The sequence below is a fragment of the Bidens hawaiensis genome, unplaced genomic scaffold, assembly GCF_021521415.1.
Source record: "Bidens hawaiensis isolate Kalapana, Puna unplaced genomic scaffold, B.hawaiensis_p1.1 tig00011824_1, whole genome shotgun sequence".
NCBI lineage: Eukaryota > Viridiplantae > Streptophyta > Magnoliopsida > Asterales > Asteraceae > Bidens > Bidens hawaiensis.
Genome location: NW_027491941.1, coordinates 578,788 through 650,876, shown reverse-complemented (window position 1 = coordinate 650,876; position 72,089 = coordinate 578,788). Strand labels below are relative to the sequence as shown.

Genomic DNA, 72,089 nt, shown 5'->3' with positions numbered 1-72,089 from the left:
TTCGTTGAGGGTTATAATTAAACTATAAACGCGATATGGATAGTGATAGTTAACTGATACGTGCAATTGTTATACAGTTAGTCGCGCACAACTAAAGAAAGGAATAACCATTAACGGTGAATGTAACATGATTCAGGTGAGTTTCTAGCCCCACTTCCTTGTTATGTTTTCGGGGCTGTGTGCATACTCGATGTGATTAGTTAATAAACTTACCTTTAGTGTTAAGTGTATGCATGTATGGTATACGTGATAGCTATTATAATGTGAATATGAATGAAAGCTTTTCGGTACGTGAATGATCTTCTATCATTGCACGTATCGTCAAGGGAAGTAAGTGTTAGAATACGTAAGTGTGTATGAATGAATGATAAAGCAGAGTATGTACAAAGTTATATGAATGTTAATATGAAAGTATAGTAGAGTGAAGGTAGGGAACAAACCCTAATAATATCTGCGAATGTAGGGAACATACCCTAATAATATCTGCGAATGAGGGGAACATACCCTAATAATATCTGCGAATGAAAGGAACATACCTTAATAATATATGCGAATGTAGGGAACAGACCCTAATAATATCTGTGAAGGTTATAGGATAAAATGTATGTATATATACATACATACATGTATGTATGAATGAAAGAAAGAATGAAAGTACAAACGTATGAAAGTATGAAATATGAAGAAAGGTAAAAATTTGATTATATTATATGTATCTTCGGATGCGTATACATATAAGAATGTGGATGTATTGTATGTTACCTGTATTAACTAGAACTCACTCAACGTATCACTTAGCGTAGCTGACTTTTAGTATGCACGATGGTTAATAGACTGAGGCAGCTGGTTTGAGAGAGACACTTGACAGGATTGAAGAGGCTGGCATTTGAAGATTTGTCCTGATGTTTTGAATGCTATGTTTTATGTTATGTTTTAAAAGACAAGTTATGGTTGTTTGTAATGAATGTTTGACATTTAGTTTTATTCCACGAAAGTTTTAATTAACTCATATATTTAGAACTGTGTTTATGACTAAATCTAACGCCAATGTAGGGCACCAAGACCGGGGACTTACATGACTTGATTCATGCTCAAAATGATTCACTGATGAAAGCACTTGCTTCAGTGAAAGATAATTACAGAAATGATTAGAGTCACAAAAGAAATCTAAGGATAAAATTGATGGATTGTTAGTTAGTAATTATGATATGAAAGCAGAAATTTCTTTAAAAATGACCATGAATGAAAAACAGTTTCAAGAAATTCTCAAACAAAGAACAAAAATAACCGGGCTTGAAATCAGTTTCAGGTAGTGTGTTTAATTTAAAAGAACGTAGCAAAGTCTTCACTGAGAAAGACATTTCGCTTAATCTTATCAAATTTGAGTTGATTGAAAGCGTTTTTCACAATGAAACTTCATAATTACAAGATCCTGAGCAAGCATTTGCTAAATCTAAGGTATGAAACACAATATATCCATTGGTTAAAGCTAAAAAGTTGTTAAAATCTTTCAAGAAAGTTCAATTTGTTAACTCAACTGAAACTGACATGTTACAGAGTTTTTCTGTTTGTTCAAACCTTGATTTTAATAGAAAAAAGAAATCTGTTACGTTTGATGACTTAGACAAACTACGTGCTTCTAGTGTTTCTCGTTAACCTTCTGTTGCACAAGTTTCTGTCAAACCACAGCGTGCGTTCGTTGATATGGGAACATGCTTCTTATGTGGTGAACGAAGGCATGTTGTAAGAAACTATGGAATGAAGAGAGTGCAGAATATTCATCCATTTACCAAGGAACAATCCAAACCTGTTTATGTGGTTAAAGAAATTCTCAAGAGACCTATGTGTTATGATAATGAGACTCACATAATATTTCAGAATATGAATCCAAGCAAGGTGGTTCATGTTAATGAAACTGCAATTAATTTAAAACACAAATTTTTTGTTCCTACGCAACCAATTTGTAAAAATGTGAACATGAACGGGGTTCAAGCTGCATAATTGAGACAAAAGTCAAAAAGACCTGATGTATATAAAATTATACATCTTTTTAGCATAAAATAATCTCTAAAAACTGCAACTTCTATCAAATAATATAGTTCAAATAGCTTCTTATTATGTTAAAATGTATTTTCAGGTAAACCCAAGCCTAAACGAAGAAACGAACGAAAAACCAAAGAAAAATCAAAGAAAACCCAAAAAAACACTGAAACACGCCCCCATGCTTTCCCGTGCAATAAAAACCAAAAATCTGCAAGAAAAGGCAAAATACTGGACAACTGGACACAGGGCCGTGCCCCAGTAGGCATGGGGCCGTGATCACCTTTCAGAAAAGACTAAAGAAACATAAAAAATACCAAAAACACGGGGCCGTGCCCCATGAAGCACGCCCCCATGGTGAGTCATCATTTACGGACTGACAGAACATTAAATGTGACTGGACACCTATACACGGGGGCGTGCCTCCTCCTACACGGGGTCGTGCCTGGTCCTCTAGACTACTTATAAGTAGAGGAGCACGTTTCATTCATTTGGTGTACTCGAAGAAAACTTCTATACGGGTTTCTCTTATAAAAGCACCCACTTTACAGTCATATTGAAGGTCTTGTGGAGAGTTTGAAGGCTTAGAGGTTATCATCACCATCATCCATCATCATTATCATCCATCACCAATGAAGGAAGATTCATCCACATTTGGTTAGATTATTCTAGTTTGATCATGTGTTTGTTATATTCATCTCTTTTGATGTTCATAAACATGCTCATTATGAGCTAAACTCCATTTACCATCTAATTTTTGTGAAGAAGCTTTGTTTTGCTTGATGAATATATTAAACATGCAATTTAGTTTGGTAGAGTACATGGTTATTTTGTAATTATCCTTTGATGAAAAATGTTTTATCACTTTAACTCAATAAATCAAGGTTGATGATTAAAAATCATTCATGATTCACTCATGTTCTTTGAGACTAGAAGTGTTAAAAAGAATACCTTGATAACTTATTCAAGATAAAACATGGTGATGTGTGTATAATGATGCTCTTTCTAAATGACCCACAACTAAGCTTTAAATTTATTAAACGAAAATCCTAACGAATCCACACACAATCGGCAAGTGTACCGATCAGTAATAGTATAGACCTAAGGAAGTCCGAGTATCGAACACAAGGACACGAGAAAACGTACTTAATACTTAACCCTAACCAAGAATCACCTAAGAATAATATATTTTAAATGATTTTTAATTATTAACTATTTGACCTAACTTACTTTAACTAAATTAATTAACTAAACTTAACTTAACTAAACACTTGATAAAACTTAGAGAATGAGATTTAACAATGGAGAAAAAGTCTACCTAGGTAAGAATCATATTGAAGGTATAATAATCTAATGGATTGAAGAATCTCACGACACCTGTTTCTAAGGATGACACAACTAAGGTTCATTCAAGAAAGCTAGATCACCTCTCGGTCTCACTAACAAACTCTAACTTACACTTAATTGATTTTATAAACAAACCGGGAAAACGAGTTGTTAAAGTGCTCTAATGTCGAATCTCCTCTCGGTCTCACCGACACACTACCCTAATGGAGACAAATACTACGCAACCAAGGATATAGGAACAATTTAGTTTAACTTAAACTAGATCAACTAATTGCTCAAAACCCAAACCCGACAAGAACCGAACCCGCTCTCGCGCGATCCTAATCCTAACAAGTAAAAGCTATGAGACGACCCTACTTCCTATCACCTCTCGGTCTCTAAGAAGGTGTCTACCCGCTGAATCTAATCAATTAACATACCCAACTAAACCCTACGGTTGTACTTCCCGCAAACAATCTATAAACACAAAGTAAAGAGTTCAAACAAGCTAAAATCAATCAAAACTGATTCAATCAATCAAAGCAAGAGGTATATGATTATAATTAAATAAATCACAGCCACTAAACACAACCTAATTCAATATTAAACCAAACTTTCATCAACAATTCAAGTCATGATGGTCAAACAATCCATATTACTTACTAAAACCTAACAATTTTCATCAAACCTAGGTAGAACTAACAAGTTTAGCCTAACATTATTTTTGGACAGTAGCTATACATTAGTTTAAGCATCATATAACTCAACCAAAACATAATTAAACTCATTCAATGATCAAGATCAATCAAGCACAAGTCAATCTTCAATTCAATTGTAAAACAATTCAAGTTAAAGATCAAAATCAACAAGTTATGAGTCTTGAATAATAGAACAAAGTTTATGGATTTAATAATCAAGATTATGGATGAGTTTCTTGATGAATATGGTCCCTAGCTGCTGTACCAAGTTGTCCTATGCCTCCTCCTTCTTCACTTGGTCACACAAGATGCAAAAACGACTTTCTTTTGAACCCTAGAAGCTGTCGATCGGAAGTTTTTTGGATGGTGGCTGCTGATTTCGGGATTTAGAGGCTGTTCTAGGGTTTTTTTCTTGTTAATTAACTTAATATATTATCATGTAAGGCTTTAATCTTGTGGGCTTGGGTCGGGCTTTGAGTTTTAGTCTTCAAAATTGATCAAAAGGTCCCTAGAGTCTTCAAACTTTACTCTTTTTTCCATTAAAACTCAAAACCTACAAGTAATCAATCCAACTTTGTAAAATCAAGCAAAAACCATCTATAACTCTTAATAATTAAATAATTAAGTACTTAAAACATGATAAAACGATAAGGAAAGTAAGTGTGTTTTACAACACATCACATGGATCCTTATATTGTACTTAGAAATGATGAGATATAAGCTATGATCTATTTCTCTAGTTTTGATAATTCTAATATAACATCGTTAACACGATTGCTTAGGTTATCATGCTAATTAAAGAAATCATATGTTAATGGAATGTGTAATTATAACTTAATTAAATCTACCAAGGGGAGGTTTTGTGACTAAACTATAACCACCCGAAGTTGTTATAATTGTTATTTGAGAAATCGAAGTTAATCATAATATTTCTACTTTACTAAACTACTTGCCTACTTAAATTGACATTCTCGTGGTAGTATGAGATTAAGCAAGGATGAACTTGAAAATATGCATTCTACTTTCTTTTATGTCATATAATATGTTCACTTAGAAATGAGGGGCTATTCTATCATATATTATTAGGGAAAGTTTATCACATGTTTACTTATTAATCATGGAAGAATGAAGTGGATTCTTGATCTTAGATGGTAACCTTCATATAATTGATTTACTCATTTAGAATTTATCTTCTTGTCACCTACATATTATGTATAAGTATTTCTATTTTATAAAAAGTTTAAAAATCAACCCCTAAATGATTAAAACTCTCCGATTGATCTAAATAGAAGATTCATTATTAGAAACATTTGTGTCCATGGATCGATACTTGGTTCTTATCAATACTATTCTATATATACGATAGGTACATATGCCTATTTTATGTGTGATTAGTCTTAGTAGAAATCATTTTTATAAATTTAAATCACAATATTCTGCGAAAGCTAAATCCTTATCCCAACCATTTTAAACACACCGCATGCACACATCAAGTTTTTGGCGCCGTTGTCGGGGACGGTACGTTTCTAAGAACGATCCAAGTTTTAATTAAATCATTGTTTATAAATTGTACAAATTTCTAACTTTTATTTTTTTTATTAGAGTAGATTTTTTTAAAGCTAGCCTAACATTTAGTTTAACTTAAACTAACTTTTACTATAGTTTTAAATAGTTTAAAGTTGATTTAATCCCATGTATGCCCTCTACATTCGGACCTGAGCTTGTTTCTCCAATTTCTGAACCGGAATGACTTTTTCACTGAAAAATAGGCAAAAGGGAAATAGAAACCGCTGAAACAATCAAAGACAAATAAGTAGAAGCCACGACATCAGGAGAAAATCAAGCCGAAGAAATGATGGAAGCACAAAACAATGATACAAACGTGAGCCAGTATGCCAAGCCAACTCTCGAAGGCTATGGCAATGGAGTGGCTCTACCCGAAATCACCGAACATGTCAAAATCAAATCAAGCACCATTCGTATGGTGGAAAATTCCGTTTAATTTCATGGTCTCCTCGAGGAAGACCCTCTTTCTCAGATATCTCGATTCTTATGAATATGCGGAACCTTTAAAACATCAAAACTATTTAGAAGATCAGATTATACTCAAACTCTTTCCTTTCTCCCTACGGGGACATGCATTTGAAACAAACAGGCCATCGACCAAGTAGCCGGTGGAGACCTGAGATCCAAATCACCTAACAAAGCATTTGAAATCATGGAGAAGGTTGCAAATAAGAGTTTCGTTTATAACCAATCAAGATCTACATCAACACATAATGGAATGCACACGTCGATTCCAACACTCATGTCACCGCACAGCCTAAAGAGCTCTTTAAAAATTTTGGGCAACTTCAAGCCAAACTATCAAAAACCAAGATCACCTTTGACATCTGTGGAGGAACTCATAAGACAAATGATTGCAAACAAGTCATTATGGCCATGTAAGAAGTTGACTTCATCTCCCGTCAAAACAAAGCTTTCAGTAGCAACTGCAATCCAGGATGGAGAAACCACCCGAATTTCAGCTGGAAAGATGAAGATAACACTCAAACCCTACCCGGATTCGAAAAGAGGTCGATGAACAAAACCTTCCAACCTAAACCTCAATTTCAGGAACAAAGTTCTAGTAGCCACTAAAATCCGAGCTACTCAAAAACTGAAGAAATGTTGATCCAAATCATGACCAAGACAAACATAGCAGAAAAAAAAGGCTGACTCAAGAGCCGTTGATATCAACGGAGTATTGATAAAGCATGAAGCTAGCCTAAAAAGAAAACATGCATCATTGCAGAATGTAGAAACTCAGATCGGACATATTGCCCGACAAATGTTTAATAGGCCACCCGACGCTCTTCCAAGCAACACTATAACAAACCCTAATGCATCAGCCAACACTGTTACAATGAGAAGTGGCACAACCACTGTTGCGTCACCAACTTCAGAACCAGTTGTGGGAAAGGAAGTCCCTGATAAGACGCAGGAAAGACTAATCCCAAGAGGAACCTTACAACCTGTGACACCCGGTAAATTCCCAATCCCTTAAACCAAGTAATCAACCTAAATATTAGGTAATTATGTTATATACGCCCTGCGCGAGCGCGCCATGTTAGTCAGCGCGTGCATTTGTTATGTGCGCCCTGCGCGAGCGCGCCATGTTAGTCAGCGCGTGCATTTGTTATGTGCGCCCTGCGCGAGCGCGCCATGTTAGTCAGCGCGTGCATTTGTTATGTGCGCCCTGCGCGAGCGCGCCATGTTAAGAACCTGCGTGGGCATATGTTATATGCGCCATGCGCGAGTGTATTGGTTTTATGTACCTTAACGTTATGTTGTCTAATGGGCTGACCATCCCGCATGATGCTAAGGCGGGTGCATCCTAAATCGTTTATGCGCGTGCGGAAGGGAACTAACCTCCCCGCATGGCGGGAACATTGAGAGCTAGTCTGAAGCTCTAAGATGGAATTGACTTCAACATAACTGATCACTATGTTGAAACACCAAGACCACCTGGAGAATCTACAAATGAAACTCAATGTCCCTAACTGCGAGAAGGTTACGCACCTACCCGCAGCAAAGAAATGTCCTTCACGCAGAAAGCTATGCGCACAAAGTAATACGCACAGAACACTTAGTCTATTCTCCAGGCGTAAGGAGATTACTCCCGCCCAAAAGGAAACAGTAGCGTGTTTCAGAGATTTTCCACTTTTTACTGTACACTAACAAAAGTACCTGAAAAAGCACTGTAACACGAAAAGTCAACTATCAGCCACCCTATTCTCACCAACCCCAGACCTGCATGCCCTGACCAAATCAAATCAAAATCTTTTATCCACTACTCCACTCTTAAATAAATAACAATAATTTCCATACTTTATCATCATTACCCCTAGATATGAAAAGATTACAATCCCCTAAAGCAAGGGATTGTGTTCCCTTGAGTTTGCCTATAAATATGTAACCTAAATTATCACCCAAAACACACTTCAAAGAACTGCAAACTTGCACTAATCCTCTCCCAAGCATCCGTTGTTTTCATTTCCGATCCTGTTACTAGACCTTCAATTCCGAGGCCAACACCAAGAAAACCCGAATCTCGATTTAATCCCTTAACAAGAACCACAGGTGAGTCTCACAGCCCCTATTCTCGCTGTTTTCACTGTTTTTAAACTGCTTTCGGGGCGAGGGACACGTACTTAAATAATGTTTTATCATGGTATACTTACAAGCTATGCAAGCGATTATGTGTTTAAATTATATTTCATGATGAGCAATGCGAACGGTTATCTAAGGTTTTCGATGTATGTGCGCTAGAACTCGAGTAAGTGATCACTTTACCATTGGAACTCTAAGGGTAGGGACTGCTGGTTTGATCCACCCACTCGTAGGGGTCGCACCTCTTTGCATAGACGAGTGCCTAGTATGGTCATGGGGCAGTACTATGGGTTTGAGCCCGCTCGTAGGGGTCGCACCTCTTTGCATGGACGAGCGCCTTGTTTTCCGGCACAACGTCCGCGCGTAACCCGCGGGACGGAATTATTGATTAGCTCGTAGAGGCAGCGCCTCTTTGCATAGACGAGCACGGTTTTTCAGAAAATGTCCACGCGTAAACCGCGGGACGGCATTATATTATTTAGCTCGTAGTGGCAGCGCCACTTTGCATGGACGAGCACACTTCCAGTAATGATCGCGCGTAGCCCGCGGAACGACTTTTATCAGAAATATGTGTCAGATCTATGTTTTCATACGGATTATCAAGTATATGTTTAGACATGAAATCATAAATGTGTTTCAATATGATTTTATCAAGACTATGATGCAATGCGATTTAAGTTACTAAAACTTGTGAACTCACTCAGTTTATACTGATTCGAATGTTTTTACGTGTCTTTCAGGAGATAACTAGGTAGCGCATGGAGTCACACTTAGAGCACCTCACGCTGAACATCTAAAACTAGCTTTTTGGAAGATTTTAGTTCTATCCCTTCGATGCGCGTGGTTGTTCCCGCCGCGCAAGGGGATATGGCGTGGAAATCTTCAACAGTTTTTATACTTGGATGTTTTTATGAAATTTTCAATCAATGTAATGTATTCGTATTAAACTTTTCATGCGCAATGAAAATCTTTGAATGTTTGCAATGGCCCGTGCTTAATTATCAATCCCCACTCGCGCGCGCCCGGCTGTTTCCGCCGCTCAGGGCCGGGTGTGACAGATTGGTATCAGAGCACTGGTTATAGCGAACTAGGAAAAGAAGTTTTAACCTAGACTATAACCGTTGGGGGAAATCGCATGAAATATTTTTCAAAGAAAATATTTTCAAAAGAAACTATACACACTTAGGAACACGGGTCACACAGTGTCTAGTAAATAATGATAACATTATGTGCTCAGAGTACATGCGCTAAGTCTGATATATTTTCACTCTTTTAAAGCGAGAATGCCTCCAACTAAAGCCAAAGGAATTACCATGACACCCGAGGAACTCGCTGAAATAATCGCGCAAGCAATCGCAACACATGAGGCCAGCAAGGCCGAATCAAGTCAGGGTCGTCAGAATGAGACCCCAGAACCCGAATCAGGAGCCTTGGACAAAGGATGCTCCTACAAGACATTCATGGCCTGTAAGCCTTGGCCATTCAAGGGTACCGAAGGGGCCATTGGGCTCTACAACTGGATTGACAAGATGGAGACAGTTCTCTCCATTAGCGGATGTAGTGAGAACCAGAAGGTCCTTTACGCGACCTGCATGTTCCAAGAAGCAGCTTCGTCTTGGTGGAAGCTTCAAACGAAAACATTGGGGCGAGAAGTTGCTCTCCACAAGACCTGGGAGGAACTGAAGGAAATGATGATGAGAAAGTTCTGCTCTCGCGCAGAAATCCAGAGTCTACAACAGGAATTCTGGAACCACACCATGGTAGGAACGGATATCGACGCCTACAACAACCGGTTCAACGAGCTTTGCCAGTTGGTGCCAGACATGGCAAACACGGAGGAAAAGAAGATCGAGAGGTATATTTTTGGGTTACCTCCTGTTGTTAGGGTTCCGCTCAACGCCGCAGCGCCTCCAACTTTTGATGAGGCGGTAGCGCGGGCCATCACCCTTACAAGGGATACGGTCCGTGCGGGTATGTTAACTACACGCGGAATCGAGCAGCGAACCTCTGATCCCAAGAGGAAATGGAACTCTCACCACCGAGGGTCCGACTCCAAGCAGCCACCGTTCAAGAAGCAGGAGAGCGTAAGGGCTTACGCGATTCAGGCCGCGGAGCCACCACGAAAAGGATACAGCGGGCCTCGCCCATGGTGCAACAAATGCAAGTATCACCACGAGGGTGAATGCGCAAGAATCGAATGCGCCAAATGTGGCAGACCAGGGCACAAGACGATGAATTGCCGTGTCAGAGAAGCGGGAGCAAGCGACAACTGCTACGCATGCGGGAAGCCAGGGCATTTTAGTCGGGATTGCCCGCAAAAGGGGAACCAAGCTCGCGGGAGAGCTTTTGTGATCGGCGCAGGCGAAGCTAAAGAAGAGCCGAATGTGGTAACCGGTACGTTTTTGCTTAACGGACATTTTGCATCTGTCTTATTTGATACTGGCGCTGACCTAAGTTTTATATCCGCTGAGTTTAAAGACTCCCTAGGCCTAGCAACCAGTAGGCTAGACACGCCTTATACTATAGAACTAGCCAATGGCAGGCAGTCTTGCGCGAACGAAAGAACTGAACAATGTGTAATAGTCATGGGAGGTCACGGGTTCAATATTAATTTGTTGCCAATAGACTTGGGAAGTTTTGACATTGTGGTAGGTATGGATTGGTTAGTCGAGAACCACGCGGAAGTTATTTGCCATGAGAAGCAGGTTCGGATCCCACTGTTGAACGGAGAAACCTTGGTAATTCAAGGGGAAAGAAGGGGAGTTGCGACGAAACTGATTTCGTGCCTAAAGGCGCGTAAGTGCCTAAGGAAAGGGTGCTACGCCTTCCTGGCGCATGTCGTAGAGAAGAAAGGAGATGAGCGAAGAATTGAAGACTTACCAGTAGTGCGCGAATTTCCAGAAGTTTTTCCTGAAGATTTGCCCGGATTACCGCCGCCGCGACAAGTCGAGTTTCGTATTGATTTGGTCCCAGGAGCTGCGCCAGTAGCTCGAGCGCCTTATCGATTAGCTCCATCTGAGATGCAAGAGCTATCCAATCAGTTACAGGAACTATTGGATAAGGGTTTCATACGCCCAAGCTTTTCACCTTGGGGAGCTCCAGTACTGTTTGTTAAGAAGAAGGATGGTTCGTTCAGAATGTGTATTGACTACAGGGAACTGAACAAGCTGACAGTCAAAAATCGGTACCCCTTACCGAGGATTGACGACTTATTTGACCAGTTGCAGGGATCCAGTTATTATTCGAAGATAGATCTACGGTCAGGATACCACCAACTTAGGGTCCATGAGGAAGATGTGCCGAAAACAGCCTTCCGATCTAGATACGGCCATTATGAGTTCTTAGTGATGCCTTTCGGGCTAACTAATGCGCCGGCTGTATTCATGGATCTGATGAACCGCGTATGCAAACCATACTTGGACAAGTTTGTGATTGTGTTTATAGATGATATTCTGATTTACTCACGGACCAAGGCCGAGCATGAGCAACACCTGAGATTGATTTTGGAATTGTTGAGGAAAGAAAAGTTGTATGCGAAGTTTTCCAAGTGCGAGTTTTGGCTTAGAGAAGTTCACTTTCTCGGTCACATTGTAAACGAGAAAGGAATACACGTTGATCCTTCCAAAGTCAAGGCCATCGAAAACTGGGAAGCGCCAAAAACCCCAACTGAGGTGAGGCAATTCCCAGGACTAGCTGGCTACTATCGACGCTTCATTGAGAACTTCTCCAAGATAGCTCTACCTCTGACCGCGCTAACTCAGAAAGACAAGAAGTTTGTTTGGGGCGAAAATCAGGAAACAGCATTTCAAATGTTGAAACAGAAGTTATGTAGTGCGCCAATTTTGTCTTTGCCCGAGGGGATGGAGGACATCGTTGTTTACTGCGACGCTTCATATCAGGGACTTGGATGTGTCCTTATGCAGCGAGACAAAGTCATAGCGTATGCCTCACGCCAACTCAAGACCAATGAAAAGAACTACACAACGCATGATCTGGAACTTGGAGCGGTTGTCTTCGCGCTAAAGATTTGGCGCCATTACCTCTATGGTACAAAGTGTATAATCTTTACGGATCACAAGAGCCTTCAACATATATTTGATCAAAAGGATTTAAACATGAGGCAACGAAGATGGGTGGAGTTGTTGAATGATTATGATTGTGAAATTAAGTACCACCCTGGAAAGGCGAATGTGGTAGCAGACGCGCTAAGTAGGAAGGAGCGAATAAAAACGCTACGAGTCAAGGCTCTAAGGTTGACCATTCACGCAGATCTCTCTACCCGCATCCGAGACGCTCAGCAAGAAGCCTTGAAACCAGAGTTTGTTAAAAACGAATGCCTTGGGGGTATGGTTAAGAGTTTGGAACTTAAAGAGAACGGCAATCTATATTTCGCTAACCGCATATGGGTCCCTCTCAAGGGAGAATTGCGCGAGCAAGTACTAAACGAAGCTCACAAGACACGGTATTCCGTACATCCTGGCGCAGACAAGATGTACCAAGATGTTAAAACGCTGTATTGGTGGCCCAATCTTAAAGACGTCATCGCGACGTATGTCAGTAAATGCCTGACGTGTTCGAAGGTAAAGGCTGAATACCAGAAACCATCAGGGTTGCTTCAACAGCCAGAAATTCCCATGTGGAAGTGGGAACAAATCTCTATGGACTTCATCACCAAACTGCCAAGGACACCTGGGGGTTATGACACAATATGGGTTATTGTGGATCGGCTAACTAAGTCAGCGCACTTCCTGCCGATCAAGGAAACCGATAAGATGGAAAAGTTAGCCCGACTGTATATTCGAGAAGTAGTTTCAAAACATGGAGTCCCAGTGTCCATCATTTCTGATAGAGATAGTCGGTTCACATCAAGGTTTTGGAGATCGTTACAAGGGGCTTTAGGTACTCGTCTTGACATGAGTACGGCATATCATCCTCAAACGGATGGGCAAAGCGAGCGAACAATCCAGACATTGGAAGATATGCTACGCGCGTGCGCAATCGATTTCGGAGGTAGCTGGGATACTCATCTCCCATTGGTTGAATTTTCTTACAACAACAGCTATCACACAAGCATCAAGGCTGCGCCATTCGAAGCTTTGTATGGGCGCAAGTGTAGATCCCCACTGTGCTGGGCTGAAGTGGGTGACAAGCAAATGACTGGTCCAGAATTGATCCAAGAGACAACAGACAAGATTTTTCAGATAAGGGATCGCCTTAAGACAGCGCGCGATAGACAGAAGAGCTACGCAGATGTGCGAAGGAAACCATTGGAGTTTCAGGTAGGGGATAGAGTACTTTTGAAAGTCTCTCCATGGAAAGGAGTCCCCCGTTTCGGCAAGCGAGGAAAGTTGAATCCGCGCTACATTGGACCATTTGAGATCCTGGAAAGGATCGGTCCGGTTGCTTATAAACTCTGTTTACCCGCCGAACTCAGTGGAGTTCATGATACGTTTCATGTGTCCAACCTCAAAAAGTGTTTATCTGACGAGACGATGATTTTGCCGTTGGAAGAGATTCACATCGACAAACAGCTGCACTTCGTAGAAGAACCTATAGCAGTAACCGATTGGAAAGAACAAAAGTTACGCAGAAGCAGAATCAAGTTAGTAAAGGTTCAATGGAACTCGAGGCGTGGGCCTGAATTCACTTGGGAAAGAGAAGACCAGATGCGCCAGAAATACCCACACCTCTTTCAGAACATGGCTTCTGCCAGCAACGTCTCCAAAATTTCGGGACGAAATTCGCTTAACAGGGGGAGAATGTGACACCCGGTAAATTCCCAATCCCTTAAACCAAGTAATCAACCTAAATATTAGGTAATTATGTTATATACGCCCTGCGCGAGCGCGCCATGTTAGTCAGCGCGTGCATTTGTTATGTGCGCCCTGCGCGAGCGCGCCATGTTAGTCAGCGCGTGCATTTGTTATGTGCGCCCTGCGCGAGCGCGCCATGTTAAGAACCTGCGTGGGCATATGTTATATGCGCCATGCGCGAGTGTATTGGTTTTATGTACCTTAACGTTATGTTGTCTAATGGGCTGACCATCCCGCATGATGCTAAGGCGGGTGCATCCTAAATCGTTTATGCGCGTGCGGAAGGGAACTAACCTCCCCGCATGGCGGGAACATTGAGAGCTAGTCTGAAGCTCTAAGATGGAATTGACTTCAACATAACTGATCACTCTGTTGAAACACCAAGACCACCTGGAGAATCTACAAATGAAACTCAATGTCCCTAACTGCGAGAAGGTTACGCACCTACCCGCAGCAAAGAAATGTCCTTCACGCAGAAAGCTATGCGCACAAAGTAATACGCACAGAACACTTAGTCTATTCTCCAGGCGTAAGGAGATTACTCCCGCCCAAAAGGAAACAGTAGCGTGTTTCAGAGATTTTCCACTTTTTACTGTACACTAACAAAAGTACCTGAAAAAGCACTGTAACACGAAAAGTCAACTATCAGCCACCCTATTCTCACCAACCCCAGACCTGCATGCCCTGACCAAATCAAATCAAAATCTTTTATCCACTACTCCACTCTTAAATAAATAACAATAATTTCCATACTTTATCATCATTACCCCTAGATATGAAAAGATTACAATCCCCTAAAGCAAGGGATTGTGTTCCCTTGAGTTTGCCTATAAATATGTAACCTAAATTATCACCCAAAACACACTTCAAAGAACTGCAAACTTGCACTAATCCTCTCCCAAGCATCCGTTGTTTTCATTTCCGATCCTGTTACTAGACCTTCAATTCCGAGGCCAACACCAAGAAAACCCGAATCTCGATTTAATCCCTTAACAAGAACCACAGGTGAGTCTCACAGCCCCTATTCTCGCTGTTTTCACTGTTTTTAAACTGCTTTCGGGGCGAGGGACACGTACTTAAATAATGTTTTATCATGGTATACTTACAAGCTATGCAAGCGATTATGTGTTTAAATTATATTTCATGATGAGCAATGCGAACGGTTATCTAAGGTTTTCGATGTATGTGCGCTAGAACTCGAGTAACTGATCACTTTACCATTGGAACTCTAAGGGTAGGGACTGCTGGTTTGATCCACCCACTCGTAGGGGTCGCACCTCTTTGCATAGACGAGTGCCTAGTATGGTCATGGGGCAGTACTATGGGTTTGAGCCCGCTCGTAGGGGTCGCACCTCTTTGCATGGACGAGCGCCTTGTTTTCCGGCACAACGTCCGCGCGTAACCCGCGGGACGGAATTATTGATTAGCTCGTAGAGGCAGCGCCTCTTTGCATAGACGAGCACGGTTTTTCAGAAAATGTCCACGCGTAAACCGTGGGACGGCATTATATTATTTAGCTCGTAGTGGCAGCGCCACTTTGCATGGACGAGCACACTTCCAGTAATGATCGCGCGTAGCCCGCGGAACGACTTTTATCAGAAATATGTGTCAGATCTATGTTTTCATACGGATTATCAAGTATATGTTTAGACATGAAATCATAAATGTGTTTCAATATGATTTTATCAAGACTATGATGCAATGCGATTTAAGTTACTAAAACTTGTGAACTCACTCAGTTTATACTGATTCGAATGTTTTTACGTGTCTTTCAGGAGATAACTAGGTAGCGCATGGAGTCACACTTAGAGCACCTCACGCTGAACATCTAAAACTAGCTTTTTGGAAGATTTTAGTTCTATCCCTTCGATGCGCGTGGTTGTTCCCGCCGCGCAAGGGGATATGGCGTGGAAATCTTCAACAGTTTTTATACTTGGATGTTTTTATGAAATTTTCAATCAATGTAATGTATTCGTATTAAACTTTTCATGCGCAATGAAAATCTTTGAATGTTTGCAATGGCCCGTGCTTAATTATCAATCCCCACTCGCGCGCGCCCGGCTGTTTCCGCCGCTCAGGGCCGGGTGTGACACAACCTAAGGAAACAATCCAAACTTATGTTCCACCTATTCCATACCCTGTACGGCCGAAACATGAGAGATTGGAAGCTCAGTATGTGAAGTTTTTAGAACTTTTAAAACAACTCCACATCCACATTCCTTTCGTCGAAGCCATTGCTCAGATGCTGAAGTATGCAAAGTTTTTCAAAGAAGTGCTGACCAACAAAAGGAAGCTAGAGGAGCTCTCACATGTCACCTTGAGTGAAGACTGCTCAGCTGTCCTCCAAAACAAGCTGCCACAAAAAATGACAGATCCAGGGAGCTTTATTATCCCTTGTCTAATAGAAAATTTGTCTGTTAGCAATGCCCTGAATGACCTAGGAGCTTGTATTAACTTAATGCCTTATGCAGTTTTTGCAAAACTAGGGATAGGAGTACCAAAGGCCACCCGCATAAGCATTCAGTTAGTTGACAAATCCGTTAAATATCCTCGGGCCATTGTTGAAAACATGCTTGTCAAAATTGACAAGTTTGTTTTCTCAGTAGATTTTGCAATTCTAGACATCGAGGAAGACAAAAGTGTACCTCTGATTTTAGGAAGACCTTTTTTAGCCACTGCAAAGGCTATTATTGATGTTTGCACCGGCACTCTCAGGGTCAATGATGAGGCAATCACTTTTGACTTAGGAAAATCTATGCAACATCCTCAACATCACGATGACACATTATATACTGTGTTGACATCATCGACTCTATTGTGAGTTGCTATGTGCGAGATTTCTTCATCAGTAACACGCTAGAAACACAAATCTTAACCGAAATTATCACCAAACCCGTTTTAAAAAAAGAAAATCTTGATGCTAACAACAACAATCAAGAAACATCAGAAGTAGTATGTGAGATAACCGAATGTAATGAATCATATGACCAAACTTCTAGAGAAAGATGCACCATTCATCTTCTTTGAAGAATGTGTTGAATCATACATTATATTGAAAGATAAACTTATCAACGCACCAATCATGACTACACCCGATTGGACCCTTCCATTCGAAATTTTGTGCGATGCAACTGACTTTGCAGTTGGAGCCGTACTCACACAACGTAAAGAAAAACATTTTCACTCAATTTACTTTGCTAGTAAAACTCTTAATGATGCACAAGAGAATTACACCACAACAAAAGATGAGTTATTAGCAGTAGTTTTTGCCTTTATAAATTTAGATCCTACCTAGTTCTTTCCAAAACCATAGTTTACATCGGCCATGCTGCCATACGATACCTCTTCAACAAGCAATATGCGAAGCCCATACTTATCCGATGGATTCTACTACTCCAAGAATTTGACATAGAAGTCAAGGGCAAGAAAGGAGCAGAAAACGTAGCCGCATACCATCTTTCACACTTAGAATGCCCAACTTTAGAAAAAATTTACAAGGAAATTATCGATGATAATTTTCCACACGAAGTTCTCATGCATATACAAGAATTTATGAAAGAAGAGGATGAAAGTCCTTGGTTTGCCGATTTCACGAACTATCTAGCTTGCGGAATTATAGAAAAAGGCTAACCCATCAACAAAGGAAGAAATTCTTCTCCTACCTTAAGTTCTACTTCTGGGAAGACCCTTACTTGTTTAGGATAGGTACCGATCAGGTCATTCGTAGGTGTGTATCAGGAAAGGAACCTTTAGATATTCTCAAACACTGTCATGAAGGACCAACTGGTGGGCACCACAGCACCGCCACCACAGTCAGAATATTGTTTGACGTCGGATTCTTCTGGCCCACCATATATAAAGACACACATGCTTTGATCCAAGTATGCGATGCTTGTCAAAGAGACGGAAACATATCAGCCAGAAATGAGGTGGCTCAAAAAGGCATTCAAATTTGTGAAGTCTTTGATGTATGGGGAATAGATTTCACGGGCCCGTTTCCTAACTCATTTGGAAATAAATACATCCTAGTAGTAGTCGACTATGTATCCAAATTGGTGAAAGCTCAAGCTCTTCCCACTAACGATGCTCGGGTTGTAGTACGATTTCTGTAAAGATTATTTTCACGATTCGGCACTCCAAAAGCCTTAATCAGTGACAGAGGTACTGTAACATCCCGAAATTTTAAGATAATATTAATTATATTACTTAATAATAGAGGGAAAGTTTACTCGGGTTATCAGGAAATAAATAAAAGAATAGGAGTTGGTATGGGTCGGGCTAGTGTCGGGTAATGGATGCGGGTTGTGGACTTGGATTATTTGAGATGGGTTAAATGAGAATGGGATTTAAGGGATATAAATATCCCCTAAACCCAAAATATCTTCATTCTCACCCTACACCCTAAAACTCCTAACACACACATACACACACATCCTAACCGATCAAGATTCGGAGCCGAGACCCGAGGTTTTGTTGATAGATCTGCGTTGGTAAGGTAAGAACATATCCAACAAAGCTAATATTACTGAAAATGGTTAGGATTGGATGGGTTAAACCGGACCCGAACCCAAACTGCCCAAATCGGACCCCTAAAACGTCGATTTTAGGCCGATTTGATGGTTAGGGTTTGTAGGCGCCGATCATACGATTCCGTGGGTACCAAAATCGAGTTATTTGGCTAAGAAACGAAGGAGTTATGGGCAAACAGATCTGCAGCGCGACAACTTCGCCTGCAAGATTAAGTTCACTTGATGAACTTCGCCTTCAAGCGTAACTTCGCCTTCAAGCGTAACTTCGCCTACGGCCAAGTTCGCCTAAGGATAACTTCGCCTGAAGCCAAGTTCGCCTAAGGATAACTTCGCCTGAAGCCAAGTTCGCCTAAGGTTTAACTTCGCCTGAAGCCAAGTTCGCCTAAGGTTTAACTTCGCCTGAAGCCAAGTTCGCCTAAGGTTTAACTTCGCCTGAAGCCAAGTTCGCCTAAGGTTTAACTTCGCCTGAAGCCAAGTTCGCGTAAGGTTTAACTTCGCCTGAAGCCAAGTTCGCCTAAGGTTTAACTTCGCCTGAAGCCAAGTTCGCCTAAGGTTTAACTTCGCCTGAAGCTAAGTTCGCCCGAAGGGTTAACTTCGCCTAAAGCCAAGTTTGATTGAAAAATAAATTATAAAGCGATAAGTTAAAGTAAGCTAATACTAGGCCACCAGATTAGGTCAGGCGAGTATTGATACGTGTAACTTGTACAGTTAGCCGAGCTCAGTTAAAGAAGGGATTTATAGCTATCAGAAAAAGAAGCAGTATTCAGGTGAGTTTCTAGCCCCATTCCTTGTTATGTTTTCGGGGCTGTGTGCATACTCGATGTGTTGTTAATACATTTATCCTAAGTGATAAGTGTATGTCATATGTGATATGTGTGATAGATATGAATGATTGTTTGTCGGTACGCGAACGATCTTCGGATATTGCGCGTACTGTCAGGTTAAAAATAAAGGTACGAATATTATATATCGTAGATGTATGAATATTCAAATGAATACTTGTCGGGGCGTGAACGATCTTCGGATATTGCACGTAACGACAAGGGGTATGGTTGTTAATGAATGAGGTAAAGAATGCCTAGAGTGTTCTTATGTTATAATGTAAGTATGTGTGTATAGGTACACGAATGGTATGTGATATGTGTGATATGTATGAATGATTGCTTGATGGTACGTGAACGATCTTCGGATATTGTACGTACTGTCAGGTTGTAACGTTATAAATATGGTAAGTATGATATGTATGTTTATGTGTATGAACGTAATAAAGTTAATAAAAGAAGGAAATGACGGTTGTATGGTTGTATGGTTACGAAAAGGGTACCGAGCCCTAATAATACTCGAGGTATGATGTATGGTTGTATGGTAACGAAGAGGGAATCGAACCCTACTAATATTCGAAAACCAAGGGACCAGACCCTTATAATATCTGTGATGTTAGGGACCAGACCCTTATAATATCTGTGATGTTAGGGACCAGACCCTCATAATATCTGTGATGTTAGGGACCAGACCCTTATAATATCTGTGATGTTAGGGACCAGACCCTTACAATATCTGTGATGTTAGGGACCAGACCCTTATAATATCTGTGATGTTAGGGACCAGACCCTTACAATATCTGTGATGTTAGGGACCAGACCCTTACAATATCTGTGATGTTAGGGACCAGACCCTTATAATATCTGTGAGGTTATAGGGCGAAAGGCTCTTTAAAACGTATGATTATGAATGTAAAGAAAGTATGTAAGTAAGAAAGAAAGTATGTAAGTAAGAATGAAGATATGAGTACTTATGTGTGTATGAAAGAAAGTTATGAGGTTAAGTACGTATGTATGTAATAAGGTATTGTATGGTATTGTATGATTAACTAGAACTCACTCAGCGTAGCTGACTTTTAGTATGCACGCAGGTGAGTAGGATGAGACAGCTGGCTTGAGTGGAGGACACATGGCAGAAGACTAAAGCCTGGCATCTGAAGATCTGATATGCTTTTATAAGTTATGTTTTGATTTTGAAAGACAAGAGGAATGTTTTAAGACATGATTATGAATTGATATGTAATGTTTTATGAAAGTTTTATATTCCGCGTAAAGTTTTTAATTAACTCTGATATTTAGAACTGTGTTTATGAGTAAATCCAACACGAAAGTAGGGTTACCGGTGACGGGGCCTTACAGGTACTCACTTCCGCAACGCCCTAATGGTCAAAGTCTTAGCACGATATAGAGTTCACCACCATTTGGAAACACCATATCATCCACAGACTAGTGGGCAAGTGGAAGTCTCGAATCGAGGAATAAAGAGGATCCTCGAAAGAACTATAGGGATGAATCGCAAAAATTGGACAGAGAAATTAGATGACGCTTTCTGGGCCCTCAGGACGACCTACAAAACCCCCATAAGAACAACGTCGTTCAAATTTGTTTACGGAAAATCATGTCAGCTACCCATAGAACTAAAGCACAAAGCTTATTGGGCTCTTAGAGCGGTGAACTTTGACCTAATGTCCGCCGGTAAAAACCGGGAAGATCAAATTTACGAGTTAGAAGAACTAAGAGCACTGGCATATGAAAATTCCTGGTCTTACAAAGAAAAGACGAAACGTTTACACGACGCCCATTTAAAAGGAAACAAAAAATTTAAGTTGGCAATCGTGTACTGTTATATAACACACATTTACATATTTTCACAGGAAAGTTGAAATCTCGTTGGGCAGGTCCATACATAGTTGAATCAGTTTTTGACTATGGGACAGCCGAGATCTCAAATTCTGACAGCCACAAGTTCAAAGTTAATGAACATCGATTAAAACCATACATCTATGGACCAATCGAAACCGTCTCGGAGGTACTAATCCTCCACCAGAACCGATGTACATATTGAAAGTAGGGTCTGGCCAAGACACTGATTAAACTAGGCATTGTAAATAGATTATGTCTTACTTAAAAAAAATAGTGTCTCAAAACACGGGGGTGTGCCTCAGTTGGCACGGCCTAGTTCCACGAATTGCGAGCCAGAATTTTCGCTGCAAAAATCTTAGTCAGTCTGATTCGTAACAAAATTTTCAGAGCAAAGGCACGAGGCCTTGTTTCTAGAAGCATGGGGCCATGTTTGGCAACTGTTTGGCTATAAATTGCACCTCTTTCGAATGGATTCTTCTTCTACCTAACCAAACATAAACTCCTCCCTCTATGAAATCAAAATGCCAGCTGAGATGGGCGATGAAATTCTCGTTCCTCGCCAACCGAGAAACGAAACCCGACACATTTCCAAAATCGAGTTACTCATCAAACTTCAAGAGCTTATAAAGGAACTCACCTAAATGAATCTACTTGCAGAATTGTGCCTTATTCAACCCGTCGAGTCGGTGGAAAGTATGAAAATGGAACTACGAGACATCAATGAACAACTTCAGTTTCATGTCCTTCGTTTCACCTGCTTTCCTCCACCAGGGCCGTTCGATGGAGGAGATATATTCATTGGAATTTAGAGACATTATATTTTCTTTTATATTTTCATGTGTAATCAAGTGCATTAGGCACAAAGTTTAGGACTTTCGAGCTTAACCTGACTTAATTTCATGTTTTAGGATATTCGAGCTTACCCTGATTCTATGTTTTACCCTGATTCTATGTTTAGGACCTTATTATTATTGAAAAGTAAATTTAAGACGTTTAAAATGCTTAATTAACATCTCAAACATCTTTCCAAAAATTCATGCTCTCGCCTTTTGCAGAAAAATCAAAGATAAAATACTAGTGACAAAAACACGGGCCGTGCCTCACTTTACACGGGGCCGTGGTCACCCTAGAATTATCTGCATGATACGCGCTGAATCAGTATAATTCTCTGAATCAGAAACATTTATTCCCTCAAAAACACGGGGCCGTGTTACATATAGCATGGGGCCGTGCACGACGTTCCAATTTCTCTATATATTACAAGCCATCTTCACTATTCCATTCATACCGAACAGAAAATTTCTCAATTGGATAACAAAAGAATGGAATGGAAACCAGTGAGGAAATTCAAAAATGGTGAATCTTCAACACACCTTGAAAACTAAATCATAAGGCTTCAAAGCATAGTGAGAGACCAAGTCGAGAGCAACATTCAAGCGGAAGCTCGCTTGATCGAGTTGACAAACATTGTCGAACTACTGAGGTTCAAGAATTTCCACATTGTTGAAAGTCACAACAAAAATGTGGATTACAAGCTGAACTTCCTTAACCGATAAATCGGAAAGCTCGACAAAAAGCTTTCCGAGCTCTTGAAAACCATAAGAGCCCCACCACACATTCAAGACCTGTTCGGGAATGGTGGTCGTTAGTGGTTTCAAGTAAGATAAGCCTTATCTTGTTTTCTTAGAAATCATTCTTGTTTAAGCTAGTTTTATGTTTCTCGGTTCATGATGTTTTATTTTCAGTGTAATATTTAAAAGTTAATGAAATTTTTTAGGATTGTATGTTTTTAACCTTAATCTTCAAAGAAAAATCAATTAAAGACAACCCAGATCGTTAAATAAACAATTAAACAATAGAACCTGACTGCTATATGCAGCACGGGGCCGTGCCCCAATCTACAGTGCAGTTACGGATTTTTAACAATAACACCAACTTCCTCATAACTTAACCCTAAAACACATTCCTCCTCCATCCTAAAACCTGCGAGCCAACACCCTTCATTCCAATATTTGCTTCAAACCTTCGATTCCAAATAAAATGTATGTCAATTTGATGATTCTATAGGTCTAAATTCATCATTCTAGGTCTAAATCGGACCCAAAATCCGAATAACATACCCATTGTTGTTGGATCGGGTCAAAACTCGGAAAGTAGGATACTTAATTGTTAAAGTTTTGGGTTTTGATTTGTTAAATAGGTTTGACTCGATTAGAACTGAGGTTTGAAAGAGCCTATGAAGAAAAATTATTCAGGTTCAATTCTTGAACGACCCATACCATAAAAATCGAACCCGGATGATACTTCTCAAGAACCGGGTTGAATTGCAAGATCGGATCTTAACATTTTCGAAAATAGGATAAAAGACATGAGCCGTGTTTCTGAAAAACACACCCCGTGGTCAACTACAGGTCAAACAAAAGTCAAAATTGGTCACAATGATCAAAAATGACAGTATCACAGAAACATGGGGCCGTGCCTCATGAGGAAGGGGCCGTCCTTTGATGTCTGTTCCATATTTTCAGTTAAATCTTATGATTATTTGCTTAATCTTGTTATAAAACTGCAGATGGTTGAATATGGGGACCGGGAACGTGCTTTCTTGGCATTCCCTAAACATGCAATGCGAGATAGGATTGCCCAGCAAAGATTAGCCTACTTGAACAACCGATTCCACTAGCCAAACTTCTACGCATGTGCCGATACATTGAGGAAGGTAAACCAATGGAAAAGGTACCAAAGGCTTGTCAAAGGGGAATGGGCACGTGTTCTCAACCAGAAAGGCAAAGTAGTGACCTAATTGACTAGAGAATTCTTGGCCTCGTTCTCAATAAAAACGAATGAATTATCTACATGAGATGAATGGGTTATCGAGTTCAGAGTCAGTGGGGGAATGGTATAATACTTCGGTCACACATCTCGAGATCAATTTAGGGATTTAAACGACCGATGAAACCAATTCTCCCATATGGTATGAGGCTATGACAACTTTTGCAGATGAGGATAGTGAGGAATCAAGTGAACCAGGAAACACCAGGATACAAGCATGGGAACAGTTGAGTTATGGAGATGAATGTTATTATGCAAGCAGCATCAAGAGCACCGCCTTACGTGACCCACTGGTAAGGTACATTCACTGCCTGTTAAGCCACACAGTAACTCAGCGTGGCCAAAGCAAGGGGGTCGTGGGGTTAAGGGATTTATGGGCTCTTTATTGCATTAAGAATCAGGTACCATGTAACATCACTTACCTGTTCTGTCAGTTGTTCAAAAGAAATGAAAACACAAAAGGACCGAATACCCCGATATTTGGTGGTTCATGGATATATAAGCTTTACAAAGCTTATGGTGCAGACAGAGAAGGAACACATAGCCCGAGCACAATCCCACCCGATCTTAACCATTGTATCAGTATGCATACGGTCCAGCAGATTGACCGAAACCCATCATAGTGGATTTTTCAGGATGCCCTCAACCAAGACTGGGATCCTAAGGACCCCGCTGATATGAAAATTTAGGACATACCTGGGAGGAGGACTAGATCACCACCACGTCAGGCTCGCCGCCGCACTTACTCTCAGCAGGGTGATGAGTGCATCGGAGTATGGCCAGTAAGTGAGCTTAAACGATATAAAAATCTATGTAATAAGTGTTAATTTCATGAAACTAGATAACTATTGTTGTGTGGTTATTTTCAGGTAAAAAGGAGGTTTCGGAGCATGTATGGAGCACAAGGAGAAAACCGAAGGAACCGACAAGTCAAGAAAACTAAAATATGTTAAAAAAATGAAGTTTGTGGCTGAAGACCAGCGTGGCCCACTGTCCAACCGATCATAGCAGACCAGAACCCACCATACCGTGGGGTTCTGGTCCATCGTGGCAACCACGGTGGGCACCGTGGGCTACCGTGGACCAGAACCCGCTTACTGTTATCTAAATAGTTGTATTTGGTTTATTTTTGAGTGAGTATTCAACATCACATCAAATTTTGGCGCCGTTGCCGGGGAGTAGTGCGCAACGTGTGTTAGATTTTGTAGATTTGTTTGTTATTTTTGGGTTTACGCTGGTTGTGTTAGTGTGCATGTACTTACAGGTGTATGCATACTAGAGGCTCTAACAAGTAATCACCACTAGTCTTTCCTCCCGAGATTGAATGAACTCTTAGACGAAATTGAGTGTTACTTAGGAAGAAAAAGCTTCTTGGTTCTATAACTGCATCAGACAACACCATGGATTCACCTGTTCCTACTTAGGGGCAAACAATGCCAACTACACCTCTACCAATTCCACCACCACCATTTTCTACTACCTTACCTACTTCACGAGTGAGGTAAAACCAACCTACACAACCGAACCTATGAACACTCAACTCACTTACTCAATATCATCAACATTGCCACCTATTTCCAATCTTTTTCCTACCTTTGGTGCATCACCATCTCAACCTTTCAACAACCACAATCAAGTTTCCAATATCAACCACCGCCTTTCATGCAATATTCAAGAACACAAGGTGATGGTTATGGTGATGGGTTTGACGGGGAGTTTGAGGGGTATGAAGTAGAAGGATACTACATGGGGGGTGATGGAAGTCAAAGGGCGATACAAGGAAACTTTGCCTATGCTAAAGGGCAACAAACGAAACCGGTGCAAGAAATTAATAGAAAGCACCATCGGTTGTTCAACAACAGGGTTATGGTATCTCAAGGACGATAGCTTTGATCTCACTGCGATTTCCGACTCGGACTATGGAGGATGCAAGATCAACTTCAAGTCAACTACGATGGGTTGTAAATTTCTAGGAAACCTGCTTGTTTCTTGGCAATGCAAGAAGCAGACAACGGTCTCCACTTCAACCACTGAAGCAGAGTATGTGATAGCCTCGAGTTGCTGTTCACAGGTTCTTTGGATCCAGCAACACTTGCGGATTATGGTTTGAAGTTTCTTACTACTCCTATATATATTGATAACTCAGCTGCTATTTGTATCACGAAGAACCCCGTGCACCACTATAAGATGAAGTATATTGATATTAGATATCATTTCATTCGTGATTGCTTTGAAAAGAAATTAATCGATTTAAAGAATGTTCACTTGGATTTTTAGAAAGCTGATCTGTTTACCAAAGCTTTTGATAAAACACGCTTTAATTTTTTGTTACAAGAAAGAGAAATATAATATAATAAGGGAGGGTATTTATGGTGGGAAACCTCCCACCTCCTTTTAAACCAATTATATCTCCTATTTTCTTCTTGATATAACACAATAACATAACCATTCATATTACATGCATAAATTTTGAATCTCTCCTCTCTCTTTGAAATCGGCCAAGAGAAAGGAACAAGAGCAAAGGATTTTTCTTGTGCAAGTGTTATCAAATCCTAGCAAGAAAGGGTGTTTGTTGGTTGCTTGTGGGTATACAAGCTTGAGGCTCTTCTCTCCTTGAAGACTAGCCAATCAAATCATCATCTCCTTCATTTCTTGGAGTCTTGAAGGTATATTACATAAACACCCTATGGTTTTTTATATCGGTAAGAATGTAATTTCGTATATGGATCCGGGGCTTGGGTTTTTGCAAATAAATTTGGTTGTATATTCATCTAAATAACAATATTTAAGACTATATTATCCGCTGCATTTTTCATATAAATAGGTATATATAACTTTGATAATCTTGTTAAAACCCAACATCACTATCATTATTAATAACGAATGAAGGTCATTCATAATGTTAAAGAATAACTAATGTCATCATTCATTGTACCTATTCGCTTCCGCTTCATCTGATAACGTATGACCTCATTGGTCATAGATAAGGATAACGAATGAAGAACGAATCTTTGGTGATTCATTATGGTTATTAACTTATTATTGATTCATTAGCATTGTTTAACGAATGAGACAACGAATTTGGGCCATTCGTTAATTTTGAATTAACGAATGAGCTAATTCGTCTGTCTAGGTATGCCTGCAGTTCTAGAATATATAGAGAACAGTGGGTTAACGAATCATTCATTCGTTCACCTTGTTTTCGCTCACCTCGTTTACTGGACTTACAGAAAGAACCTCTTGCAAATTTTTCTCAGAACTTCGACCAATATCATAAAACCAATTTTTGTTGATTATTTGAAATTTCTAAGGTATAGACGACACTATCGCAATAATTTTCGTCGAAATCCATGGTCAATTGATAGGTTAATTTTGTGTTTTATTAACCGGCTTTGTGTATTAATTAGTGAACAAATTAAACTAGATTTAGTATATTTGCTTGTTGTTTGGAGTTGATCAACGATGTACTTACTAGTCTAGTGATACAAGTTTTATAATGGTTTATCGTTTTTTATGGTTTAATTGATTCTTTGTATGCATGTTGACTAATTGAGTTTCGATTAAATTTAACTTTGACGATTGGGTTCAAAGTTGATAATTATTGGTTTAATTCGTTATGGACAACGAATGGATGCTCATACGTGTCTACAGTTGATGAATGCACCCATTCGTTGTACTTTTATAATGAATTAACACATTCGTGTGATTATATAACGAATGGACTCTTTCGTTCATATCCCCTTCGCTATTAACTCATTCGTTATTGTAAGAATAACGAATCAATCCATTCATCATAACGAATGACACCATTCGTTATAGCAAATGAGATAGTGAATGAACCTTATAACTTTTAAACATAATTCAATTTTCACTAACTACAAATTGAAAATTGATTTAAATTAAAATTAAGTTCGGGTTTACTAGTATTAGGGTTTTGAATTTCAGAAATGGCAGATGAGATTATACCTGATGCTCCGGCACTGCAAAACCCCGATGTGCAAGAGAATCCTATTGTACAAGATGCTAAACCTCAAGCTACTGAAGCTCAAGCACCACAACAACAAGCAGCACAATTGTTCCTGATCTTGCCTATGACAAAAACCACAACATTTGTGCGTTCTTACAAGAGGATTTTGCTGATCGAGCTATGTTTGGAGATGTAATAGCATTTTTATGTTGTTCTCGTATTAATTATGCTATATTCGCTAATGCCCTCGTACATTTTAGCGTAATACGTCTGTTGTGGGATACTGCTCATTATGTGGAGGCTGAGAACCACATTGTTGTTGAGGTAAAGAATAAGACAATCACTATTACTCCTGGTGTAATACGTCGAGTTCTTCGATTTGCTGATAACATGGATAATCCGTGTGAGTTTTAATAGACGTTGATACATGGATTGTTTCAGCGATTATATTATAAGGGTGACCTGGAACCGTTCCAGGTACAACAAGGCCTACTTGTGTAACAGTACAAGTACTTGCTGCACGTTCTTATCCACTGCCTTGGGGGAAGTAAAGGTGGTTTTGAAGAGTGCAGGATCATGCTGTAGTCAGCATTCGTCGCTACCATATTGAACAAAGCATTCAATTTCTCTGAGCTCATTTTCTATCATCTTAAGGAGAACTGTTGTAACATCTCGAAATTTCTAATCGAAATTTCTAAAATAATATTAATTATATTATTTAATATTGGTGGAAAAGTTTACTCGGGTTAGTGGTGAAATAATAAAATAAAGTAGAAGTTATTATGAGTAGGGTTTGTGTTGGGTTAAGTAATATGGGTGATGGACTTGGGTTATTAAAGGAAAGACCATGGGCTTAAGCCCATGACCCATAATATAAATACTTTAATTATGCCTTAATCCATCGATTCTCATCCATTCCATACACCACCCAAAACACACACTTAGCTCTCTCTTATCTTGCTTTCTCTCTCTAGCCGAAATCACCAAGAAATCCGAGCATCAACCCAAGGTAATGATAGTATGATATGGTATAGATCCAAATCCTCTAGATCTAGTCGCGAAACGACGAGCCGACGCCGTTTAAACCGTTAAAGTCACGGGATCCGGGTGGAATCAGGTATAAACCGATCAAAGGATAAGCTTAGGGATCACCCTAGCCCAGATCTGGATCAAACGAGACGAAAAATGGTGAAAACGGTGGTGAAACAAGTGAGGTCTCTCTTTTCGAGCGAGATCCCGGTTTTCCGGCGATGACGGCGCCGAAGAATGTGAGTACGAGGTTACGGTTGTCTCAAAGAATGTTCTGACCTAACCCTAATTCGTTACGGAAGCATAACGAAGTAACCACTATTCGCTATGCCAATTCGTTAAGGAAAGATGACGAATTAAACTCAATTCATCATGACCATTCGTTAAGTTGAAATAACGAATTAGAAGTAGTTCGTTACAATGAATAAAAAGTAGCTCGCCAAGTAATTCGTTAACGGAGAGCGGACGAATAAACCCCCAGTTCGTTATAATAGCCAATTCGTTAAAAAGATTCAATTCGTTATAAAGACCAGTTCGTCTTAAAGGTCCATTCGTTATGAGATAACGAATCAGATCACGCGCAAATGACGAATTAGGTTGTGTTCAGATAACGAATTAGGTTGTGTTCAGATAACGAGTTATGCTTAATTCGTTATAGCAAGCAAGTTAGCGAATTAAATGATAATTGAAAATCCTAATGGAAAATGTGTTAAGACAGTTAATGGAAATGAAATTTTTCCAAGTTGACCTGGCAGCTCGACCCCAGCCAGGGGCTTTGCCACTTGGACCTCGCTAGGAGCTGTCACCCCTAGACCCCTGCTGCCAGGGGCGCTGCCCCGGACCCCCGTTCGTTGAGGGTTATAATTAAACTAGAAACACGATATGGGTAGCGATAGATAATTGATACTTGTAATTGTTATACAGTTAGTTGCGCATAGTTAAAGAAAGGGATAACCGTTAGCGGAGAACGTAACCGCAATCAGGTGAGTTTCTAGCCCCACTTCCTTGTTATGTTTTCGGGGCTATGTGCATACTCGATGTGAAGTGTGAATACACTTACCTTAAGTGGTAAGTGTATGCTATAATGTTTGATATGATATATATATATAGATGTTATGAATGGATGTCAGTCGATGCGTGAACGATCTTCGAATATTGCACGTGTAGACAGGGAAAGTAACGTTTGATGGTGCGTGAACGATCTTTGGATATTGCGCGTACCGTTAATGGGAATGATCTACAAGTGGTTATTATTATGTGTAAATGTTATGATGTAACTTGGTCATTATATAAATGATGTAATGATCAAAAGTGTGTTGTAGACAAGTAGAGGTAGGTGCTGTTTGTTTTTCCTCAAAAGCACTTCTGCACCTCTTCTGTCTGCGCCGCGCAGACCACGCGCAGACGTTGGGCTCTGCAGTGTGTTTGTTTTTGCGAAGACGTTTCATTAAAAAACTTCTGCGCGTCCTCTTCCCCTAGAAGTCTTGTACATGTGACTTCTCACCTCTTCTCCACTTCTTCTTCTTCTTTGTTCCTTCATCATCAGACACTTCACTCCAACCCTTTCTCCTCTCCAACCCTAACCTCTCTTCCTCCACTCCTCCACTGTCTTGGCCGACGGCGGCCTCCACTCCACCTCCTCCACTCCTCCACTTCTCCACCACCGCCTCCACTCCTCCACCGCCGGCCCCTCCACTTACCATCAAGCTCAATCAGGGTTGACCCGGATGGACCAGGTTTTCACCCGGTTAACCGTATATCACAGGCGAGGTCATACCCGCACCCGATTGTAGACACCTCCTTCTCAGCCGCTGATTGAAGATAGAAGAAATTGTTATTGTAAATTGACATCGGAATTCTCGAATCAATTGGGGTTTCTGGGTTTTGGAATTTATTTATTTATAAAATTGGTGGGTGTGAATGCCAGGTGGAAATTGATTAGTTAATGGTGTTTACCCATAATGAATGATATGAACGTAAATGGTGTAAGGGGTTGAACTTTCGGACCCAAATTCCTTTATCCGGAGCATGATTTTGAATTGATGATATCTCTCAAATTAAGATGGTGTTTGGGATTGCTTATCAAAACAACTTATTAACTTTTAAATTTTATAAATTAAAAAGATGTATGGGTAACGTTATTTTTTAACTTTTTAAAGAAGGAAAAATGAGTTTTTGATATGTCAGAAGGGAATGACTTATCAAAACAACTTATAAAAGTTAAAAAGAGGTAATATATAAGCAATCTCGGCCTTATTAGTCATTTTGATTGGTTACTTACGCTAAATTTAGATTTATGTTTGAACAGCGGGAGTTGAAGTTGAAAGGTACTTGCTTTTATATAAAGGTTTTGTTTTTAATGACTTTATTTTAACAGTTTGCAGACGTTAAAAAACAAACAGTCTTCTTCTTACAGTCTGCAGATGTTTGGTCCACCTCTTCTGCTGCAGATGCCTGCAGATATGGTCCGCAGACTGCAGATGTTTTACCTCTGAAAAACAAACAGCACCGTAGAGTGTGATAGAAGTGGTAAGGGTCTAGTAAGGGTGTTAGTGGCATGACTATAGTACGTGGTAGGGTAAGCCTATACGTGCCTTCGTTATTAAAGTGGCATAACGTGAGTGTGTGGTAGGGTAAGCCTATACATTCCTTCATTATTAAAGTGGCATAACGTGAGTGCATGGGAGGGCAAGCCTCTATGTGCTTCCGTAAACAAGTGGCTAAGACGTAAGGGGTAGTTAAGTGGTTAAGCGGTAAGGTGAACAGGTTAAACAGTGGACTATGTGCCTTCGGACACATACATAAATGCATGTAATGGTTGTATGGTAAGTTGCTTGATTAACTAGAACTCACTCAGCGTAGCTGACTTTAGTACGCATGCATGTGAGTAGATTAAGGAGCTACCATGAGGATGGCACATGGCAGGATTGAAAGGCTGGCATATGAAGATGGAAGAAATGATGTTTTAAATGTGATGTTTCACTATATGGTTTTGAGGAAAATATTTAATGTTTTGTAACGAATAGTTGAAGTTAACGTTTCCGCGAAAAGTTTTAATTAACTCTGATTTGTAAGAACTGTGTTTATGAGTAAATACAATGCTAAAGTAGGGCACCGGGAGCGGGGCCTTATGACTGTCTGGTCAAGCATCGAAAGAATAAGTTTCTTATGTATCCGTGATTCCTCCAACTGATTATTCAAGACTTAATACCGGATCTCGAGATTGATCAGAATTTGCTAAACGATGTGTTAGTATTAGAACACATGATTGCTGACACAATGAAGCGTATAAAGACATATCATAAGCAGAAAGATGAGGATAGACCGAGGGTCAAACATTTGATTGGTTATCAGGAGAATCTAGAGTATGTATGTTCTTCTAATGACCATTGGATCCACGATGATTTGGATTCTGAATGACAAGGGGGACCAGGTGGGAACGTTAGTGGTAATGATGGTGGTGATGATGGTGATGGTGGAAATTGTTGTAATGGGGGAGATCGTCGACGGGTTTAGGTTAAGGCAGCTAGCTCTCAAGATGCTCAACGTAAACGGAAGGGAAAGGCGGTGATGAAGGAACAGCCGTCGAAACGTCGTGTTACGAGGGGAGAAGGTGTGGAGATTGGTCCACAAATACCAAGGTCGTTTGCTCAAAAAATGCCAGTTGTGTCGCCTACTGTTAGCACTCTGCTCATTACTCTTACGACGACCGCATCATCTGACCCGAGATTTGCTTCGATTCCACAATCTTTGCTATCTTCGATGCCAACATCTCCTGTTACATCAATGGTGACTTCTCCAGCTACGACAATGATGCAGATACAACCTCTGGCCTTATCATTTATGAGGGTTACTCTTCCACAAGGCCCGGTGCAGCCTGTACTTCCTATATTTCATACTCTGGTGCTTGCACAACAAACGGATATGCTACTGAATTTGATTCACCTTCAAGAGAATCAAATGGCTGCCGATCATCATCAATTGACTCGAAAGACAATGTTAATCAATCAAACCTAGACGAACTCCTTACGAAGAACTAAATCTAGCAATCCTAATCAACAAAGATCTGACAAATATCCTATCACCTTACAACTCTTTAGGTTAGCAACACTTTTAGTTGTTTAATTAATAATATAGTTATTATGATCTTATACAAATTCAATCATAAAATAGTTAAAAACACACAATAGATGACCTAACAAAATCATATTCTATGAAGCAATCACCAAGGATAATGTGGAACAATAAAACTGATCAATCAAAACCAATCACGCATATGCATCAATTAAATAAAATCAAAACAATACTGATTCTTAAAACCATAACCAAGTAAATCCAAATAAAAATTAAACGTTATCGAAGATTCATCGATAGCCTAGGCAGTCTATAACATTTAGCCTAGAATCAAAAAATCAAAAACAATAATCATAAAGGAAAACATTGTGGAAAACAGTAGGAACGAAAAATTAAAGGCAATAAAACTCATAGTCTTCGATCTTGATCAAGTAGCACTTCACCGAATGATTCCTTGTCTTCAAAACCACCATATTATGCAATCCTAAGCTCTAAGAAACTCAAAATTCGGCTCTAGTTCGTAGGGTATTTGTCAGGTTAAGGTTAAGGGTGTTTACATAGTATAAATGGGTCTTAAACCTGACAAAACGGGGAACTTGATGGAAATTTGGGCTCTAGGCGCCGCGCGACCAGGAAGGCCTATGTTGGCCGCTCATAGGCATCCAATGGTCGGTCCAACCGGCTATCTCTATGGTTTCTTCCTGATTCGTTTCGGCTTCTTGTTTAAGCTTATTTTGCCTCGTTTTTCACCCTTTTCAACCACTTTCAACTTCTGAAACCTATAAAATACAAATATGTTAGTGGTATACAAATTCTAACTAAAACAAAAAAAACTAATAAAATAATATATTAAATATACAAGGAGAATATAAATAATTATCAGTATATCAGTCTTGGTGACTTCAGAACATGAGCATAATAATACCTATTTTGGATATTTGAGTTATTTTGGTTGGCTTCACATATGTAGATCAAGATGCGTAGTTCTTCATCAGATCACTTAAAGAATCATACTTTGTTGACTTTGATCCAAGGAAGTACTTTCTGCTTCCTGGCCTTGAACTTTTGAACTAGATGCACTTGCTTACATTTCTTAAACACATGCTCTTCTTGATTACATTTGAAGCATGCATTGAATGGTTTCTTGACCCACATCACTACTACTTCCTATATCATCATCTTCAACATTTCTACTTCCACCCGCACCATTACCTCCATTAGTACCATCATCACCATCATTACCATCTTCTTTGTCACCTTATTTGTCTTTATTTCCAACATCTACATCATAATCATTTAAACACACTTTTAGGGAACCTGCTACATCAGTTAGCATTCTTTCAATTTCTATATTGTTAAACAAATCATCAAAAGATTTCTACTTCTGATTGAGCTTTAACATGCAACTCTTAAACCATCTCAAACGATTTAACAATCGCATTTTGTTGCATGAAGATATGTCTCTCTTGTCTGCAATTTCACCTCATTTATCCTGTTAGCTGAATCAGAATTATTATCATCTTGAAAAATGACACATTTATTGTCAGTAACAATATTTTCTTTATTCGACGGATTGATCGAATACACCACTGAATAGGAAGTAGTATCACATGAAGCTACAGATTCACTGTCATAATCATTAAACTGTTGTTTTGAACTCACGTTTAGCAGATAGCACATCTTTAGATGCATTGATGATCCTTATTCCCCGAGACATTTCGTATTTTATAGCTTAGTATCTAAACTCATGGTAGTCTTCTAAAGAAAAGTATTTTCTCAGTGGATTAGAATTGGCAACACTTGCAATCTCATGTGATGTTGTTAGTGTTTGAACATCTAATTATGCTTCAAGATCATCTGTTGTTTGATAATCTAAGCCACTAGTTGATCCTTCTGAGAATTAATATTCTGAATTGATTTGGCTCTCACTCTCTCTTGTTGAAGCATATACGGATGTTGGACCTAATTTCCAACATAATAGGCGAAAAAACCGGGTGATCCGTGTGAAGTTTTTTAAGGTGAGAAGCTGACCGGTGAGAGACCGATCAAAACTTGTGTGAAGCAAGTTGTGGACGAGTTAATTTAGAAAGAAATAAGAGCCGTGTGAAGCGGAAATGATAAAAACCAAGATGCTGAAGACCAGTATGGTTGTGAAAGCCGAGAAGGTCAAGTTCATGGGTCAAATTAAACAAAAAGAGACATGATTGAAGTTGAAGAGCCACCTATTTCGATCGGAAATTAGGGGGGTGATTGTTGGACATAATTTCCAACATAATAGGCCCGTCATGTGTGGTGACCGAGTTGGACCAATTGAGCGCGTGGGATTCATTAATATGTAATGGGTTTATGGGGTTACAATAATGGTTTATTATGTTTGGTAATGTCTTGACTAGCAAGTTATGTTAGTCTATATAAACCGAGTTATGGTTAGACATTATAGAGGGTGAACTTGATGTAACCAAGTTAGGGTTTATCAATAGTCAAACCGAGTTCGGGTTTGAAAGATTGTAATCAATTTTTTAAGTTATATTTTTTGATTAATATATTTGAGAGTTATTCGTTTACTTCGTGTTTGATTATCGACCGGAACTTAAACGGATTCACTTTGATGGTCACTATTTGAAGTATCTCTCTCTTTGAAATGAATGTTGGAATGTCCTTAGTCTAAAAACTTTCCAAGCTTGTTTTATTTATAGATGGAACAATTACAGGTGATCAAGACACAAAACTTTCAATTAAATTAAGTTTACTCCTATTACTAGGAATGCATGTTCAAAACCAACCACAACTTCCTAATTATAACTATCTCTTAATTCAGCTTGACATGAACTACTTATATTTGCATACAAGTCCTTATGCAGGTGGGCCATGAGTAGAAAATAGATATTTTTTGAGAATGAGGAGTGAGAATATACAAATAATGGCCATGAGTAGAAAATAGATCATTTTTTGAGAATGAGGAGTGAGAATATACGAATAATTTCCGCTAGGTTGGCGGAGGAACCTCATCAGTTTTGTAACCATATCATCCTTAAGTTTGGTTTTTTGGTCGTTGTTTACCTAAAGACTCGGTAAGTTGTTGATTTAATAAATTCCATTTTCAATTTTTGTCAGAAGTTTAACAATTTCACTTCTAAATTCACTAAGTATAAAGTTAAATCATCAATTAAAAACTTTTTACCAAAGCATTGCTGTTTTAAGGTTTGAACTTCAGATAAAATGTCATCAAGGTCCAGTTCATAGCATAATTCATTTTTCTTCATTTCTAAGCTTATTTTATCAATATTGGTCTTTTCATATGTTATATATTGGTTAAGGTTATGATAATGTATAACATTTGCAAGATCATGTGTACAAAGTTTGTAACATACCTCAACTGGCATGCTTGATCCATTTCAGCTTGATTATCAACACCATTGCTTCCCTATCTACCGGCCATCTTCATTGTAACATCTTCATTGGTAATAGAACTTTCCGTTGATGACCCAAGAGTTTGTGGTCTAGCGGTATTAAAGTGTTGGATAAGACTTTGACTTTCCATGTGATGAGAGTTTAAATCTTGTAAGTAACAAAAAAATATGTAATTCAAACCATTCAAAAACTATATTATTGAACTGTCACGTATATTGTTTAAAATTACTTCACACTCCAAAACAATAATCAACCAACAACTCAACTCAACACCAACAAACATTTTAAAGCTATGGTCTTTATCTCAACTAAGAACTAACTTAATTAGCGTATCAGATTCTGAACACGTACTAATCTCGATTGTAAGCTTAACCATCTGTTGAAACAATCTATTCTTATAGTTAGCTAAGAAATAATAAATGTAGTAGAGTAATAGAGTGATACCTTAATTTATGTCTAAACATACTCTTTCATGTTACCTTAAAATTAAGTTACTAACACAAGTACTGTCTTGAGATTTCGACCAACCGGTGTTACTTCATTGTCATCTTCTTTTAATTAGAAAGGCTACTTGTGGTTGATGGATTGGCGTACCTAGAATAAATTTTGATGAGTGTGGTTGGATAATAATAATGATAATAACAATATTGAAGATTATACTCCAAAATAGTAGAAAGTGATTGGTTTGACCAATCATATCTCCACCACTCATAATAATACATGTCGTGATATTTTTTTAATATAATATTAAAATATGTGTAATCTGATGGCAGCACATAGCTAAATTTATAATTTATTTATATCAGAATGAAATGAGTTTATTTATTTGATATATAGTTGCGTGCAGACAACCTCCACCCACCTCCGATCTCTATCTTCAAATTTTCATTTGTGTTGAGGACTAGTCTAAGTATCACGTCACCCATTGCTTCATTTCTTACCTTTAAAATATCGATGGTTTCATTGTTTCAATTACCCACACACATGTATAACAACCATATATATATATCGGTTGAGTTTATGTAAGAATTCTAAAAAAATTAATAACTTCAAGAACTCTTAACAACCAATCATCTTTTTTCCAACTTTTTATATACTAACTTCATTTTGGAGTAGATTTATCATTTTTTATATAAATTTGTAAATACACAAATTAGGATGTATATGCAATAACAAATTTACATATATGTACAAAAGTTTAGATGTGCATAAAAAATAATTTCATAAGTGTAATCATTAATATACATGTTATATAATATAAAAATATTTAAAAAAGTAGTTGTTTGTTAAGAGTTATTAAAGTTGTTAAATTAGAAGATTTTAAATAAACCTCATCCTTTAAGTATACATATATGAATTATAAAATATAACTTCTTAATTAACTCCGTCCACATACAATAAAAAATTTTAATGCATCATTAGTGGTTCAAACACAGGGAAAAAAAGAGGGTTAGTAGATAATTTTTATTGTGAAAAGCCTCAATTCTAAATTATGTTTTGTTTATTAAAGAAGAAATCCGTTCAAAAAAAATAATAAACTTGAAAATATGAGACCGGTATTAGTACATCCTATTTTCGTGCTCATGTTTTTATTCTATTTTTTTTTCTTTTTCTTAAGTTGATAACCTTGATTGATATAGTAGAAAAGCTTACTGGAGAGTGGAGACAAAGTTAATGCAATCAATGCATGATATCAACCCAAAATAAAAGTACAATATTATATTTAATACTCTACGTCCTTATCTTTTTGTTTTATTTTAACATCTTTTAGAGCATCCAAACTGAGACGTTTTTAGAAGAGATGGTATGATATGGAGAAAAGGGAAGAATAATGAACCTTTTTGTGTGTAAAATATTCAAGAACAAGGCTTGTTACCGAGTATTTGAGAAAATGTTTTTTTGTTTTTTGTTGGTTTGATGTTTTATGAAAGAGGCTGTTTAGATAGCATGACTTTTAGAACCAAAATAATGGTGATTTTAAAGTATTCATAACAAAAGCCCCTAAAACCAACTCCACGTCACTCACTCACCCCTGCTTCGGATTTGCCATTTTTACCGTCAAAATTGGCTCCAAGTATCACCCTACATGTCTCTTCTTTCCATCGTACATAACTCGGCATTGAGCATCCTTGCACAAGAACGTACTGCCTTCTCTCTTCATCATGCTTTCTCTCATCTATATTACACCCGGCCTCTCTCCTCAAAGAGATTTCAAAACCAAATATTGGAGACATTCAATAGTTTTCAATACAAGATTAACATAAAACTATTAAGAGAAAGTAGGAAACCAGTCACTATAAACGGTGAATAACTTATGTTTTAAGTATCATACACATTATACAACATTAATTTACAAGAAAGTTGAAACCAATACACCCAACAAAACGTTTTCACTGTATTACAAAAAAAGAAAGAATAACAAATTTGCCCAATAAGTAAATTTTTACAGAACCTTACAATTGATTTTCACAAACCATTGATCATACCACACATCATTGTAGGACCCAATCAGCATGCCTTTGGTGGCTCTGCTGGGGCTACTTCCTCAGCCTTGGCCGCCTCGGGTTCTGCTGTTTTCTCAACCTCGGCTACCACAGCCGCCACCTCATCTTTCTTCTCTTCCTCCACCACAATTTCCTTCTCTTTGCTGCTTGTTTCTTCTGCTGGAGCCGCTTCTTTTTCTGGTTCGGCTGCTGGCGGCACCTCTTCTTTCTTCTCTTCAACTTCTTTTTTCTCTTCAACCACTATGAAAGTCGAAACCTTTTCAAACACAAAAAAGATAGGTCCTTCCACATAGGCCGGTCCGTACTTGATGCATGCTTCATGAGCTGGTTTCGATCCCGGAAATTCTAGCAAAAAGGAAAAAAAAAAAAAAAGACAAGTTTTTTTTTAATGTAGCCATACATACGTATAACCCGTCAATGATCCAAACGACCGTTAGAAAAAAAAAAAAAAAAAAAAAAAACTAGGCCAGACATGTGTAAAACATATTTACCTATTTTGGAGAGTTCTTCAAGGAACTTTTCTACTGCCGAAGAAACCTTTTTCAAGGCACCCTCCTTGCGTTCCTTCACTACAGCCTGTTAAGTTTCGAAATCAATAATTGAGTTTAATTATCACTGTCGCTGTCTTTGTGTTAAATAATACTCCTCATTTTATTTTATTTTTAATACTTTATTTAATAAATATTTTATATTTGTTGTTAACCAAAAGTAATTACAGATTTAATCACCTTGATTTCGGCAGTAGAAGCTTCATAGATTTCAAGAACTTTAGCTTGGAGTTCAGTCTTCTTCTCCTCAAACTCTTTGCCATAATCCTCCTGCGTGTGAATTAATATCTTTCATATTAAAATTAAATATTGGATACTAGAAAGAACTAATACGTCATATTATACCAATAATTAACTCATAACGTACACAACTAAGATTAGCTGTTGACGTTTTATATTTATCATTACTTGGTTTGTTTTATTATTAATATTTTTTTCATTTAAATCTCTTTGTAAAATAGATCGGTTACTTAAATTAGTTCTTTCGATTTCTTTCACATACCTTAGCACCATCGAAGGTCTTGCAAGCTTCGGCGGCCGCAGCCTTTTTTGCGTTGTTTTTCTCGAACAACTTCTTGAATTTTGGCACCACAGTCGATTTCCAGTAACCCATTTTTTTGTTTTTTCTTTAAATATTTTTCTTCAGATACAACCCTGCACCAACTACAACCATATATTTTTAGATTTTAATAATTATAATTTATAACCACATATCCACCATGCATGTTTAAATCCAGAATTAAAGCAAGCTAGATTTAAACTCACGTCTAAATGGAACTCTAAACCAATACAAATTAATCAAGATCAGTATGAATTTAATTCTAGTAATATGTCAATCCTTTTTACAAATATATATTGTGTTCTAAATTTCTAATATATGTAAATATATATAAAACATCAATCAACTACGACCATATACTTGATTAAACCGATAAGTTGATGAACTTGAAGGATTTTAATAACGAAGAACCGGCGTGATCAAAGGACAAAAAAGACATCAAATCAACTAAGTATTAACTGTGAAGATGATATATAATTATTATCAAAACAACATACAAAAGTTAAAGCTTTTGATCGGCCGAATAAACATATATGAGAAAGAAAGAAAGAATCTAATTAGATACCTGAGAGAACAAGTGGATTGATTGATGAACACAAGTTTTGAAATTGAGTGGTAATTAACCGGATGTGACCACAAGGTTATAAGAGCTTTCCAAACCTTTGCCCATCTATATATTTTATTCTTCTTACATTATTGTTATATTTAACACCCTCCCCCACCCTAACTCGTTTAATTACTATTTTGCCCTTCGAATCATGTCATCATCCTTAATCTCGTTTTAACATTTTTATTATTTCTAATTTATTTCTCTTTTTATTCATAATAAAATTAAATAAAAAATGGTTGAAAACGTTTCATCTATTGAAATAAAAAAATGGACAAATTTTGTTTATATAATTTGCGTGTACGTTAATTAGTAAATAATATTAAGACTATACCTACACATCTAAACATATGTAGGTCGGGTAATTGTTTAAAGTTTTGTAAACACTAACAAATTTAATGGTATTTAGCATATATAACATACGGTTTTTTTTTATTTATGATGCAACAAAGGAAAAAAAAATATTAACTATTTATAAAGAAAAATATTGAACAATCTTAGTTTTTATTTTCATTTTCACAGTAATTTGTAATTCGATAATAAATTGCACCTTATCAGCAAGGTTGTAAACGTCTATGCATCAATAAATCCTTGATTAATCGTGCGTTGGTTTTGTTATAAGATTGACTTAATTTGGTTAAAACTGAAAAATTTATATATAAAGTTTGGGGTGCGCGCGTGTGTGTATTTGAAATATTACATATAAATTTTAATCCGATAAATTTTGTTAATCTTGATTAATCGTTAGTTCCTATATCACCTACTGCTTGACTAATGGCTAGCGATTTCTACAACACTGTCTATCGGTATATTTGTATGTCATATATAACTAAAGGAGTTCAAGTAATTTATTAAATATGTTGGAAAACGTATTAATAAGAAATAAAAACAAACAATTGTATTCCCTTTTTTAATTATAGGTTATGCCAAAACAGATATATATTGGTTTCGATATTCCTATTTGGTAATTTGTAAAATTTACGTTCAAAATTTAGAAGTTGCATGTCATGTATATATAGACTGCATGGCCAATACTAATAATTTTAAAAGTTACATTCTAATTAGTTATATCGAAATTATATTTCTAAAAGTTACGTGTTGCTTGTGGTTAGCAAACACTCATGATTCTTAACTGTGTTTATTAAAAAAATAATCGCAAATTGGCAATTAACTATTATCTATTAACTATAATTAATTGTAAAGGCTTATTCAAAATTTCCCATAAATAATTACAAGTTGGTTCTTAATTAATCATATATTATAGGGGCAAAAGATACACAATAATACCTTAACGTATTGTATGTACGCGAATCTCTTTTTTCACGAATCGATCCATGAAATCACATCCCAACATCTCGGAATCATCAATACATACCCAACTAATCATCGATTCACCGAAAAAACAGATTTGGATCGTTAATCGTTCAATTTTTTACTTTTTTTCACGAAACCCGTTTTTGAGCGTTTTAGTTTTGGCTGATCATATTAGGTTTCCGGCTGAGCGTTTTAGTATTTTTGCCTTTAAGCGTCTCGCGTACCTATCGTACGTTAAGGCATTATTGTACAGTATCTCAACCCATATTATAAGAACCGTGATTAATTAAAATTTCCTAATACTTATAATAGCTTTTGATAAAAGCAAAATAGATAACAATTTTCAGATGACCGTTATAATTATAAACGTAAATAAAATGATATCAAATAAGTTTACATATTTATACTATATATAGAGCATGAGTGAGGGATCTCTCAATTTTTAAAAGTTACCAAACTTGTTGTTTTTAACCATTTTGTCTTTTAGCAAAAGCAAAATCATGTGATGGTTGATTTTTAATTTATTCAAAAAAAAGTTACAAGTCTGGTCTTTTAATTTTAATCACATTTTGATAATTTATACATTAGTTACATATATACCCCTTATTTTAAACCAACTACCTCAACAATGTTTAAACGTTTATAACTTTTTCACACGCTAATAGTTTTTTAAAAACACTATACCATAAAAACAAGTATTTTATTCTCTTTAATTTAAGTATGGTATTATATACTATTTTCATTTTAAAAACTTAACATGTTACGGATTACCGTTAAAGACCGGCAAACGAATCGGGCGGGTTCGGTCGTTCAGGTCATGGGTCTAAAAGGTTAAGGTTGCAATGAGTCAATACAAAAAAGGTTAATTTGGTTTGGTTCGGGACGAGTTTGGGTTGAAATGGTTCAAGTCATAACGAATTTCAGGTAGCGGAATCGGTTGCGGGTCAAGATGAGTTCAATGTAACGTTACGTGTGCACCGACACCTGATTGTGCACGTACAGTCGTTGCGTGACCTGCTTACCAACACCAGTTAAGATTCCAATGCCACAATACAAGCATACTATCTTCCGGTTACGCGCGTACTATTGTGAAGTCCCACACATACAGACACGGTAACACCGGTTACGCATCCGATGTCATGTTTGTGTGCATACCCCGACGCATAGCGCGAACACGTAGCTAGTGAAAAGAAACATGGGGGTTCATAAAAAAATAAAAAAGGAAACAATTTAGTTTCAAAAACAGGCGTTTGACTAAGTAATATTTAACCATCAATTCTTTTTATTAATTTGTTGTCTTTCATTTATTTTTTACCTTTTTTTCCTGTCATAATGTATTTCCCTAGTGTCAATTAAACACGAACTCGATTAAACAAAACTGTTTTTAAGGAGATATCCGGGTGATCATCCATTCCTCTCGACTCTCGTCAAAATGTTAAGCATTCAAATCATGCTATGTACATGTTTGATTGTACTAATAATAACTAATACAGATTAAATCAGTGGCGTACATACTCTTTGAGTAGGGGGGTCGGCCGACCCCTGTGAGAAAAAATTTTTAGCGGTATATATATGTTAAAATCTCGACCGACCCCTGTGAAATTTTGATACCGACCCTGTAGAATTTCAAAAACGACAAAAAGACCTTGTAAAAATTCGAGAACGACCCCCATGAAATTTCGAAACCTGCCATAATAAAAAATAAATTTACATTTATAGTTTTATAAATGTATATAAATAATTGAATTTGAGTTTAATTGAAACGAATTTAAAACAAATTTAAGCTCAAATGCATAATCAATCTTATTTCTAAGTTTTAAGTCCAAGCTCAATACTCTCAACCTAATATACATTTAACTTATTAAAAAAGGTTACAATGACACAAATAAATTGCTAGATGAGTTCAACGGATTATAAGAGCTTTTATCTTTAAAGAAAATGTTTCGATTTTAGACATACGTTGGTTTATTCACCAACTTCATTTGTATTGGTTTATCGTTTATTGAGGCTAGCTCTCGTATTACTCGTCGCAACCGCAAATGTTGAAAATACTTTTACGTGAAGTCAGTTTTGCGTAATTAAATGGGTGATGAGAATTTAAACGATAGTTGGATTTGTTTTATTGAAAAAGACATGCGTACTATATGATGTTTTTGTAAGCTTCAAAAAAATGAAAACCCATAAAAAACAATTTTAGACATATGACATTTTATTTATGCATTTCTAATGAAGTTTCACGTATTATTATTTGTTTGATTATCTTTTTCGTATATTACTCAAGCTGACATAATTCTAGCCGATCGGAGGGGCCCAACTGGTCCAAAAAAATTATATACCGATTACTTGATATGACCGGCCGGACGGGATCGTAAAAAAAATTATGTAGCGATTGGTCAACTGAATACCGACTAAAAAGTTTTCCGACCCTGTGAGAAAATTTTCTGGATCCGCCACAGGATTAAATGTCAGTTAAAAAGAGTAAAGTGTCAAAATTGTCCATCAGGTTTGGTCGATTATGCGACTTTAGTCCAAAATGTTTCTTTTTTGCAATTGAACAATTGAAGTTTCCCATTTGTTGCCAATTTCGTCCAAATTGCTAATCCTGTTAGTTTTTCTAATCGTTAAATTAAGGGTATTTTGGTCCATTTACTTAGTTTTATTTTAGTATTTAAAATTATTTAGTCTTTTTTATAAGGGAAAATTTTTGAAATAGACCAAAAGAAGGGAGAGAAGTTCAAAATAATCCAAAACTTGTTCAGATTCCAGTTTTAGTCCATCGAAAACCATCGGCGTCAATGTATTTGGATTTCCACGGATGGTTTTCAACTACCACTGACGTAATGACATGTGTAAAGGCGCTGGCGCAAAACCAAGGTTTTCCATTGAAACCTGTCTGGGTTGTTACTTTTGAAATGAAAATCATCTCCACAAAACCATGGTTTTCCAATAAAATCTATCTGGCTCGTGAGTTTTCAAAAATCATCGAATTCCGCGTTTTTTTAAATTCATCTTCTCGGATGAATCTCAAGTAAATTTCGTCTTCAGGGAAGATTTTCAAAAAAGTTTGAAAAAATTATAGTATTTGTTTATTAATTTCATTACACTCCTAATGTTATCTTTTTAAATTCATAACATTTAATTCCTCTTACATGATCTTGAAAATTCAAGTTCAAATTCCATAAATGAATTCATCAACTGGTGTTCTAGTTTCCCCAGCTAACATCAGTTTCTCAGCCCAAACGTTTTGGCAATTGCAAAATGGAAATACCTTCTCTCCAAGATCAAAGCTAGTCACAAGAACATCAACATGTTTTGGCCTGATTTTATCGGCCTTCACAAATCTCTTAAAAACCCCAATGATAAGCTTCAGGCCGGGTACAGAATTGAACGATGTAGGTCTTTTCCCAACCTGTGACACTATGCTTCCATGATAAAACGAACCGAGGAAACCAGGAGCCATATAAACAACTTAAATCCTATCACCTTTCTTAATTTATTGTTGTAGTTTAGATCTTTTTTGTTAATTCATGAGAAAAAGGAGAAATGGCCGGACAAATAAAAGAAAGGAGATAAGATATAATTTGACAAACGTAAGAGACAAATTATTGAATTTTTTCAAACCTTTTTGAAAATCATCCGAGGAGATTAAATTCATTGTAAAATTATCAGTTTTTTCAAACTTTTTGAAATTCATCTAAGGAGACTAAATACACTGGAAAATATCGGTTTTTTCATACTTTTTTAAAAATCATCTGAGAATATTAAATTCACTTTAAATGCATTTGAGAAGATGAATTTCAAAACACAAATTATCTTTTTTTTGAAAACTCACGGGCCAGATACATTTCTTTGCTAAAACATGTTTTTTGAGAAGATAAATTTAGAATAAAAAATAACGGCCCAAACAGATTTGAACTTAAAAATCTGGTCACCTTTACACGTGTCAGTACCTCACTGGTTATTGAAATTTGTGGCACGATTCTAGATACATCGACGAAGATTATTTTGGTTGGAATAAAATTGTAAATTATACAACTTTTAAACTATTTTAATCTTCTCTCTCATCTCATTTAAATAACCATTTTGAAATTTCTTTATAATCTTAGGGGGGAGTGGTGGTTCATTGTGATGGTTTTTCCATCACTTTGACCACCCAATGATGATGTGCCACATCACTCCATCCAAATCCATCGCTAGTGATGAAATTTAGTGGTGTGGTTGTGTGATGGACTAGTGTGATTGTTAGCTTGTAATGTGTGTTTGTTTGTGTGTGCTTGTGTTTAATATATTATAAATCAATCACACGTGATCACAACCACGGTTTTCCCCCATCACGCGTGATGGGGGGACCGGCAGCGGTGTTCCATGCTATATAACACGTGGTGGGAGTCCCATCACGGACCACCCCCACCCCCTTAAGTCCATAACATGAAGAGTTAGTACATGGGTCCCACTTTGTAACCACATTTTTTTAACACAAATCTCTATTCCCTACCCCCCCCCCTCCCACCTGTTTCCCCGCCTCGTTCTCTTCCGTTTAATCTTAACCAGCCAGACCACCATCGTTGAACACCACCGTCGGGGCCCAGAAATACCTCTTACCAGGTAACCCAATCATTTCTTCTCCCCACCCTAACTGACCTCCGTCAAACAACCACCTGCAATACGCCACATGAGCCCCTAAGCCTGCAACCGCCGCTAGTAACACCACCATCTCAATTTGACCAGAATTAGGGTTTTGAGGTCTTGTTAATTGCTTCTGTTTGGAAATCGTAGATCCATATATGTTCTTCTTGTTTGGATAGCAAGATGTGATTGAACTTGATAGGCGAATCGGGTGTCGATCGACGTCGTGAATTTCAATAACTTAAAATATCGATAGGTTTGTTATTAGTGGGGTTTCTGATTAAAACAGTGATGGAAAAGTCGAGATAAGGGAGGTCTGTCAGATGATTGAGATCGTGGTGGTTACCGGTGACGGGCCGCGTAGTGGTGATGGTCAGCGGTGGTTGCTGGGAAATGAGGGTGGGTTATTGAATTACTGAATAATAAAACATATAGATAGGTGAAAAGACACAATGCCCCACTGCCCCTGACTTAACGGTAAAAGTTAACAGAGTTAATGATATGGACGTAAATGTCAACAAGTGAGAAACCTCGATGATTTAGTTGCAAAAAGAAAGATTTTTAGACGAAAACTGCATGAATGATCAAACCTCAATGACGATTTTAGCACTTTACTCCAGTTAAAATATTTAAATAGTAACCCCGAAAATAAATTTAATACAATTTATAAAGCATATGCGTGGCAGGCAAAACTTTTGAACACATTTAGTTGGGAGGGTTTGAGAGGTCTTGAGTTCAAGTCGTGTAAACAACAACAATTATAAGAAATCAGTTGTTAAAAAAGTATAAGCTTAAATGTAGATGGTACTTAAACTAATTGATTCTAATTCGTTGATGTTAAAATCATACTCACATCAAAGAAAAAGGACAAGGAAATTAGTAGAATGAATATGACACGGAACTTGATTTGAAAATTGCATATTAGTTAATTGTTTTTAATAATTAATTATTTTCATATGTTTCATCTTATGCTTTAAGTGAGACTATAACCCAAAACTATTAGCTTATAAGGCATACATGTTTCCCCTTGATCAAGCTAGTAGTTAAACTAACAACTTATAAGGCATACATGTTTTCCTCTTATAGCATTCTTATTTCATTCTCCATCTTCATCTCTATAATTACACTATAAACATCATCTTTTCTCTTCCATTATCAATTAAATAATACATTTTATACTTTTATCATTATCTTTTATCTCTCCTTCACTCACAACCAATTTCAAAAACATTAAAAAATTATAGAGGTGAACACTGTGTTTCTCCAAATTTAACCATGAACGGTAACATTTTCTCTCTCCTCCTCTCACAACAACTTTTAACCATCTCTAAAAAATGAAGACTCCCCTCATATTATTTAGAGAATGGAATGAAAATGCTCTAATATATACATATATACACTAGTGAGATATATTACAGAGTAAAAAGGTTCATATAAAATGGTATTAGGTTTAACTACACAAATATATACATATATATATATATAGGAGTGATATTTTGAGAACTTGATGAGTTGTAAGAACTTTAAGAACTCAATTTTGGACCACACATTTAATTAAATGAGTTTGAATATGTGGCTGAGATTAAATTTAATTAAAAAATGAATCAGGATAGAGAATAAGTATTTTTGATAATTACACAAGTTTAAATGTTAGTTACACATGTGTAATAAGTCAATTCGGTGTGTAAAAAATTACGGTAATTTTTTACACATTACTTATTCTTACGTATTACACATGTGTAAAAAAAATTCAAAAAAAAATTTTTGTTACGTTGAGTTCTTTCGAGTTCTTAAAGCTCAAAGCGGTTCTCAAAAGAAATCAATCATAAATATATATATATGGAGGATAATTTGAGAACTAGTTAACATAAACTTTAAAAACTAATTACAACAACATATTCTATTAATTGTTTAAATTTATTGGTTTTGAATAAACTACATTAAAAAAATTAAATTTTTAGAGAAATAATATTATTTAATGATGTAAGTTTATTTAATTTTTTGTGGAACAAGACTTCACAAAACCTTATCGTCTCGTGGCATTTTCCGAGAAGTTAAAGTTTGTCTCGCGCATTGCCACGGCTCTGTTCCCGGTTAACGTGAAAATCCCTACTAACTTAAGGAAGTATGATGGAATGTCTGATCTAAGCGATCACTTGCTCAATTTTGTGGCAGTAGGTGGACTTAGTGGTTGGACCCTCCCGTATTGGTGCAACATGTTCGCGTTAACGTTGACTGGGGCAGCGAGTGAATGGTTCGAAAATTACCTGATGGGCAGATTAAAAGTTGGGATGATCTGGTGGTTAAGTTCTCTCAACATTTTAGTCAACAAAAGAAGCATACTCGAGATCCATCTGAAATTCTAAGACGTCGTTAGGCGGGACAATGAGTCTATTGAAGACTTCATCTCTCGGTTCAATGACGAAAGTTTAAACATTGGAGGAATTAGTGAGGACATGCTAAGGTGAGCCTTCGCAAGAATGTGCGGAGCAACGCTTTGATATGGTGCTTAACTGGTAAAGATGGAATGCCTAAATCATGGGACGAGATAATGTCTGCCGCAAAACTTTTTGCGCGGACAGAAAAGACTTAGGGATCTGAAAGCCCTAAACAAACAAGTAAGGTGGAGTTCCAAAGTGCACAGATGAACAATCCAGCTAAAGGATCAATTTGGTCTAGACTTCAACCTTCAGCGAAAGCTTCGAAGCAACCAGATGCAAGAACGTTAGTTGGCAACAAAAACAAAGCAAGTACTTTCACACAGACTAGCAACAGTTGGACCCAACTAACAAAAACTCCCTCAGAAATCCTAACCACAGAAAATGTGAAATTCAGAAAACCTCAACCGCTCATGAAGAAAGCACATCTCAATCCCAATAAGCATTTCGTGTTTCACGACGATATTGGTCATCATACAGATGAGTGTGTTACCTTGAAGAATGATATTGAAGCCGTAGTTAAATCTGGAAAATTAGAACACTTGATAAAAATGTAAGACAAGGGGCCCACAAACCTCCCATACAAGTCAATCTTGGCCCGCCTAAAAAGCAATTCAAGGATTTGAACGTCCATATGATTCAAGGTGGACGAGTCGGTGGGTACAAAAGGCGAGAGTTTGATGAAGAAGAATGGAAGAATGAACCCGTAATATTCCCGCGAGTTAAATAGGGCCCATGTAATAAGAGTTCGCTGATAATCACTACTCTGATCGGTCATTACCGATCACAGTATGTTTTCATTTATACTGGAAGTACGTTGGATGTAATGTATGAAGACAATGTTTTGAGCAACTGGACGAGGAAGACAATGCGAGATTGAAGCCCATTCATGCGCCAGTATCTGGATTCGGCTTTGAAGTGATGCATCCGCGAGGGTTGATCTCTTTTTGCGTCACACTAAGCGATAGGACTCACTCGCGAACCGAGGATGTCGAACTTCTAGTCTTTCCAGCCAAGTCAAAACACGACATAATTCTTGGACGAGAAGCAATCGGTGATTTCAATGCCCACCCGTCTACGGCTCATGGTGCGGTAGGAATTCCTACCCGCACTGGAGTAGCAATGATACGTGTAAACAAGCATTATTTCACGACAGAGAGTTCAAAGCCGATTAAGATCTCGAAAAAAACAGAGAGAACTGAGCCAGAGAAGGTGGGTGTTGAATAAAGAATTTTTAGATCAGATAGTCACAATTAGTCCCGCTATCTCTGAGATAGTAAGGACGTTTTTTAAACATTTGTTTACAAGAAACATGGAAACCTTTTCTTGGCAACCTCCGGATATGGCAGGTGTTCCGAGAAAGGTGGCGAAACACAAATTGCGGGTAAATCCAGCATTTACCCCAATTGTGCAGAAAAAAAATGGAAGATGGGCCCCGAGCAAACAAGGGCTATGAATGAGCATGTTCAAGATCTATTGAATGTTGGGATCATTCGAGAAATTCAGTACCAAACGTGGGTGGCGAATCCGGTCATCGTTCCTAAAAGAAATGGGACATGGCGGATGTGCATAGACTTTAAGAATTGGAATAAGGCATGTTCGAAATATTGTTATCCGTTGCCAGAGATTGACTTAAAAGTTGGTGCGATAGCACCTTTCAAGTTCAAATGCTTTCTTAACGCTTACAAGGGTTATCACCAGATCCGCATGGCAGCGAGTGATGAAGATAAAACCGTGATCGGCGCTGACCAAAGCACATTTTTCTATAAAATGATGCCCTTTAGACTAAAAAACGCGGGTGCCACTTATCAGGGTTTAATGGATAAAGCCTTCAAAGAACAAATCGGGCACACTTTAGAAGTGTACATGGACGATTTGGTGATAAAGAGTATAGAGGAATCAGATGTTGCGGGACATTGAAGAGACATTTAATACCTTGAGAAGGATTAACATGAACCTTAACCCCAAAAAAATGTTCTTTTAGAATGGAGGAAGGAAAATTCTTAGGTGCGATTGTCATGGGTGAGGGCTTCAAGGCAAACCCAGATAAGGTCCAGGCAGTCTCCCGCATGCCTTCACCTTCTTCCCTCAAGGAGGTACAAACGCTAAATGACAGATTGGTGGCCTTGAACAGATTTCTAGCCAATCATGCGGCTAAATATTTTCCCTTTGTGTCAACACTAAGAAATTGTCTAAATAAAGCACACTTCAAATGGACCGTGGAAGCAGAATAAACATTTTTGGAAGTCAAGAAATGCTTAATGGACTAACTTACCCTGATTGCGCCACAAGCGGGAGAACCATTGACTCTATACCTTTCAGCATCTGACATAGCTGTTGGGGCAGTACTGTTGACGGACAGGAAAAATCTCCGAAGACCGATATATTATCTCAGCAGAACGTTGATCGATGCGGAAACCAGATATTCAATGCTTGAAAAATTAGTTTTGGCATTGGTTTATGCAACAAGACGTCTTTGCATATATTTTCAGGGACATCCAATGAACGTCCTGACCGGATACAGACTGAAGAGTGTGTTAAGAAAGCCAGAACTATCAGGGAGATTAGCAAAGTGGGCCATCGAGCTTGGAGAACATTCAATTGATTATAAGCCAACACCCGCAATCAAATGTCAAGTTTTAGCAGACTTTGTCACAGAAGTCCCGCAAAGTAAAGAACAAGAATGTTTGATGGATCAGCAAACTCCCACACCACTTGAGCAGGACCAAGTATAGTCATTATTTACTAACAGTGCATCCAGTGGTGAGGGGTCAGTTGCGGGTCTTAGGTTGGTCAACCCCGAGGATCATGAGTTTACTTACGCCATCAGGTTGGATTTCAAAAGCACCAATATCGAGGCGGAATATGAGGCTTTCTTGGCAGGTTTTCGGATTGCCAAGAAACTGCGGGGTGAAACATTTGGAAGCACGAGTGGACTCAATGCTAATAGCGGGACATATCAACGGGTCATATGAGGCAAAGAATGATGTAATAGCCTCATATTTGGCACAAGCGAAAGATCTACTCCAATTCTCGTCTTGCAAAGTAATTCACATAAAAAGAAGCGAGAACAAGTTTGTGGATGCTTTAAGAAAATTAGCTTCCACTAATTTCGAACACTTTGCACAGGATATCCGCATGGAGGTTCTTGACCATCCATCTGTACCTCAGCACCAAGTGATGGTCATACAAACGGGACTTGAGTCTTGGATGACACCGATTCTCGCATATCTGTCATCTGTGACACTCCCGATTGAAAAAGCAGCGGCCCATAAGATCCGGCACAAAGCCTTGAATTATCAAGTTCAAAATGGAGTATTGTATCGTCGGTCATTCTTGGATCCGCTCATCAGATGTGTGGACGCAGAAGATGCCCCTATTACTTGGTAAGAGAAATGCATGAAGGAATCTGCTGTCTACATGCGGGACCAAGGATGGTTGTCGCCAAATTAATGAATGCGGGCTACCACAGGCTGGAAATGAATATGGACACAATTAACGAAATCAGGAAATGTGACTCATGCCAGTGCCATGCTCCCAATACGTTAAGGCCCAAAAACGAGTTAGTACCAGTAACATCTGCATGGTCGTTCCAAAAATGGGCAATCGACATAATGGGACCATTCTTAGAAGCTCTGGGATGTGTCAAATTTCTAATCGTGGAAATAGATTATTTCACCAAGTGGGTTGAAGCCAAGCCGGTAGCCTCCATTACGGACGCAAGTGTAAAGAAGTTTTTATGGGAATTCATTATTTGCCGCTTTGGTTTTCCGCAGACCTTAGTCACTAATAATGGAACTCAGTTTGCGGATAATGGGTTACAACAATGGTTAAAAGAGCTCAAGATCAGCCAAATGTTCATATCTGTAGTTCACCCGCAGGCCAATGGGCAGGCAGAAAGTAATGTTTTGAAACCCGGTCCGGCCGGTCGGACCGGTCCGACTGGGACCAGTACCATTACCGGTCCGGGTCATGGTGTTTGACCCGTTTTCTAATAGCCCGGGCGGTTCTTGCGGGCGACGATCGGACCAGACCCGGTGACCCGCCGGGTGAACCGGCAAAAGCATATCTTAACGAAGGTTGAGACACACAAAAACACAAAGCATTCTTTGATTTAAGATCTGGATGGCTCAATCGAGCCCACCTTTGCGAGTCGACGTTAGGAAGTGAAATAGACACCAAACAGTCGGCGTCGAAGGCAGTGGTGTCGATTTTGAAATGTCGAAAAAGTGATCGGAAATCTCAAATTAGTTGCCGCCGGCGAGCTCTTAATAGTGGTTGATGGCCGACCAAATTTCTTTAGACATACATTATGTATCTCAATCGCCGTTCTTACTTCATCGTGCACCGTTAGTTCGTCCCCGTTGTTCTGCATCTCTGGATCGTGTGATGTTTCATATTGAAATGCAAGAGAGAAAAAGTATAAGAGGGAACATAATATTATTTCTTAATTCAATACATAAAAAGTGGTTAGTTAATATGTGGCTATTCATTAACTCAAACATGTGGCCTGATGAAGTAGAAATGACTTCTTAATAGACTACGATATATTAAACCACAAAAGAAAATTAACAATATAAACAAATAAATGATAATTACCAATTTAAATATACATATAGTAATGGTAATTATATATTAAAGTATTTATGATGTCATCCATGTCAAACACCGGTCCGCCCTACCGGGTCAGTCCGACCTTTGACTCGTTAAGAAGTATGGGTCGATGTCCGGGCCGGGTCTGAAAACATTGATGGAAAGAGCTAACAGAACCATCAAGGATGGGATTAAGTCAAAGTAGGGGACCAATCGAATGGGATGGGTTGACGAATTGCCTCATGTACTGTGGGATTTTAGAACCCAAAAGAAAACGAGCAGTTCAGAAACACCATTCAGCCTAACCTACGGAACTGAAGCCATGATACCCGCAGAGATTGGGGTCCCAACCGCAAGAACAATGTTCATTGTTGATAATGAAGCAGAATTACGTTTGAACCTAAACCTCCTTGAAGAAAGACGAGAGCTGGCAATAATTCGTGAAAGCAATTACAAGCGCCAACTTCAAAAGTATTATGACGAAGGTTCAAATCTGCAAGTTCCATGCGGGAGATTTTGTCTTCCGCAGTAACGAAGCATCAGGACAAGAACCTTTGGGCAAGTTAGCTCCAACGTGGGAAGGGCCGTATCGCATAAAAGAAGTATTATCAAAAGGCGCCTACAAATTAGAAAGATTAGACGGAACTGAAATCCCAAGAACTTGGAACGTTGCCCAGCTGAAAAAGTGCTACATTTGAAGATTTGAAAGATGTTTTTACTTTTGGGCCTGCGTGCCACCCATAGTTAACTACAAATGTGTAAAATACTTTCTTGTAAATTAGCTTACGTGCCATCTTTATCCAAGTAATCGTTCTGTCGCAATATGTCTTATATAAATTGTGTATATTCCTGGTCTACGTGCCAAAAGTGACCCGCATGTCATAAAACTTGTATTCCTGGATTGCGCACCATAAGTGACATGCGTGTCATTAAACTTTCATTCTTGGTCTGCGTGCCAGAAGTGATCCACGTGTCATAAAACTTATATTGTTGGGTAATCCTTTATTGATGTATAAGAAGATTTTAAAGCTAGCACTTATATTATTTATAATAAATAAGACAAAGTACAGAAGGAATTAACACTTCTTATATAAAATTAAAAGAGGGATTACAAAAGAAGATGGGTACAAACGATTTCCTCAAAATAAGTACATAACGCTACACTACTAGGTCTTGAGTAGTAGTACCGTCTTGATCTTGTGTGGGAGGAGAATCTGGTTTTGGAGAGGTTGGAGGAATAGAGACATCATCTAAGGACCCGCTCAGGAATTCCTTCAAACGCTGGACTCCGTCTTCAGCCTCGGAAAATTCCGGGATCATACCTTGAAGAGGGAAAGTTAGATCATCATATGCCTTCATCTTCAAACGGTACTCCCTTTCCACGTTCAGGCCATGAAGAGGGTGCTCTTCAAGTGGACGTTAGATCTTCATAAATTCAATGCCTTCCTCAAACCAAATCTTGCGGCTAGTTCGAGTAGAGGCATTGAGTAGTGAAGCAAGACAACCACCCAACTTCTGCCCTTCTTTGATGTAGTCAATGACCTGTTAAGAAACGAAACAAGTTACGCATCTAGCAATAACAGAATGATAGCTGAATTATCAAAGAGACGGTATATTACCTGAGCGAGACCCTCAGTCATTAGCCATTGCCTCACCTCCTCCTCCTTTTTGGCCCGCTCTTCCATTGCTCGATATCCATCGGCAAGTTGGAAGTTATCTTCAGTCAACTTTGCGGCGCGTTGCTCTAACTGTTTTTGAGCTTCCGCGAGCGCAGCATGGGCAGCTGTAAGGCTCTCCGACTTCTTCTCCATCTCCTCGGCCTACTCCTTGCGCAGCAGGTCCTCTGCCTCATATGATTGAAGCATATTACCATGGTTGGTAATCTGATTCTCCAAGGCAGTGTTGGCCTCCAAGGCATTCACCAGATCCTCATTCTTCCACCTGACTCCCTCGCGGGCAGCAGCAAGAATGGCGTTCTATTTTTTACACGCATCCTCCCATGAGCGCGAAGTTGCCGCCGGCCTATCCTTCTCCGCTTGGAGGGCGATCTCAACATCCTTCAGCCTCCACTTTGCAGTGTTGGCTTCCGCATGCTGGACATCCACAGTCTTCTTGGCGTGCTCCGTCTGGCGGGTCATTTCCCCCCACTTCTCCTCCATGGAAAGCCACTCCCTAAATATTTCTTTCCCGCAAGCCACAGTGTTGGCTTGGACAACATTGTAGGTGTGAGCAAGATCGTGGCGTGAACGACCACGTTGAAATGCATGTTCCGCGGGAGGAATTCCAGAACTGAGAAACTCAGCATAGATTTTCCTTTCTGTAATGTGTGACCCTTGGATTAAGGTCTAGCGGGGTATGTGCAGGTGGTCGTCCTCCCCAGGATTCGCCGTCCGTAGTAATCAGCATCAAAAGGACGATGAAACCTTCTTGATTCCGAAGACTGGGATGTCCCTCCACCACCCGGTTGGTGTGGAGGTGAAGAAGAGGTAAAATATGGAGGAGAAGGTGAAGATGCATGCGGGGACTCCTGCACCTTCGGTCCCGCAACATGACGAACAGGTTCTTTCCCATTAGAACATGATGCTTCAGCGGCAATAATAATAACTGGTAGAGTCGATGGTGGCTCTTGACTAGTTACACCCCGATCATGTGTAAATGTCCTTTCTGCTAAAACACAACAGAGTATATTAGGACTTACTATACAGGGGAAGTAATTATCGAAGACACATGCGGAGTTAACAAACTTACTTGGCGATGACCGCATGGCGTCCTCCTTTACCAGGTCCTCGAGACAGACCTTCCTTGACTTTTTGGACCCGGCCGCCCGCCTCTTTTTCGTTGGTTCCTCCACAGCATCGGCCTGGCTGCCTTACGCGTCGCCAGACTTGAGGAACATTGTTTCCTCTTCTGCTCAAGATTTGCTAGAGCATGCATTACAGCCGATGTTTCAGAAGTATCATCGGAACAATATTCTTCGCGGGGCGATGATTCGTCAATTGAAGACAGAAGTACAATCACCCCGTCGGAAGTTAAAGCATTTAATGGCCGCGGGTTCAAGGAATCCACACATAATTGGAATATCGCTTCAGACACCACTGGCTCAGAACGCACCGTCTTGGGAAAAAGAAAATGATCTTGTGTCTTATCCAGGATGGGCAATTCCTTTACATCACGGATACGCTTCTGAGCGCATCCCACAGTCTTCTCCAGCAGGGCATCAAGAATTGACCCCTCACCAGAAGGAATACAAAACAAAGTAAATCAAAAGACACGAAAATAAAATATGAAAAATATAGAAGCTTACTTTCATCCGCATTCTAGAAAAACGGCTCCAAATCTGGATATGACAATAAGCGGCTCATACCAGCCCACACAAGGGCTTCCTCAAGGATGGCCCGCATCGGCGTTGGCTTCTGAATCAGCGTCCTGAACCACTTTTGACCCTCAAAGTGGGCAATGTTCAGGTCCGGAAGCCTCTCATTGGCCGGACGACGAACCATTGTGATTGGGATCACGTCTTCCAGCTTCCAGAAAAACGTCTTCCTCCAATCATAAGCACTGCGGGGAGATTCAGTGCCTATAATCCTCTTGGCCACAGTGGCACAATTAAACCACCCGTCGCGGCCATGCATTTTGTAAAAAACTGAAAATTTTTCAACTTTGGGCACAATGATGTTTGCCCCACAAACGAATTCGAAGTGGCGAATTCGCATCAAGCCGAAGGGATAGACCTGTGACAGGTGTATCCCATGGCCGGACAAAATATTGCCTAGGAACTTTGTTATCGGAACACGAAGATTCCCGAACGAAAAACATTCGGCGTACACAATCATTTTACCGGCCGGAGGCTTGTCAACAGTTGAACTGGCAACTGGAAATTCCGGTTCCCATTCGGGCGCTATACTGTACGTCGTTATGAGTTTTTCAAAATCCGATTGCTTCCAACTTATCTCAACCGTCTCTATATACTGTGAAGGGGTTTTCTTGTCACCGGCCATTATGTCGGAAGGTAGAGGAAAACAGCGAGCAATTATGAACATACGTCTATGATAGATCGGACTCTAGAGAGAAAATAGAAGAAGTTGAAGATTCAAAGGCGATGAAATATCAACAGTTACCCTAAATACACTATTTATACCCATCGCAATTAATGTGATGTGAAGGTTACAGTAGAGAGAGAAAATGAAGGGGCTAGTAAGAATGTGACACGTCACGCGGGAAAAACGAAAAAACAAAAAAGAAGGTACTGCAAGGTACAGTGATAGCCGTCATAAACGTCACATCAACAGTCAGACGCCTGCAAAGCTGTCACATCGTCCTTTCTCATGTATATCCTTAACAATAAATATCTCCACAAAGCACACAAAAATTCAAAAATCCCCATAAAATATCTGAAGTCCAAAATTTCACCCGCGTAGAACTCCACGCGGAAGAAACAATGGAATGGGGGACTTATAGAGGTAGGGTAGCAAAACGACCCAAATACACACAACGGACCATCCGTGGATCATTCAGGACTTCCTCAGAAGCCATCCGCGGAACGTTCCCATCACTCGCATAACTCAAGTCAGCGGAAGATTAAGAATAAGTTCTATAGACCACCTTCGGGTCGATCACGACGTCCTCAGATGATATCCGCAGAATATCCCGTCCACGCGTGAAAGTGACTCGAGGGTGACGTTAGAGGGACAGTTGTAACTAACTTCCTTCTAAAAGATTTACAAAGATCTTTCCTTAGAAAACACGTGATGCAACAGCCAATCAGAAAAGGACAGCTGACAAGGTTGTTATAACCGTGCACATGGCCAATTAGTCTGTCCTATCATATGCGGAAACGTGTCCAGGTTGTTACGAAAGCATCTTCTAGAAAGGGACAACTGTACCAATAGTATTCCCTAATCCTTCGGCTATAAATGCCTCCGTCACCTTCACAAGGTATTCATTCACTCCCCACTTATTACTCTAAATACTTTAAAGTATCTTTCTCTCTTTCAGAACTGTACTTATTCTCACGTCGTATGGTGGTTACGGGAAGATCCCCCTCCCCCTCTTGTCCTTCCTGTAACGAGCTCGTCGTGGTTGTTTTGCAGGTTTCCGTCATCGGACTTGTAAGATTGGACTCGTGTAATTGGATTTGAAGATACCCGACCCGTATCCTGTGGATTCATTAATCTAACTCCTCAAGGATTAGATCCATATTTCTTCAGGTAGATTAATGCATTCCCTAATTCAAACTTTAATAAAAGCCCATATTATTTATTTTATTTGTCTTTCTTTTATTTAAAAAACATAATTTTAATTAAAAAACATTTTTTATATACAAATATTTTCGATAGATGTATAGTATTATGAGATCAAGCAATACACAAATAGCATAAATTACTGAAGTTACATCTACACAAATTACACGAATAACCCAATTACTATACAAATAACATAATTTACCCAAATTACATCACTATCAATTACACAAATTACTACACAATATACAGGTGACATAAATTACTCATACATCTACACCAATTACATAAATTACATAAATTATTAATTACGTATACTACATAAAGTACATTAATTTACATAAATTATCGCTGTTTGAATATTTTGTATTTAGTATGTGTAAATAAAAACACACACTTTAAGAAAACACAACTTAGCAAAACTTAAAAAATATGAAAAAAGTGTGATAGGCATGTTAAATACATTCTACTCTGACTTTATTTTTGGTTTGGAAATTGCATCTAAACAAATAAAATAAAATATTTTTATACTGTAGTTTGTATTAAAATGTTGTTAATTAAAAACGGTAAATAGATATTTCCAATTAGAAATAATTAAAATTTGTTTACATTTAATGTTAACATCAAGATAAAATTTTTACTTAGGAAAATTTTCTTTTATTCGAGAATCCTTTTAATCACTTTTAATCTATGCAGTCGATATCGTCGATATATCATCGATATACCAGTGATATATCGGTTGTTGGTTCATTGGCGATATATAAATCAGAATATTGGTTCAGTATATCGGTACTGATAATATCGTCGATATTGACCAATATTGGACAAATATTTGAACGATATATCACCGATATTCCCGATATCAGTGTTTTAAGTCTTAATTATCAACTTTTAGTGTTCAATGTTAGTGTTTTAAGTTTTAATCAATTCTTACTTGCTACGATTGTTAGTGTTTTGCAATTTGCAAAAGGTTATTTTGTTAATGGTAGGAGACTATACAGAATTATTAGTGTTAAATTGCTATATATATGAATTTACATAATATTAAAATTATCGATATCCCATCGATATCTCACTGCGATAACCGATATCTCATATATCCGCCCATGACTGATATCCCATATTTTCCGCATTAAATACTTGGCTTTAACTGGAATATATATTCATTATATATATATTAAAAACCAAAAGATTCCACACTCACAAATTTACTATTCATCATATATACAAATTTTTTAGCTTGATGTACACTTTTTATAAATTATTACACTAAGGTTTGATTTCTCAAACTTTTGTCACAAACTTTTAACGCTTTTTAATTGTGATACCATAGTTTATGGTTTTATGCAATTTTTTTTGCTGCATTCTTTTCAATTTCTTAATTGCAACACTTTTCCACTTTCAACTTTTGTCATCAAATATTTTTGTGGTTGTATCGTAACGAACCGATAACGATCACGTTCCCACCGCAACACGAAGACTTATATCAACTACAAAGAGTGGGTTTTGATTTTTTCGATAGACATTAAGGTTTATTTAAGAATCAAGTTTGATCCGTTGTAACGCGCGAAGCCTTCAACTTGTTGTTTTTAATTAACAACGTGAAAGAATACAAATTTAACAATTTTTAAGAAGTTTATTTTGGGATAATTCAAGTTGAAACATATAAAATTATTATATATAAAAATAAGTTTGTTGTAGTGTTTTAACATAAGAGTGAGAGAAACAATATGTTTATGTTACCATTCTACCCCTCACTAAATATGAGCCACATATTGATTGTAAAAGTTAACTAATCACAACATTTGATTAATATGATCAATAAGTATGATTGATTCTAAAGTTTTTAAAACTTAATTGAGGTTTATGTGAGAACTATTTTGAAATTGAGAATTTTAAGAATTATTTTAGATCACGAAAAATTTAAAAATTAAAAAAATCATAAAACAAAAAGTAAAAAAGTAAAAAAAAAAATCTTATTTATCATTCCGGTTTCTTAAAGATAAAAAAACGTCTCGGTTTAGCTAAATTATACATATATGTACATACATGTTTTTTTATACACATATGTACAATTTTAAGGTAAATGATAATGTGCATATGTGTACTTTACGCAACTAGAGATTAAATTAAATTATACACATGTGTATAATATGAAGTTTGTTTTTTTATGAAACCGAAATGAAATATAAAAATTTTGGTTTTTTTTACTTTTAAAAAATTTTTGTTTTATAGTTTTTTTAAATATTTCTAGAAGTTCTTTTAGTGGTCTAAAATTGTTATCAAAGTCTCAATTTTCAAATGGTTCTTTTAGGATCCTTACCATATATATATATATATATATATATATATATATATATATAGAGAGAGAGAGAGAGAGAGAGAGAGAGAGAGAGCAATGTTATAATAAGAAGTTAACTTTTCCTAAAAAGTGTAGAAAATGTTTTTCACCATTAGATCTAATAAATCACACCGAACAATAATATATATAAATATATATATATATATATATATATAGCAAGATTATAATAAGAAGTAGATTTTTCCTAAGAAGTGTAGAATGTTTCACCATTAGATCTAATAAAGCACACCGAACAATAAACACATTGCAAGTAAAATAAAAAACACACGACACAATAAACACATTTTCCATATCCACTGTAAGATCAACAAATCTAACGCATCAGATTACTTCTTACACTTTTTAGACACACTTCACTTCTTATTATAACATCACCCTACACACACACACTATGGAAAGAATAATTAAAAGAAAATATCTTTATTTTTCTAAAAGCATGTGAGGTAGGGGTGTTCAAAGTCCGATATCTAAACTTCGGATATCCGAACCTTTCAAATAGTGGATTTCACAATCCGAAACCGAAATTTCAAATATCTATAGTTTGGATGTCCAATAGGATAGTGAACTGGATATCCGAAAAATCTGAAAACTTAATAGATATAAAAAAATGAAAGAAATACTTTTAAATATCATATCCCAAAAATTGTCCGAAATATCCAAATAATTATCCAAAGCATTCAAAAATTATCCAAAAAATCCTAAAATTTCTAAATAATGTTTAAATTTTCGAAATCGCTACCTGAATCTGAATCCAAAAATTCGGATATCCAAATTTTTGAATATTCATATTCGGATAGTGAACCGGATATCCGAAAAATTTGAAAAACTTAATAGATATAAAAAAATTAAAGAAATACTTTTAAAAATCATATCCGAAAAATTGTCCGAAATATCCAAATAATTATCCAAAGCATTCAAAAATTATCCAAAAAATCCTAAAATTTCTAGATAATGTTGAAATTATCGAAATCACTACTTGAATCTGAATCCGAAAATTCGGATATCCGAATTTTTGAATAATTCATATTCGAACTTTCAAATATTTCAAATTCGGATTCGGATTTGGATTTGGATTTTTTAAACACCCTTATGTGAGCTCTAAAGTAGTGATGGAGGTGATATGATATAAGTCAAGTTCTTGAATTAGTTTTCATAATATTTCAACACCTCATACAATAGAGGACGAGGCACCCATATGGGTAGAGTGGATTGCTTCCAAACCACATTGCAACACCAGCTCATCCCCATGTGGCTAGGGTGTATGGCTTGATTTCATGACATATGTTAGCCACGTAAATTTGATTCCATGATAAAGGTTGGATAATTAAAATGAATTAACAATAAATTTATTACATATGTGGATAGGTGATGTCAGTTATTTTGAAGTTTGTGGGTACTTAAGGGTGAAATAAGGTGACAGTGCAGGATTGGCCAATGCATGGGTGGTACTGATGAATGTCATTTTCCCCCTAATACTATGATCAGTCATGATAACACATGAAGACTTTAAAGTTATTGGTGGAAGACACATGTCAAATATTTAGATGCCACAAATCCTTACTATTTGACACATGTTGAATACTTAACACTATAAGTCTATAAATAAAAAATTAGAGTGCTCAGTTGATTCATCAAAAACTTGGATCTAATTTCATTCCCAAATAAAACAGGGTCTCTTACCAAGCGTTGCTTTGCTTACAAGTAGTCTGGCCCTCGTGTCTAGAAAAACTTGACGATTCAGGTTAGGTGTAAAAACATATAATCATCGACTCATATTTATCTGTTAAGCTTATTAAAGTCTGAAACAATAAACAGAGTATAGTTGAACCAAGACTTCAAATATCGGTCAGGTGAGTACGTTTAACTTTTTCAGACGTTAGTACGTCCAACTCTTGTTTTTTATACATAAACATTTTTAAATATCAATTATATTTTTTAAAAAGGTTTGATGGACTTGGGTGCATATATAACATCCCGTCTATAAAAGATTTATGAAAAATGTTTTTCTAAACTCTTCTCAAATAATTAATAAATGATTCATTTCAAAGAGTCTACAAAACGGTTATGTGTAATCCTCCTAAAAATGTTCAAATACAAAGTAATAACATAAATTCAGACTAAAATACACAATTGTCTGGATCCTTACATATGTGGTAAGCAGTGGTCACACTGCAACCATGCGCTCGTTTGGGTCGTGTATATGTTTAAGAGGTTAACGATCATAGAAAGTACGTGTTTGATGTCGTACTGAGTGATAGAAGTTATTAATAATTGTAGTCTAAATAAATGTTGAAAACTGTTCATAAAGGTGTTTACTATTTATAAGCAAATTTGTATGCTTATCCCGCTTTAAAGGGTTAAGAGTTGAAAATATTTGCAAAGGGATTTAACTAAATCCTTAAAACGCTTTGACACTTGGAAATAACTAACAATGAGACAAAATGTACATACTCTCGTTTGAGACACATGTACATATAAGTGGTTGGCGATCCTAAGAAGCTGTTATTGTCCTACTAAATTGTTAAAAGTTATTGTCTGTTGTGATCTTAACGAATTATGAAAGCCTTTTATTGAGTCGATGTTACTTACCGGCATTAGCTGACATATATTTTCAAAAGAGTTTTCAGGTAATCAAAAATGGATGTATAGAGGTGGAAATGTCCAAAAGAGATAGAATATATGTAGACATAGCATATAGCTGATGCTCAGCTAAATTTTGTAAAAGAAATATATAAATACTTGTTCTAAATTAAGTGAAATTTTGTAAACACTACGGGTGTTTTATTCCCGGTTTGAAAATAAAGATATTTTATTGAAAGACTTTTGCTAAAAGAATGCAAATAGATGAATTGACAAAATCGATACCAACTATTTATCACAAGACTAGGCCCCTAAGACCGGATGTGACAATGTGAGGCCAACATCAACCATTTTAAAACTGCAAATGATCCTGAAAACGGCCATTCCTTTTCTTTCTGTGCTTATTATTAGAATTTGTTTTCTTTCATCACAAGGCCAAACCTCTCAGTTCTCACATATATATAGTATGCAGCGTAATGTTGATTTTATATAACATTTAGAATCCTAAGTTCTGAATAATGGGAGAGCAAAAGAAAGATGATTTTGCAAATTACGTATGTATAAAAGTTTATGTAATATATAGCTTTCTTTTTCTTTTTTATGCATTGGTAGTCCATATATATGTGTGACAGTGTGAGAGATTAAAGGATTTTTGGCTTACTAATACTAATGTGTGAATAGGATTTTGTCTTTAGAAGAGGTAAGGTTTATGTCCTATTATTATAAAAAGGAAATAATAGTTATAAAATATACTACTTTTAATAGAGAAAAGGCATTGGATCTTCAAATACCATCATGAATCTTCACATACTACTTTCCGTCTATACGGCCCGTATATGGCTACAAGCCACACATGACATGAGTTTTGTCAGGCTCTATTTGAGCTGTTGAAGTTGTATGCGGTTCGTATAGGGCTATATGTGATATATAGACTACAAAAAACTGTTTTTCCCACTGTACACATGTAAGTTATGCGTGGCCTAGAGGTGCACAAATCGGGTTTTTCAAATACCCGATTCCGGGTATGGAACCGGGTTTTGGTATACCGGGTATTGGAAAAATCGGGTATTGGCAATACCCAGATCGGGTTCGGGTTCGGATCCCGGTACTGTCTCTAAAAACCATACCCTGTGCATCGGGTTTGGGTCGGGTGTATAACCGAGTATTTGAATACCCTATCTCCGGGTATTGGAAAAACCCTACTTTCGGGTTTATTCAGGGTTTTTTTCAGGTATTTTTCGGATATAGATTGGGCTTTTTAAGAGGTTGCACTTTTAGGGGTATTTTTTGGGGTCTTTTTCAGCTATTTTTCGGGTAATTTTAGGTATTGATCGAGTATTTGATAAACCGGATTTCAGGTTTTGGAACAACCCGGTTCTGGTTTTCGGGGGTATTACTGGGTACAAATCGGGTCCGCGTCTGGGTACGAGTTTCGGTTCTAAAATGCATAACCTATCCGTACCCTAAGGGTAAGGTCAGGTACGGGTTCGGGTATTAATAAACCCGTGTTTAAAAAAATCGGTTCCAGATTTGGGTTTTTTGTGCACCTCTAGCGTGGCCTATACGACCCCTTTAGTCCTATATGAGCCATATAGATACGTACGGTAACCACTAGCCCCGATTCTAAGGTGTGTCGTGCCATGTAGGCGCCCGGCCAGGCACACTTTTCACAACTTTTTTAAAATATCCCGATGTGTTATATATATAATACCCCAACACTTATAAGCCCACTATGTTTATAATACTCAAACACATTTTAAACCCACTTTTTTTAATTAACCAAAAACTTATAGGCCCATTAAAAATTGAAAAAGACATATCACTTTTAATTAATAAATAAAAGTTAATAAAAAATAAAGAAAGAAATGAATGGCTAAGAAAGATTTAGCGGGTTGACGAAGACAGCTTTCGAGAAAATAGTACTAGAGAGCATAAACTGCGAAGAGTCGATTCACCAATTTCCTATCAAGAATGTTAGGAGATCTTCACAAATCCCTAGTTAACTATTAGCATATTCAGTATGTCATAAACTCAAATGAACACCATGATTTTTGCTAATTGTTATGTTTATTGTTATAACTTTAATCATCATATAAAAAATGTGTGTAAATTATTTAGTACATGAAGATTTAAGGGAAATATTCTTTTCAGCTCAGTCGAGTCAAGTGAATTCTTAGGGCCGGCTCTAGTAACCATGATAATGATACATGAAGATTACATCCCAACAAAAAAATCCGGCAAATCTTTATTAAGATATGCATATTTTATTGAGTTAATGGCCATTTTTGTCCCTGTGGTTTGCTACTTTAACCACTTCGGTCCAAAGTTTGAAATTTTGTCATTTTCGTCCTCATAGTTTTAAATATTAGCCAATTACGTCTCATCCGTCTAACGGCATCCAGCTATGCCGTTAGTTTAAGGGTATTTTTGTCTTTCTCCTTTTTATTTTGAGTTATTGGTCATTTTAGTCCTTGTGGTTTGATACTTTTGCCACTCCAGTCCAAAATTTGAAAATTTGTCAATTTAATGTTTAGTTTAATTCAGTTTTATTATAATTATTATTTTTTGTTTGTCTATAACCCTGAAGAGCATAATTCAAGCCCAAAACCATCGAGCAACCTCCAATACCGGTATGCATTTACTTTGTTGACACCATTAATCATACCCCCATCGTATTTAGTTTCTAGACATTTCCTAACCCCCCCCCCATGGTGGAATTCGGTGGTCAAGGTAATTCACTGAAACCGAATTGTACATAAAACACTAAAAATCGTTTCTTTGATTAATGTATAATAGTTGATTTTGACCCACATTTTCGTTACGATATGTTAATCTCTAAACCCTAACTATTATACATTAATCAAAGAAACGATTTTTAGTTTTTTTTCGTACAATTCGGTTTTAGGAAATTTCTTTGACCACTTTACCACTGAATTCCACAATGAGAAAGAGTTTATGAACCGTCTAGAAACTAAATACGATGGGAGGGGTATAATTAATGTTGTCGACAGATTAAATACATACCTGTTTTGGTTGATGCTCGATGGTTATGGGCTTGGATTATGCTCCTTAGGGTTATAGACAAAAAAAATTAAAAAAAATCTGAATTAAACTGAACATTAAATTGACAAATTTTCAAACTTTGGACTGAAGTGGCAAAAATATCAAACCACAGGGACTAAAATGACCATTAACTCAAAATAAAAATGAGAAAGACAAAAATACCCTTAAATAACGGCATAGTTGGATGCCGTTAGATGGATGTGACGTAATTGGCTAATATTTAAAACTATGAGAACGAAATTGTCAAAATTTCAAACTTTGAACTGAAGTGGCGAAAGTAGCAAACCACAGAGACGAAAATGGCCATTAACTCTATTTTATTTGATATAAAATGAAGAGGAAATGTGTGTGTGGTATGTTTGCTGTTCAAAAAAAAAGAAAAAAAATATGTAGGAACAGTTAGGATGCCAATTGGCATTGAGATGATTCAACATGATTGAAGGTCAAGGGGTAAAATAGGAAGATTAACTGGAATTTGAAAGCGGGCGCTCACCAAAATGGGACCCAGTGTAGGGCCCAATGGTGACCTGTGAAACCAACATCTTCTGACCTGTCCGTGAACAGATTATATTCCCACGTGGCTTAGCTGGGAAGGAGGTTAACTAACGGCAATCACGCCGTTAATTCAAATCACCACCTCCACCACATGTTATCAATCATTAGTTCATTACTTGACGACTTAATACCTTGGCTGCTTTACACTAATATTCACAGATAAAATATAAAAAAACTGTTATTGTGAAACTTATGTTTTATATTATCATTATCAGCAGGTTAAGACCCATACACTATATGAGTAGTTTATGAAAAAACTGAGTGAGTCAAGTCCCAAGATTAGACATGTCCCTATTAATAATACAATAATTAAATTAAAATAATGAAAATTATAAAAGAAACTCGTGTATTGCACGAGCTAAATAAATAACTATTTTTATAAAATTTCAGTAAATGTATATATTTTGACATACAGTTTTTTTTATAAAATATGAGAATTATAAATTTCAAATATTTGCGAATAAATAGAAAATAAATATTAAATCAACAATTTCTAAAGCATAAATTTTAAGAACCATAGGTATGCCAGAGCTGATATTTTCTTTTATTATCTTCCTTTTTATTTTCATAAGCCGTGTTAAATATTATTATCAATTTAATTAAGATAGGTTTAGAAATTGTGAGGCTTAACGTAATAATGACAAATGGCCAAATATTTAACCTTTTATTAAAGAGTATAGATACGTATGAAAGTATACGACGTAACAGTTTAATAATTTGGTTAGTGAATTTTGGTGTTAGAATTTTAGGGAAAATTCTCAAAATAAGTATTTTCATAAACAAGCTTCTAGTTTTAGGTATTATTTACAAGGAATATCATAAATGAGTAGTTTAAACTAGTCGTGACGACTAGATTCTTGGTTTCAACGAGTAGTTAGGCTAATAAAATTTCAAGGGCGAATATTTTGATGCACTAAACTTATTGGGACGACTGTTTTAAGTAAAAAAATAATTTGGACGAGTTTTTAATGAAATTTGGGTATTTATTTTTAATATTATATTATTATATTTAACTTTATTCATAATTAGTTTTCTTTAATAACTTTTAGAATATAAAGTTTTATTAAATCCAAGTACACCATTGAGACATGTTTTTTAATCTGCGTGTCGAAATAAATTTAATCAAAACCAAGTGGGTAAAAAAACCTTTGATATATACTTGGCTCGGTTTTGAATAAATATTATGTCCCATGTAGATAAAAAAAAAGCACGTTACAACAGTGTATTTGGATTTTAGTAAACTTTATGTTTTAAAAGTTATGAAAGAAAAATTAATTAAGAGTAAAACTAAATATAATGATAATATAATATTAAGAAAAGTAAAAACATTTTATAAAAGTCTCGTCTAAACTATTTTTTACTTAAAATAGTCTTCCCGGCAAGTTTAATGTTTCAAAATACTCATTCCTGAAATTTTTTTAGTCTAAAATAATCGTCCCAACCAGTTTTGAAAGCCAGTGGCGGACATACATACATAAAAGGGGTAGCCTCCCTACGGCTCAACCTTTTACCGGTAGTGTAAAAAAAAATTGGCTGATTTTCGTGTTTCGTTACCGCTGGAAAAGAAATAAACCGCTCGTCGCTCGAACTCGCTTGTCGCTCGCTCGGAAATTGCTCGGAAAATGCTCGCTCGTTTTTTCGCTCGATTGAAAATGAGCCGCTCTGCTCGGTTCGATTTGTAAACGAGCCAAGCAACGAGCAAAGGTCTGCTCGGTTCGGTTCGGCTCGAATATTTTTAATTTATTTTATATATAATTATATATGAAAAAATATATAAATATATAGACAAAACACATAAATATAAGCTTACAATTATTTTTACTCATTTAAATTTTTCATATTTCGTCAACTTTATTGTTTTGTTTGTTCGATTCAAGTTTTTAGAATACTAGAAGTTTGTTTACATTATCATTATATCTCACTTCAAACTTATGTCTAATAAAAATTTACAATATATTACACGTTTGTCTAAAAACTACTAATTTATTTATAAAATATACTATTTACAACCTTCAAATTTGTTTATTATTGAAAATTTTAAAGTGAAAAAGAAATAAATAATGCTCGAAGTCGCTCGATGTTCGATCGAAAAATGCTCGATTCGATTTTGGCTCGTTTCTATTTTCGCTCGGTTCGAATTTTAGCTGTTCGGTTCGGTTCGGTTGGAAACGACCAAGCAACGAGCAAGCCTTCGCTCGGTTCGGCTCGGTTCGTGAACAGCCCTTGAGTTCACCTATCCATTTACAAAAAAAAATAATAATACAGTAGCATGCAGCAACGCAGCTCTGCTCCGCAGTCCACACCACCTCCGGCGTACCTCCACACCACCGCCGACGAACCTCCACACCACCGCCCACAGGTAAGATTTTTCTATTTCTTGTTTAAATTAAAATTAATTTAGGATTTAAGGTTAGGTTCAAATTGGAATTGAATATGTATTTAAGGTTTATGTTTAAATTGGAGTTGATTACCTTTTAGTTTTATGTGTAAATTGTCAAATTGGAATTGAATGTTGGTTGTTGGTTATTGATATTAGTTTTTTTTTTCAAATTTTGTTTAGGAACTTTGAATCTGTGAAGATGAGTAAACAAGCTCTAATTAGCAACCTTTTTAAACATCAAAGAAAAGAAAACGATGACATTGATTCATCTTCACAAAGTTTAAATATTCCAACTTCATGTTCAAATATGGTTGATGATTTGCGAGAAAATGAAGATATCGGTCCAAGTTCAAATATTCCTTCGACTTCAATTCCTTCAATACGTTCAAAAATCAATTTGGATGATCTTTCTTCGAATCCCGCCGATAAACCACCTATTACTAGTTATCATACTAATCAAATAGATGACGTAAGAAGATCATATCTTGTTAAATAAGCTTTTCAACCACAAACTCATAACTTTAAATGGTCAAACTATTATAGCGGCCCTAGACGTTTTAATGTCAAATGGTTTGATAAATATGATTGGTTGGGGTATAGCACTAAACAAGAAAAAGCATATTGCTTATGTTGTTACTTGTTTAATGGAAGTGTAATAGCTCGGTTTCAAGCTATCAAAAACCGAAGAGAAGATATTTACAGCCCAACCTAGATCCGTCACGGTTGGTTCGTAAACCTGTTAGTTTAAATTTATTTGTTGTCGTGTTGTTTATATTTGTTTCATTAACATTGTATTAAATATGGGGAAAAAATTTTGAACGCTACGGCTCGGTTTCGAGTCTAGATCCGCCACTGTTGTAAGCTATTCGTTGACACCAACAATCTAATCGCCATGACTAGTTTAAACTACCTATTTTGAAATTCTTTGAAAATGATACATAAAACTAGAAAATTGTTCATAAAAATATATATTTTGAGAATATTCCCATCATTTTACTATGACGGGGCCAATTCGGTTTGTATTATATTAAACGTATATGGTATTTGTATTTGATGCAATATTTGACAAATTTATTTAATCACAATTCACAACGGCTTATCATGACCCCTCTACTATTTGTGCTCGACCAACAACAAATTTTGCCCATAGTCATACCTCGTATGTATGGATGGCAATAAAACCCGAATCTGATGGAAAATTCGAAACCCGACATAAATGGGACTGGTAATACCCGACCTATTAGGGTTTGGGACGGGTTTTGAAATTTTTCGCGGGTTTGAAACGGGTTTGGGATTTCTAATATACCCGATTACCCGACCCAATTACCCGATAACATAAACTCATTTACCCGATTATATATCCGATGTACCGATATAGCTTATTATATTATATTATGCTATATTCCAAATATATTATATGTTGAAATTTGTTTATGTCAATTATTTGGGATATTTTATCTTTATGTTAACAATCTTTGTAATCGATTAGTTATATTTTGTCAAAACCCGAAGGGGTTTTGAGTCGGATATTTTTAAAGAGTATTTTATTAAAAACCAATAGAAATCCCGAAACCCAATGGGAAAACCCGAAACCCGACGACTAATTACCCGATTTAAACCTGACGAGTTTGAGACGGACTTTAATCATAGGGTATGGGTTTGGGAATACCTAAATCTGACCCAAACCCGATCCATTGACATCCCTACTCGTATGTTGCTTCCACGACGTCGTTTTCAAGACATGAGAGCAAAGAGTCATGTCACTTATGATTTAGAAAGATTCAAAGCATATTGTAGCACCAAGAAAATTTGATGATGAATAATTAAAATAATAGTAGCGATACGTACTGTTATTATACGTCCGGATAAAAAAACTGATTTAAAAACATGTATAATTTTAATCAATTATGTTATGTCAACTTTCTTTATCTAAACTAATACTTTTTTTAAACGTATAAATATCTGTACTGTTTAATAAAAGGCTATAAGTTTTGCCACTTGTCACTCATATATTAAATCTCATCATTTTTAACAAATTTATAATAGTAAAATAATAGTTATCATTCTTAAAATTTATGCTTCAAAATTTGTTAATTTAATATTTACTTTATATTTTTTTTAAAGATTTTATATTTATAATTATCTTTTACTTTATATTGTTTTAAATA

General features: G+C 37.3%; 3 protein-coding genes across 3 annotated transcripts; 2 read left to right on the top strand and 1 right to left on the bottom strand.

Annotated features, from left to right (window-relative positions):
* Positions 1 to 38,845: 38,845 nt before the first annotated feature.
* On the bottom strand, positions 38,846 to 40,838 carry LOC143539210 (plasma membrane-associated cation-binding protein 1-like). The gene is made up of 5 exons (XM_077032590.1): positions 40,729 to 40,838; positions 40,107 to 40,267; positions 39,785 to 39,874; positions 39,548 to 39,632; positions 38,846 to 39,401 (listed from the first exon to the last, which is right to left on the bottom strand). The coding sequence occupies exons 2-5, from the start codon at positions 40,215 to 40,217 to the stop codon at positions 39,061 to 39,063; spliced, it is 627 nt and encodes a 208-aa protein (XP_076888705.1). The 5' UTR covers positions 40,218 to 40,267; positions 40,729 to 40,838; the 3' UTR covers positions 38,846 to 39,060.
* Positions 40,839 to 49,354: 8,516 nt separating this feature from the next.
* On the top strand, positions 49,355 to 51,068 carry LOC143539200 (uncharacterized). The gene is made up of 3 exons (XM_077032582.1): positions 49,355 to 49,701; positions 49,985 to 50,360; positions 50,457 to 51,068. Exons 1-3 carry the CDS (start codon positions 49,355 to 49,357, stop codon positions 51,066 to 51,068), a joined length of 1,335 nt encoding a protein of 444 aa, XP_076888697.1.
* Positions 51,069 to 51,956: 888 nt separating this feature from the next.
* On the top strand, positions 51,957 to 52,538 carry LOC143539199 (uncharacterized). The gene has a single exon (XM_077032581.1). The coding sequence runs from the start codon at positions 51,957 to 51,959 to the stop codon at positions 52,536 to 52,538; it is 582 nt and encodes a 193-aa protein (XP_076888696.1).
* Positions 52,539 to 72,089: the final 19,551 nt, after the last annotated feature.

What these genes read in the sequence shown, in the direction of transcription:
- LOC143539200 (XM_077032582.1), top strand. Translation starts at nt 49,355, where the DNA reads ATGAACAATCCAGCTAAAGGATCAATTTGGTCTAGACTTCAACCTTCA. An exon ending in TTAGAACACTTGATAAAAAT is followed by an intron (nt 49,702 to 49,984) that starts GTAAGACAAGGG and finishes TAATGTATGAAG; the next exon opens with ACAATGTTTTGAGCAACTGG. An exon ending in AGAGAACTGAGCCAGAGAAG is followed by an intron (nt 50,361 to 50,456) that starts GTGGGTGTTGAA and finishes TTTGTTTACAAG; the next exon opens with AAACATGGAAACCTTTTCTT.
- LOC143539210 (XM_077032590.1), bottom strand. Translation starts at nt 40,217, where the DNA reads ATGGGTTACTGGAAATCGACTGTGGTGCCAAAATTCAAGAAGTTGTTC. An exon ending in AGACCTTCGATGGTGCTAAG is followed by an intron (nt 39,875 to 40,106) that starts GTATGTGAAAGA and finishes ATTCACACGCAG; the next exon opens with GAGGATTATGGCAAAGAGTT. An exon ending in CTTCTACTGCCGAAATCAAG is followed by an intron (nt 39,633 to 39,784) that starts GTGATTAAATCT and finishes GAAACTTAACAG; the next exon opens with GCTGTAGTGAAGGAACGCAA.
- LOC143539199 (XM_077032581.1), top strand. Translation starts at nt 51,957, where the DNA reads ATGAGTTTACTTACGCCATCAGGTTGGATTTCAAAAGCACCAATATCG.